Raw genomic sequence first — 72,089 nt, forward strand, 5'->3', positions numbered from 1 at the left:
TTATTTTTTATTTATGCATTTTTATGTGGTGCGGAGGAGCAAACCCAGTGATTCACACATGCAAGGCTAACATTTGTCTACTGAGCCACAGTCCCAGCCCCTCAATTACTCTTAAAGAGCTGCTCTGGAAAAAAGTGACTCTGATTAAGGGGGGGTGCTGAGTAAATGATGTATGTGACCAGCGAACACCCAGATGCTGGTCATTACTGACAATAGAATGTGGACAGCCTGGATCAGGAGTCAATGAAAACACACCTGGACAGCTCTCATAGGAGCTTTGTGTAATAGCGTCAGGACAGTGACACGTCCTAGAGTGTGGGGTGAGTTGAGGAGGGTCTGTGGTCAGAGGCTCGGTGCTGACTGTCAGCATCATGGGATGTGTCTCAGTCCCAAACACTTGCTGAGGTTTTGCACACCCCTGCTTGCCAGTGGCCCCACCTGGTGGGTGGGTCAGTGGGTGGTGAACAGGATGCTATTTCAGGCTTCCCACCTATCATGGATCCCCTTTCCTCCCTTCCCTATCACCATAATAGCATCATATCAACATTGAGAAAACACTGATTAAATACATCCCCAGAAACCTGCACGATTTAACTAGGCATAGCGATAGAAGTGCATTTGCTCGGTGTTTGTCAGATCTGACTGTTTGTCAGAGATGGTAAGTAGCATTAACCAGAGAAGCAGGTAAGGCGGTGAGCAGTATTATGGTTACTCCTGAGGAAGCAAGTCTCCTTCAAACATCATTCTGCTGTTCACAGTGGTCTTTCCCAGACCCTTTGATACACTCCACTGCACGTGTATGTGTGTGTGTGTGTGTATGCACGCGTGTTTAAATTTAGTATGTTCTTTCCCACAGTGTGCACATGATTTATTCCTTCTCATCTTTCAGCTCGGCATTTAGACTTCTTCTACTGAAAGAGGCTCTCTCTTAATCATCATTTCCTTAAGTCAACTGTTCCTTGTATGGCCAAGTATGACATTACTAGAGTTTGATTTTTCATTTATGTTTATGTTTTATCTTACTTCATTTTTAAATGTTTTTATTTTTAATTGTCAAAGTAAAATGATGTATTTATAGGATAAAACATGATGTTTTGAAATATGAATGCATTGCACAATTACTGCATCAGGCTAATAAATATACCCACCACTTCACATTCTTCTTGTGCTTTTGTGGTGAGAACATTTAAAATCTGCTTTCAGTAACTTTCAAATTTGTAACACATTGTTACTGACCATGGTCAGCTTCTGTGCAGTGACTTGCTGGACTCCCTCCTCCTTTGGCCAACATCCCCCCAGCCTATCCCTACGAATCTATTCTCTCCTTCTATGTCACTCACTTGTGACAACACTGTGAGATCACACAGTGTTGCCTTTCTGCCTCTAGTTACTTCACTTAACATAATGTCCTTCAGGTTTACCCATGCTGTCACGAAGGACAGCATTTCTTTTTTTTAAAGGCTGAATCTATCACTTTGTGTATATATGCAAAATTTTCTTTTTCTGTTCATCCGCTGATGGATACTTCGATACTGATTCCTCATCTCAGCTATTGTTGTTGATAATGCAATGAACTTGGGAGTTCAGATATTTGTTCAATATCTTTTATTTTTTCTGAATTCAGCCAGTAGTGGGATTGCTGGTTGGAATGTCAGTTCCATTTTTAGGTTTAGAGGAACTTATGTGCTCTTTTCAGTAATGGCTGTACTAATTTACATTCCTACCAACAATGCATATGTTTTCCTTTTATCCTCCTCCTCATCAACGCTTGCTATCTGTTGCCATTTTTTAATAGTCAGGTGTAAGGTGATATTTCATTGTGGTTCTAATTTGCATTTTTTTGATGATTGGTGATATTGGACATTTTTTTCATATATCTGTTAGCTCCTGGTATGCCTTTGTATTTATTAACTTGTGCTGCTTTAATGAAGTATTTCAGACTGAGAATTTTCAAAGATGAAAATTTTATTTCCCACTCCTCTGGAGTCTAAAAAGCTAAACATCAAGGATCTACAGGTTCAAGTCTCTGGTGAGGGCTACTTTCTCCTACCTGTTTCAAAATGGAGGTGCCTTATTGCTTTTCCCAAGGATTAAAATACTGCCTTTTCAATAGTGGAAGACACAGGGGTGAAAATTGCCAGAGCTAGGTCCCTTCGTTTTTATTATAAGGCACTGGTCTGTTCATGAAGGTGATCCCTCATGACTTACTCAGGCCCTCAGAGGCTCCCCACCTCTTAACACCACTGCAATAGGGACTAAAACAGGGTTTTGGAGGGGATACACAGAAAAACCATTTTTTTTTTCTTTCGAGAAATGTCTGCTCAGATCCTTGTCCAATTTCTATTGAGTTGTTGGTTTTCTTACTACTGAATTGTTTGAGCCTCTGATAGAGTTTGCATATTAGTCCCTTAAAATATGTTACTAAATTGTACAAGCTTTTGTACTTTTAAAGGAGGATCTGCTTTTTCATTCAGAATTGTGCTACTGCAGTTCATACACGTTTTGGCAGGGAGCTGTGAATTATTCATGTTAACTTCTCTCTAATATTTCATAGTGTGACTATATTTTTATTTATTCTTCTTTCAATGGAAGTTCACAGGAGCTTCTTGAATGTTATGCAACAGTTTTATTAACATTACTTCATTTGTTGGTCTTGGATATAAATTGAGGAATAAGATTATCTGGCCTCACAGTCTGGATATTTAACTTCACAAGGTAGCGTCACATTTCATTGCAACAGGGCTTTCATTTCTTGAGTTAATATTATTAGACTTGTTACTTTTGCCAATGTAACTGGTGTAAACAATGCCCCAGCATGTTTTTTATTATTATTTCTCTTAGTGCGTTTAAGCACAAAACTCTTTATATGCCTATTAGCATTTATTGTTCCTTTTGAGATACTTATGAATGTTTTATGGCCCCTATTCTCTTTAGTTTTTTTTATCTTCTTCTTTATTTTAGGGTTTTTCACATATATTCATACAAAAACATCCAATGTGAGTTATAAGAGTGGTAAATATCTTCTTATCTTTTAGTAAATATCTTCTTGTTTTATCTTTTTTTTTTCCTTTTCATTTTCTTTATTATGTTTGCACGGATAGAAAACTTTAATCAATATTCATGTTTTAATCTTTTCTTTAATGTTTATGAATTTATGTTGAAGGAAAGGTAAGATTACATATGTGACTTTTTTGTCTATAAAAAATTAGTGTTTGTTTTTGAAAGTTAAATCATTTTTTTCTGCTTGAAACACATGTTAAGATATATGGTAGGAAACACATTTTTACTTTTCCAGAATAAATAATTTTTTCTACCTCTATTTTTACCAATTTCTGCTCTTCAGCAGTATTATGCAATTGAATTGTTGAATATTAAATTCCAGACACATTTCTTAGCCCTTTATTTCATAGTTTTGCCTATTTTTGTGTCATCAATACTACACTGTCTGAATGATGAATAATTTTGAAGTTATTTCTTTATTCATTTTCTTTGGAAGAATTTTACTATTTCTTGACTTTTTAAATTTCTATATGAATTTAAGAAGCAACTTTTGGAATTTCATGAAAATTTGTAATCATGGATATGCCCAAATGCTAGATTTAATGGAATTACAATTAGAATTGTTATATCTACATGTGGATTTAAGAAGATGACAAATTCAGGAAATTAAAATTTTATATTCACGAACATAGTATAGAGTTTCAGCTGTATTGGTATGAAAGTTTATAGTTATTCAGTCTAAAGACTTCAACACAATTTTCAAAGTTATTAGATATTTTGTGCCTTTTAAAACTATTGCAGATGAAAGTTTTATTAAAATATTTCTGGGGCTGGGGTTGTGGCTCAGTGGTAGAGTGCTCATCTAGCCATATGAGGCACTGGGTTCAAGGCTCAGCACCATATAAAAATAAACATAATAAAGGCATTGTGTTCAACTACAATGCAAACAAATTTTTTAAATGATGTTTCTAATTACAAACAAATTTTTAAAAATTAGTTTGTAACATTTAGGCTGTAGGAATTTAATTAAAGATCAACCTTTTGCTGTGTCTGAGAGATCTTACACTGGACATCATTTCTACCTTAAAGCCTACTGTCATCTCTGCTGCAAGGACTACATAGTCCCACCTGTCCCCGCCTCAATGCCAGAATGAGGCTTCTCCTTTTCTCTCACTTTACTTCTCTCTGTTCCTGTAACCTTTTACTTGGGCTGTACTGAAATACGTGTAAAATACAGAAAGAGGAAAAAAATAGTTTCCCAAGAATGAAAATATCTTTGTTGGTATTTTCTGCTAAAGAATTATCTATACAAAATATTTTTGTAAGACCCATCAAATGCCATTTAAGTATGGAGATGGCTGTCTCAGAAAAGTTTATCATCTGGAGCCAAAAAAAAAGTTTGTGCTTCTATTTTGTTTTGTTTTCAGATATTCTCTGTAGCCACAGGGTTTGTTTTTTATTTTCACAGCTTTGTGATATTAATCTGTTGGAATCTTTTCCCAAATTCCTGTCAGCCTACATAAATGAAGGTTTCTCAAAACATGGCAACCAATTTGAAACCTCCAAGTTTGGAGAGAGAGTCTCTGAATTGACCGCCAAAGCTGCTGCCAGCTAATTAGTGCTCTTGTTATTTCAATATACTGTGAAGGCTGCAAACTGGGGGAAAGATCCATGTGGGGTTATAGCGTGTAATCAAGAATCTTTACAACCTGTCAGTGGCACAAAGATCTAAACCTTTTTGTTCCTCTTGATCCTGCCATACCGTGAAGCCTGATTTATTAAATATTACTTAATGTTTCTTACAAAGGCATGAAACATCAGGAAACTCAGGGATCAGTTCTCTCCTTGTTTAGGTAACATTGATTGACATTTGTTTACTGTATCCACCCAATTTTTGTTATTATTCTTGTGTGTGATTATAAATTTTTTATTCAACGTACATGAGAAAAGGAGACCACAGGGCTATACATGGTACAGTTATCTGGATGGTAAGTGGCAAAGCCAGGATTCAATATCAGTCATCTTCCAAATTCCTTATTTTTTGTATTAAATTTATTTCCCAGATTTGCTTGCAAGGTAGATTTTCACTTTGATCTCCTCAATAATTGACATCAAAAACTAAATGGATATTTGTCACGGAAAATATTTGTTTTCTATTTTGAAAAGGTAACTGAATCCTCCCAAATAATAGATACAAAAAGTGTTATAAAATACAATGTCATTGGTGGGTATCAGTCTCATTCATGCTATAAGGTAAATCCTTTAAATAAAGGGCATTTCCTGCATGCTGTTACTTATGCATTAAAATTTCATTGTAGCCCAGAAAAACTGGTGCTTTGCCAACATATTGATATTATCTTGAGGATTCATCTGATTTTCAAAGCAGTTTCTATTGTATTTTTAAATTGTTTGAAATTAACATAATACCCATATTGCCTTTCTAAAGCCTGTTTCTTTCCAATGTGTACAGTAGCTGAGATCAGGAGCACAGGGTGCCAGGTAATTTAGAGAGTCAGCAAACCATGAATTTTCAGCTTGAACTACTTTAGGCAGTTGGCTCTATCCTTCCCAAGCTCAAAACCATCTTACAAAAACAAACATTTTAGGTCATTGACTCCAACGGGAAAATAGCTTTTTTTTTTTTCTTCTCTTCAGTTGGCCCAAAGAACTGGTTAGTTTCCCCTTTTGTGTTCATACAATAACTCAGAATATACACCCTTAATTATGTGTTTTTTTCTTTCTCAGACAAAATCACTAAATGAAAAAAAAAAAAAAAAAGAAAAGAAAAGCATGATAAAATGAGCACAACAAGGATTTAGAATGATCTGCCAAAGAAAGACATTTTCAGAAGCCAAACAAGGAACTGGGGGTCTGAATATCCAAGAGAAAAAGGAATCCAAATGCACAGTGGAAGGATGTCATTGTACATTAAACAAACAACGAACAGCACAAAACATGCTCCCGCCAAAGCCAACTCGTTTCAATTTATTAACCAGAATGAAATCAAAAACATTTTTGTATATAAGGAGCCATGAATCCATTATCAACAAAGTTAGTAAAAATGGAGAATTTTCTTTTTTGGGGGGAGGGGGTGGTACCAGAGATTGAGCTCAGGGGTACTGGACCACTGAGCCACATCCCCACTCCTATTTTGTATTTTATTTAGAGACAGGGTCTCACTAAGTTGCTTAGTGTCTCCTTTGTTGCTGAGGCTGGCTTTGAACTCATGATCCTCCTGTCTCAGCCTCCCAAGCTGCTGGAATTACAGGCATGCATCACGCTTGGCTGAGAATTTTTTTTTTCCATACACACACACACACAAAAGAAAAAAAGAAAATGAGTTAAATAAAATGGCCCCCACTTTTTTTTAATGTGGTGCTGAGGATCGAACCCTGGCCGCACGCATGCCAGGCGAGCGCGCTACCGCTTGAGCCACATCCTCAGCCTCCACTTTTTTTTTTAAACAAGTACAATTTTCAAAAGCTCATAGGATAAGAATATTCCTATCAGAGTGAAGAGCATGATGATAATGTCAGGGATGGTCTGCTGTTCTCAAGGGCTGCATGGCACCCACTCAGCACCGTCCTAGCTGTGTGCTGTGATGAGTAGCTCCATCTGTACTGCTCCCTCCCCAGCTGCAGGTCCTAGGTGGAGCATGCACTGTATGCTGCCTCCTTGTTAGCCTGAACTTCCTCTCTTAATAACTAAATTCATTTTCCCCTCATATCCTGCTTGCTCATTACTCATTTTCAATTATGAGTCAGATTTCTTCTGGAGTTTAATTACTTCTCTGGTTAAAAGGATAAATTAATTTGCTTATTAACTCCTTAATACCTTGTCAGTTCAGTGAGTAAGGTGACATGTATTGTTTTATTTTTGTGGCAGAGGGCTGGTACTGTACACGGATTACAGCAATGAGATAGAAAGGGGAACGTCGCAGGTGGAGAGTCTTGGAAGCTAGAGGGGTCGGTGACTCCCCATATGGCTTTTCTAGTTGGAAGTTTCAAAGGCTTGTGTTAATTCAAACAGACCTGTCCAAACCTAAGGAAGTATTAAATGTTTTGCATTTTTGTGATCTTATTGATTTCATTGAGGAAAGAGATGCATTCCATGCATGAAACCTTCACGTCCTGGGTGCTCCCGCCTCTCCAACAGCAGCACAGATCTGATCAGGTTTTAGAGATGACCTGTCTCTCTCCTGATTTTACCTCCATCTTTTGATCTACGTCCATTCTTACTTTCCCCATTTTCCCTGATTTTATTGAAGATGGAAATGTGACTGCTGCAGCTAGCATTTTGTTAAATCAAAGGGCTATTTTAAGAGCAGTTTCTTTTTTACAAAAATATGAACTGAAAGTGCATAGAGTTCCATAGTATCCTTTCCCACCGTCTCCCCTATTATTAACAGCTTTCATTAGTGTGCTACATTTGTTTAAATTGATGAAGCAATCTCTATTTGTTTATTTATTCATTTTTGCATTTTGGTGATCAAACCCAAAGATTTGTGCATGCTAGGCAAGCACTCTACTATAGATCTACAAACCCCAATCCCATTAATACATTATTAATAAAAATTTAAAGCTTATATTGGGATTCATTCTAAATGCTGTGCATCCTAGGTGTTTTGACAAATGCATGCTGGCATGTATCTACTGTTACAGTATCAGGAACAATATTTTCAGTGCCTTAAAAATTATCTGTGCTCTAATTGTCCCCTCTTACATTGACCGTTGACAATACCTGATACTTCTACTGACTCCATAGTTTTTCCTTCTCTGGAATGCCATCTAGCAGCAACTATAGATTCTATAGCCTTTTCAGATTGGCACCTTTAATTTAGCAGCACTTAAGATTCCTCATGTCTTTTCATGTCTTGATTGATCATTTCTCATTTCTTTGGGAATGGGTATTGGGATTGAACTCAGGTGCACTCAACTGCTAAGCCCCATCCCCTATTTTGTATTTTAGTTAGACACAGGGTTTCACCATTGCTGAGGCTGGCCTTGAAATCACAATCCTCCTGTCTCAGCCTCCTGAGCTGCTGGGATTACAGGCATGCACCACCACGCCCAGCTTGATTGATCCTTTCTTCTTATTGTTAAACACTACTCTTTAAAGTTACTGGATCATAATAAAATGGTTCATTCAGACATCTACTGAAGAACATCTTCATTGCTTCCAGTTTTATATTAATATGAATAAAGCTGTCATAATCATCCATTGCATGAATTTGTGTGAACATATTTTTCAACAGTTTAAAATAAATAAAAAGGAAGAAAGTTACTGGATCATAATAAAATGATAGATGCTAAAGATTTTTTTTTTTAATTTTAAAAGTATTTCAAATTTACAAACAGATTTCACAAGAATAATAACAAATATTTTTTCCTTGAACCATTTGAGTGAGAATGGTTGGCATGGATGTCCATTACCACTAACAACCCCTGTATACATGTATCTAGTATTTTCATTAATATTCCTATCCTGTAAAACAAACAAACAAACAAACAAAAAAAAAAGCAAAAGCAAAACAGCTTCCCAACTGGCTGCACTACTTCTGCATTTCCACCGTAAAAAGGAGACTTTGTTACTCCCTATCCCCAGCATTCAGTGTTCTCAATATTTTTGCTTTCTGCTGTTCTAATAGATGTGCAATCATATCTCATTGTTGTGTTAACTTGTAGCTCCCTAATGACATATGATGTTGAACATCTTCTCATATTCTTATTTTTCATCTATATATCTTCTTCAATTAATGTCTGTTCAGATCTGTGGCTCAGTTTTAATTGGTGGTTTGTTTTCATATTACTGATCTTAAGAGTGCGTTGTATAATTTGGATACCAGTTCCTTATCAGATCTGTGTTTTGCAAACATTTCCCAACACCCTGCAGCTTACTGTTGATTTTCTTAACAGCACCTTCACAGAGCAAAAGTTTTCATTATAATGGAGTCCAACTTATTAATACTTAATATTTTCATACATGAATCATGCTGTGGATATTGTATCTAAAACTAGGTCACCTAGAATTTCTTCTCTTCTAGGTATTTTATCAGTTTTTGCTATGTATTTAGATCTGTGAAACATTTCAAGATAATTTTATAAAGAGTGAATGGTTCATGCCTAGACATTTTTTTTTGCATGTGAATATCTTGTGGCTTCAGCATCATCTGTTGAAAGATAGACTGATAGGCAGACAAATATATGTATACGTACAGATATACAAATAGGCATTCATGCAGTTTAATTATATTATTGGCAGGTAATTTGATTTCATTGCTCTTTGTGCTTTTATATATCCCCTAAATCTTTCTCAATAAATATGCATTCTTTTATTTTGGTCCTGGGCACAGAACCCAGGGGTGCCATTTCCATGTAGCTACATCCCCAGTACTTTTAAATTTTATTTATTTACTTACTTAAATTTGAGACAGGGTCTCTCTAAGTTGCTCTAGGTGGGTCTCAAAATTGTGATCCTTCTGGTTCAGTGTGCCAAGTTCCTGGTATTACAGGCATGCATCACCAATCCCAGCTCCAAACATGCATTCCTTTAAATTAAAAAGAAAGAAGAAAAAAGAAAAGTCCATGCTTTCTCTACTGAACAGTCTATGCTCCTTGCTCAAAGATTGGTTCACTATATTTGTGTGACTCTATATCTATTCTATTTTGTCAATCTATGAGTTTACTATTTCACACTTACTAGTAAGTTTTGAATACAATAACTCTTGAAGTTAGGTGCTACCTTTTCTCTAAACTTGATGTTTTTCTTCAATACTGTATTCATTATTCTGTATATTTTGTCTTTCCTTATAAATTTGAGTTGGTGGTTTGTCATTGTTCACAGAACATCATACTGGCCTTTGACAGGAGTTGCATTGTATCTACGGATCAAATTGAAAATAACCAAAATTTTGAAAACAATCTTGAGTCTACCTATATGCAAAGGATAGAATATTTCTCTATTTGTGATTTTTTTTTAGTTTTTTTAAAACAACTTTGTAAATTTTCTTATGTAGATTTTACACGTTATTAAATTTATACCTAAATCTTTCTTTCTTTTTTTGTTTATTGGTGCTAATATGAATGGTATAGTGTTTTCAAGTTCCACATGTTCTTTGCTGGTTCCTTGGAGAGTGGCTTTTCTCTATTAGTTTTGTGTCTTGCACCTCTTTCATAAGCACTTATTCATTTTAGGAATGTTATTGATTATTCTGCATTCATCTGAGAACAAAGATATTTTTACCTTTTTTGTCCCAATCTCTATACACTTTACTTAGTTTCTGTGTTATTTTGTCAGCCAGGACCTCTGTGATATTAGCTAAGATCATCCTGGCCTTCCTCTTCATCTCAGCATGAGAGCTTCCAGCCCTTACCAATAAGCATGACATCAGTTCCCCTCCTGTAAGTGGCAATCCCTATTATTATCTCTAATTCTATAGATTAATTGTACTCACTGAATTAATTTCATAAAAGCAGCACATTGGTATCAAAATTTGACATCACTAGGTATCCCTAAAAAAAAGAAAACTGATCCTCTCACATGACATCAGTAAAAAAGTCTATGTAGAAAGTGACTATGCTTATTGAAAGACGAACTGTTAAAGTTGTAAAATATAATTAATAAAGAATATTTTCATTATCTCAGGATAGGAAAAGTATTTTAACAGTTTGTCAAAAGCTCTGACCATAAAAAGAAACGTGAATAAAATATAACTATATTAAAAATAAAATTTTAAGTCCACCAAAAGAAAACACTCTTACTGAGGCAAAAAGACGTCAAATAATAGGGGGAAGATATTTTCAACATCCTTGATTAATAAAATATTGGTTTCTAGCTAGCTGCGTACCATTTCAGATTTTTTCCAGTGACAACAAAAATTCAATTCCTAACCACCAAACAAATGTGTTCCAGAGGTTCAGGCAGTGGATGAAATTATGCACATACCTCACTTTAGTGTACTTGCTTATTGCATGTCGCTACATTTTATAAAGCCTGGAGGTTTGTGGCAAACCTGCTCCCTGTTTCCAGAAGGTCTAGCAGCATCATACTTTCAATAGTGTGAGCTCTCTTCATGTACACATGTCACATTTTTGTAAATTGTAGGGGTTCTGTGTTTGGGATTGGGGTCTCTGGTTAACTTCATGATTGTGGCATGCTTTTGGTGGCTTGGAACTTTCTGTGCAAAGGTACAGAGTGACTGACTGCTGGGAAACTTCCCTGTAAAAGACATGGGATGCCTGTAGCTGCTGTAGCAATGTTCTTTATGACTTGATCTTAGGCACATAATTCCTGAGAATAAAGGAACTTGCTTGTTTGATAACTACAATGTTTCACCAAGCTCAGGTCCTCCTGGATCTGCTTGCCTAACAGTAACTTCAGACAATGGACTTTCTTGGTAACTTTACAAAGCTCCTAACATTACATATTGTAACTGTAGAATGTAACTGCAGAATAAGCAACCTTACTGGTACTCCACACAATAATGTAGTTATGGTACTAATGAACTAATGTGTCCTATTGGTATAAATAAATGTGGCTGCTTGGACAAGGAGCCTCTCTGCCATCTCCCTGCCTCTGTATCTTGTCTCTGTGTCTCCCTCCATTATTTCCTTATGGTAAATTTCAAAATATTCCCAAAATATTCACTGTTATTTCTGTCATGGTGATCTGTAATCAATGATTTTTAATATTGCTATTGTAATTGCTTTAGAGTGACCCAAACTGAGGACACAGAAGATGGCCAACTTAATTGATAGTGTGTGCTTCAATTGTTCCACCCACCAGCTATTGCCTACCTCTCTCTCTGCCCTTGAGCCTCCCTATTTCTATTCTTTGAGACAAAATAATGATAATCAACTTAATCAATTAACAATACTACATGGCCTCTAGGTGTTCAAGTGAAAGGAAGAGGTGCATATCTCTCACTTTAAAGCAAAAGCTAGAAAGAATTTAGCCTAATGAGGAAGGCATGTTAAAAGTTAAGCCAGGCCAATAGCTAGGCCTTTTGCGACAAATGGCTAGTGAAGTTGTGAATGCAAAGGAAAAGTTCATGAAAAAACATTAAAAGTGCCCCTCTAGCATACACACAAATGATAGCAAAGTGAAATAACCTCCGGTTAAGATGAATAAAGTTTCAGTGGTCTAGATGGAAGCTCAAAAAAATCACAACATTTCTTTAAGGAAAGTTTAATCCAGAGCCATGTCCTTGCTCTATCCTATTCTATGATAGCTAGGAAAAGTGAGGGAGCTTCAGAGGAAAAGTCTAAAACCAGCAGAGGTTTAAGGAAAGAAGCTGTCTATATAACATCACAGTGCAGGTGTAGCAGCCAGTTCTCATGCAGAAGCTGCACAAAGTTATACAAATATAGCTAAGATAGTTAGTGAAGGTGGCTTCAATGAATGACGAAGTTTCAGTATATAGGAAACTGTCTTGTAATGAAAGAAGATGCCATCTTAACCTTCGTAGCTAGAGAGGAGAAGTCAATGCCTATCTTCAAACTTCAAAGGACAGACTGGCTCTCTCTGGTAAGTGGCTAATGCAGCTGGGGAGTGCAAGTCAATTCTTAAAATCCTAGGGCCCTTGAGAAGGATGGTAAACCCACTCTGTCTTTGTCCTGTAAATGGAACAAGAAGTCTGATGACAGCACATTGGTTCATCTATTTGCAATTTGGTTTGTTGGTTCATTCAAGCCTTTCAAAATGCTACTGCTCATTGACAATATACCCTGTCATCCAAGAACTCTAAGGATGATGTACAATGAGATTAAAGTTGCTAGTTGTGCCTGCTTGCAAATCCTCCATTCTGCAGTCCATGTATGACATAATAATGTCAGCTCTAAAATATTATCATTTAAGAATTATTCTTTGTGAGGTTATTGCTTCCATAGAGAGTGATTCCTCTCATGAGCTGGGCAATGTCAATTTTAGAACATCCTTGAAAAGATTCTCCAGTCTAGATGTCATTGAGGGCAGAGCCTCATCATCAACAGGAGTTTGGAAGTTGGTTCCAAATCTCCTGGATGATTCTGAGGGATATAAGTTGGAGTGGAAGAAGTCACTGCAGATGTGGTGGAAATGGCAAGAGCACTAGAATGGAGAGTAGAGCTTCTGCATGAGGTGTTGATGCTTGTGGATGATCCAAGAAGTGGTTCTTGAGATGGAATCCACTCCTGGTGAAGATGCTGTTGACATTGCTGAGATGACAACAGAGGATTTAGAATACTATATAAATGTAGTTGGTGAAGCAGTACAAAGTTTGAGAGCATTGGCTCCAATTCAGAAAGAAGTTCACCTTTGGTAAAATCCTATCAAACAGCAACATATGGGACAGAAAAAACCTTTCACAAAAGGAAAGGTCAGTTGATGTGGCAAACTTCATTGTTGTCTTATTTTAATAGCCACAGCCACCTTAACTTCCAGCAACCACTAATCTCATCAGCAACCATCAACACTGCAGCGAGACCCTGCACCGGTGAAATGATCAGAATTCACTGACACTTCAGATGATCATTAACATTAAAAAAAGTAAATTTTATTTACTTTTGATTTTTTGTTTTTGTTTATTTGATTTTTTATTGGTCCTTCTTAGTTATACATTGGCAGTAGAATACATTTGATATGATTATACAAGCATGGAATATATCTTATTCTAATTAGGACCCATCTTGTGAGTGGGCATGAAGGTGGAATTCACTTAAGTATTTTCCTATGTTTACATAGGAAAGCTATGTTAGATTTGTATTTTAAATTAAGATATATGCTTTTTTTGACATAATGCTATTACACACTTACTATACTATAGTAAATATAATTCTCTATATACTGTGAAACCAAAAATATTGTGTACACTTTATTATAATGTTTTCATTATTGCATTTGTCTAGAACCTAACCTGCAATATTTCCATGTAGACCTGAGGTAGAAGGCTGGAAGGTAGGAGGAAAGGAAGAATAAAGTGTATCTCCTTTTTTCTTTTTCTAGCAAAATAAATAATCCTTGCATGGTTTACAGATTGTGGTGAGGATTTGAGCACTGAAAAGTGTTATCCATAGCCAGCATGTGTATAAACTAATATTATCACAGTAAAGAGTAGTATGTCATTTAAAGTGTAGCCTAAAAACCGTCAATTCCACTTCCACTCTGCATTGAACTTTATTTGGGCTTATAAATACCAGATGATATATACAGGCATGGGTATAACAGGATTATTTGTAGCAACCCCAAATTAGAAATCCTGCAGGTGTCCATCTATGGCTGAATGAATACTTTGATATGTTTATACACTGGGTTACATAACAGCAATGGAAATGAGCAAACTTGCAGCTGCATGGAAATGTTTTACAAATATAATGTTCAATAAAAGAAACCAAACACAACAGAGTGATGTACTCTTTGATTTCATTGCATAGAACAGAAAACATATTATAAGAAGTTAGTCTTAAGAATGCCTGCAGAGATGATAAAATTGTAAGAAAATAATGATCATGGGCATTAGAATGATGGTTATACGCTAGTAGAGGACAGAGTCACAGGAGCTGACACCAGTACTTTCACGTTTACTGACAATGCTCAATGGCTTCAGCTTTGCTGGGATGTGTGAATGATCAATATAGAATTTAACAATTAAAATCTTTCATATTCTACATTAAAATTTTCTAATATTGCTAATGCATGAAATACATATTTTTGTCATTTTAAAGAAAGAGTCTGAATTTAAGTTTTTTTCATGCAGACCAATGTTTTTATGTTTGGTTAAACTAGAAAAAACTAATTCTTCTCTGATGGGTAAAAAAACTATCACTTGTACATTGGTCTTTAAGTCATTGGAAGAATGTCAAGAGTATTGCTTGCTTTCATAAAAGGGAGTAATTTAAACATTTTACAGATAAGGAATGAAATTCTGAGTTGAGATTGTCTTCAAGCTCCACCAAAGGACATTCAACTGTATTACATGGCAGGTGAAAGAAACATTGAGAATGACAAACTAGTTTAGTAATACAAACTCAAATTTTGGATTCTCCCAAAATTTTTGGATAGTTGAGATAACCTTTTTTTCATAGTTGAGATATCTTAACAATAAATATAAAAAATAAAATATTCCTACAAGTTTAAATAATGGGAAAATATTTTAGAGCTTATTCTTAATTTCATTAAATTTAAAGGTACATTCAGTTGAATCTCTTCATATGATAGATTTGAAAAATGGTGGCTCCTTCAATAATTGTCCAAACATAAACAATGGGATGTGTTCCTCATCCTTAGATTGAAAATGTAAGGTGGGTATCTTTTAAGTATCCCAATATCTAAAACCTACCTTTGTTTTCTTCTCAGTTCTTTATGATTTTTTAAAAACTCTCCTCCTCCCCATTGCCAATTAAAATTAACTTTAGTTTGTGCAGTGAGATACTTAAAGAGGCAAAGCTGAAATTCCACCTGTATTCAAAGTCTTCTGAAACATAACTAAATGTTCAGTAATCCTAGCAATGCAAAGTATACAAAATTGAAGGTGATCAATCCTCAATATAACTTGGAGAGCTTCAAATAAAAAAATTCAACTACCCTGGATATAGTAGAACATTGTCATATATTCAAATTCTTAAACATTACAGTTTCCTATAATGATAGGTTTGTTATCAAAACAGCACCTGCTAGTTTTATGAGAATAACATTGGATTACAAAAGAAATAAAATTCATGCTTTTCCAAAAGTTACATTGTAGTTTTGACTTGCTCATGAACAACAGAAATTTCAAATGTGAAATTATTTGATTCACACATACAAGTGGAAGGCTTTATGTGTTTTAAGTCTGACTTCAGATTGAAATGGCTTAAGATAAATTATGAATTTGTGATGAATTATATATTAAATTATCTGTGTATATATATATATATATATATATATATGTAAATATAATATAGTATATAACAATTATTATGTATCATCTATATTTTATCATGTGATATCCTCCCTATTTTTAAAGGTCATTTGAAAAATGCTAAAAGAAAAGATAAGATTTTATTATATATTTCTTTGAATATTTTGCTCACAAAGATCCAGGAAAGGATATATTGATCAATGAGGATATTATGAATTCAAAAGCAATCTTTTACAGTTTGTTTTGAGACTACATATTATATCATAATTCAATATGACTATAGGCAGAGGCAGAATCGTATAAAATGTGCAAAAGAATTGAACACATCAAGCTGGTTTAAGACATTTATATTCCAGTGATCATCAGGATTATGAAAATTTCTTATAAAATAGTGTTCTGTGGTTATTAGCACACCAAATTAATGAGTTTATTTGTTCCATTCTCTTTTTAGTGTATTAAATTTATTTGATATCTTGTAGGTGGGAACAGTTGGAGGTGTTCACCTTGAATAAATCTCTTTCCAGAAACACATATTTCATTTGGCAAAAAAAAAAAAAAATGGATAAGGTGGTAATAATAGCATATTTATTTTTCAAAGTTCATAATATTATGCCCAAATAGTAAGCATTAATATATATTCTTAGGTTGGGGGGATGAAAAGGGTATTTATCTCAAGTAACTTTATAATGCAAACAATTTGGAATCTTACCTGGTATAATGTTAATTTTTTTGTCAATCTGGAAGCTGCTTGGGTGCAGTTTATATTTTTCTCAAAGCCCCAGGAATGAAAAAAATCAAGATTTCTAATGTGTTGATTGAGATTTTATGACATTAGACATCTTCCCAACGAAATTTTCCAAAACTGTGATGTAAGTCTTGAACCTTTTTAATGCTAAAATAAGGATTTTATCCACTAGTTTTATATGTATTTTCCTTTTATATTCTTATTTAGGGGCATGTACATAATTTAGAAATACATCACAATTGCCTTTTATGGGTAGATGTGGCCATTGGGAATGGTTTAACACATTTATATTGCTGAATTTTCTTCTTAGAATACTATTTCTTTTCACTTTGTTGACCCATTCTGTAATCTGAGACTACTCCTACTTTATAACTCATATCCATATTACTGAAGCAAATTTTAAAAACCTCTAAGGTGTGATTAAGTTATCTATGAAATCTTCATTGAAATAACATAGAAGAACACTGATGAATGCTCCTCAGCAAAAAAGAAAAAAAAAAAAAACACTTCCTTCCTTCACCTACGTCTTGGGATTCCAGCAAATTACTTTCTGTAATGAACTGCAGGTACTTTTTGATGAGCACAGGGATGAGCATTTGGCTGTTTATCATTTTTCCCCTACCAATGTGACATCTCTGCTGATTACTTACATTATGGCTAATTTGCAGCTTATAATCAGTCCTAGTTTCTTAATAAATGTCTCATTAAGTGATGGGAGCTGCCATTTACCTCCATGTTCCAACTTCCAGTATAATCTGTGAACATGTCGGGGAGGAAAAAAAGGGTGGAGGGGATGCTGGATGTCACGCATGTCATTTGCAATCATGTCCTGAGGCTTCAAAGGGAGCATGTAAAGTCAATGCCTTTCACAAGGCATTACTGCAAGTGAGAGAAGTGTGATTAGTCACTGTGGCATGGCTTTGTGTCCATGTTTCAGACTTCAAATACGTGACTATACTGGCAATTTCAGGATGCATTTAAAGGATTCAAAAGTGAAAAAGGCATTCATGCCTCTGAATAATGGTGAAGATGATGATGATGGTGGTGGTGATGATTTATAATATGTATTAATGCACCGAGTTAATTAAAGGATTAAGAGACATCCACAGACATCTATAAAACACACAAGACCTCAGACCTCAGATGAAGATGGAAAGCTTACTGGAAGAACCATTTCAAGAATCTTTAAGAATAATGACCAAGATAAAAGAGCTGAAATCTATGTCCTGGATGAAATGTGAGGGTTTATAGAGCTCTTCCTCTTCATTTCCGTCAGCATGAATGGGAGGTGATGAATTAAGATGGCAGCCGTAAAAATACAGGTGAGAAATGACATCTTCAAGAACTCTCATTTCAGAAAAGCAGGCATTATGTTGCAGAATGATGTTTGTGAGAGAAGAGGTGGCCGTAGGCAGTATTCTAGAAGAAATCTGCATGTTTCTGTCTACTAATTCCTCCAAGCATTACCAGTTTCCAAATTTCTAATATCATAGATATTGTGTTTACTTTAAACATTTTGATAAAAGGAATTTTATACTATTTACTTTGTGTTTGATTATATTTAATCTCTTTTAATATTTTGTTGGTTGGGTTCATTAAGAGTTTTTTTTAACTATTTTGTAAATATTTTATTTTCAATACTATCCCATATTCTAGCATGACTATACCATAGATTATTTATCTACCCTACAGTGGGATGGACAATTAGGCAGTTTCTTGTTTGGAGCTATTTTATACAGTGACGCTTAAAGATTTATATTTATGGCTTTGGTGAACATTTGTATCCCTTTCTGTTGGGTAATTATCTAGGACTGCATGGGTTGGGTTAGTATATGCATAAAGTCCATGGAATACTGCTGAACAGAATTCCTACTGCGTAATCAGAATTATTCCTCCCCCAGCATCATAGGGGCAGTGTGTTGGTTAAGTCTACCCAATAATAATTCTTTGTGTTTTGTATGTTCTTACTTTAGCTTTTCTGGTGTGTTTACAGCAATGATATTTGTTTTACCTATTACTGAAGAGACTGAGCATCTTCTCATATCTTTACAGATACTTTATAATGATAAAATCTTTTGTATGATCTGTGTGTGTATGTGTGTGTATATATATTTATTTAAATGCTACCCTTGACCCTACTCATTGTTAAATCTCACCTCCAATGACTTCTTTCCTGACATCTGCACCTTTCACCATAAGTCCCTCTCCTCCATGTATTTTAGAACTTTTTGTCTAAGTAATTCTAATGGAAATTTGAACTTTCAGTGTAATGTCTCCTGACTTTGCTTGCATGATCACCATCTAGAGTAGAAGTTGCATGAGGATACGTATGCAGTCTATACATTTTTACTTTATTCCCAAGACTGTCTAGGAGAATTTTATAACAAACAAACAAACAAACAAAAATACCATAGTTCTGCATATGTTTTGACCAATAAAAGGAAATATTAGGAAAAGTTGGAGGAAATTTTTAAATTTGTATGTTTCTCTGTTGTAGGAGGTGTTGGTAAGCTGTTTGTTACTATAGCAAATATCTAAGATAATCCATTTATAAAGAAAAAAACATAATTTTGGCTCATAGTTCTAGAGGTTCTAGTCAATAATCAGTTGGCCTTGTTGTTAATTTAGGGATTATGTGGAGTAAACCCAGTCCCATCATGGCCAGCAAGTAAAGAAACAAAGAAGAAAGGGCCAGGGTCCTACTCTTCCCTTCAACACATTCCCTCAATGATGTAAGGACCTCCACCTCTGAATGGCTCCACACAGTGTTTCCTCCTCTTGGGCTCTTCTGTGTGTCCGTATCTCTTCTTCTTAAAATGACACATCAGTCATATGGGGTTAGGGTTCCCCATAATGGTCTTTATTTTACCATGATGATAATGTCAAAGCCCTATTTCCAAGTACAGTCACACTATGAGGTCCTAAGACTAAGTTCTTCAACATAGAAATGTTGAGGGTCACAATGCAGATAGAACATTGTCCTCTAGGTTAACTCCGCTCGACACTACTAGATTCTGGTGAAGTAACAACGGTCTTTGGGTCTAAAAGAGAATCATGTGTATTGTAACCCCAGAATACATGTCATTTCTTTCTATTTAAAATAATGCCCACATCCTGAAATCTAAATCCTTTCAAGCTTTTCTTTTCTTTTTTTTTATTGGTTGTTCAAAACATTACAAAGCTCTTGACATATCATATTTCATACATTAGATTCAAGTTGGTTATGAACTCCCATTTTTACCCCAAATACAGATTGCAGAATCACATCGGTTACACATCCACATTTTTACATAATGCCATATTAGTAACTGTTGTATTCTGCTACCTTTCCTATCCTCTACTATCCCCCCTCCCCTCCCCTCCCATCTTCTCTCTCTACCCCATCTACTGTAATTCATTTCTCTCCTTGTTTTTTTCCCATTCCCCTCACAACCTCTTATATGTAATTTTGTGTAGCAATGAGGGTCTCCTTCCATTTCAAGCTTTTCTATATGTGTTACTTTTTCCTGGTCAGACAGAAAGCCGCCTTGCTGTGGCTTCTCTCTGTTCTATGGGAAGAGACACACTAACAACAAAACCCAGCACTTCTAAGCACTTGATCCACCATTGGCTGGGAAGCAGCCAGGCCTTCAGACACAGGGGGATCCAGGACTACTGGCTGAGCAAAAGCCCCAGTGGCCTGTGAAAAGAAAGGTGGAACCACAGAGGAAGGCTTGGCAAGCAGAGCTGAGAGCGGAAAGACTGCATTACAGGTGAGCGCCCTGAAAAGCTGTCATCATTCACTCAGTGCACATGTGTTCCTGTGCACATCCCCATGCCCAGGTGTTCTCATTCTGAGCTATTTTCCACATAAGAAATATCAATGCCACAGTTCACCCTTGCTGCACTGAAAATGACTTAAAATTATGCAGTGCACTCAGAAATTTTTAGAGCTACTGTTACGGGTTGCATTGGGTCCCAAATAAAAGATAAATGGGAGTCTTCACCATCAGGACTTCAGAATATGAGCTGATGAGAGAGAGAGGGTATTTATAGGAGTAATGGAGATAAGATGAAGTCATCAGAATGTGTCCTATCATCCATTTGACTGATGTCCTTTTAGAAAAATAAAATCTGGTCAGAAGTCAGAAAGGGCAAACCACGTGTGAAAATGTATGATTGCAGCATCACTTCTGCCAATCAAGGATGCCCAGGTTTATGGGCAAAGCACTAGAAGTTAGGAAAGAGGCAGGGAGCAGATTTCCCCTCATAGCCCTCAGATGGCATCAAATCCACTGACACTGTTATCTAACTTTGGTCTCCAGAATTATGGTTCAAAACGTTTCTGACGTTCCAAGCGCCTTCTTTGTTGTATTTTGTTCAAGCAGCTGGAGGAAGCTAAATTAGATGCAGTCCTGGTTGCTAGGCTGAAGTTTCTACAGGAGTGATTTTCACTTTGTAGTTAAAAAGCACCGTAGGTTTCTCTCCTGCAGACCTAGAATCTGGAATCCTAACCATGAGAACTTGGCTCTGTGGCCTGGAGAGGCCAGCACACATCTGTGGGTCCCCAATGCTTCCGCTGACAAATGGGAATGACACAACTGCATAAATATGAGATAATGGATCTGTTGACTTGTTGAGGGCTCTTAGAGTTACAAGAGTCCTTGATGTAATGAACAAATAATGACCTGAAGGGAAGGCCTGTGTGATGAGGGTGTCCCCAGTGGAGTGCTGTCATAAGACTTACAACCCAGAGAGCTGCAGGCAGATGTCCACGTTGCTTTAGAGCCAGGAGGATACACTCTCTACACCCGCCAGTACTGCACACAGCCGCCAGCGAGCTCCAGCCCTCTGTGGCCATCCTTTTCTCCTGCTGGACATGCCACTATGACCCAATACATCCTTGTAGGATTAGCCCCTGGAAATTGAGCTGACCTGGTCCAGTTGATCCTCCTGAACCCTGGTACTGACATTCAGATTCTTGTTCAATTATTTTCCAGAAAAGAATAATATAGGGACTCTCATGAGGTTCTGAAAAAACAAACAAGCAGAACTCTTTTGGGGGATAAAAAATGATTATTTAGTATCCCATCACATAAAATAGTAAACTAAAGCTTATTTCTCCACTAGACCAAAAATATCCCAGGCCTTTTTGTTTCATTATTTCTGTGATACTTAAAACCTTGGATGAAATGAAATACAAATTATTCTGCAACTTTTTCAATGAATGAAGATGAATTCATTAATAACTTACTGACTAAGAGAAGGAGGGTGTAATAAGAATGATAGCAATTAGGAACAGAAGTTACCAAAGACACCCCCAGCTGGCACAGCCAAGAATAGGACTCTCGGGTGGTTGTGAACACTTTGAACTTGACAAATAAATTCACAGAACATCCAAAGATGCATGTGACCTTATGTGTCAAATGTTGTCTTTAACAAACTACCAATAAAAAGATATATAAACTTCCAATAACTTCCTACAGAATTTGAAAAATGAATGTGAAATATACTAGAGTCAGAATCCAGAACGTATGAGTTATATGTGATAATAACTCATGAAAGAAAAAAATGCCAATGATTTCCAGAAGCCAATCACTTTGTGCTAAAGAAGAAAAGCAAATATCCCATTGTCTGGAAATGTTTTACAAGTATATTTTTATGGATTAAATTTTTGCTATACAGTATCATCAAGATTCTGTCACATTTCAGTGTTATTGATTTGAAACAGAAGTGGATTTTGATATCATTTATTCCAGGCTACACACTGTGTAATTATTCAAATGCTTCATTTTCATTTGGGCTTTCCTATTTGTTTTAAATGTTATTACTTGCTTCAGTGCATTTTCATTTTAGTGAACACACTGATAAATATTTCTGTCAATTGCAGATGTGATTTTTGCATAAGTAACTAAAATGCTAGTACCGTGGTTTAATACAATATCAGACACCACAGGATCCCATAGCAGCAATTAGAAAGTTTGTCTGCGTTTGTGTAATCATAAAGGCCTTATGGAATGGTTTGAATTGTGCTTATAATTAGTAATTTTAATGCTTCATATCTTTACAAAAAGCCTTAGGCACAAGGCCAGCGCTGATCCTGGGTAAAATGGTGAAGTAGACTAAATTTTCTTTTCATTGTTCTCATCCTTCCTTCTCTGTTTTGCAATCCCAGGGACCTGGTCCCTGACTCAGGTCTGGGTCAAGTTCTCCCGCGCTCATCAGTCTTGTGGATATGTATCACCCCGGATACCATTCCTGCTGTCTTCTCTTTTTTTCAGGAGGCTCTGAGCATTCCTTCTGTGAGCTCACTGATATTTGCCTGTCATAGGTTAACAAAATTCTCTTTAAAAAAATGTACAGCACACTTAAACCGTTCTAGGTAGAATGGTCAGCTGGCACATCACAGTACATCAATATTATGGTTCCTAGAGTCCACGCTGGTTGGTTAGCTGCTTCATTATCCTTATAATTTTACTTCTAATTCAGTCAGTTCACTAACTGATTTTTCATGGTATATTCACTAGTGGCAAAAGAAAAAAAAAAGGTGGAACAGAAATACTGCTTTCCATGTTATAACTGAATTTATCCAAGCCGGAGAGGGAGAGTATTCTACCAGATTCCCTGAGTACATCAGACGGGGCCAAGGGAAGAATCGGCAAGTTCCCAGGCGAAGTCTGCTGCTCACTAGAGCTTGGTCACCTCTGTGATAAAGAGAGACTAGCACACACAGGAGCTGCAATGCCTAAGCCACCAGCAACCTTCTCTAGTGCTGCTCGCTGCACAAAACTAACCCACGTCCACTCAAAATAGTAGTCAGAAAAGGAAGGATATTAGCTTCTCTTATTTTTTTGCTCTCATTTGTAGGTGAAGACTTTATAGACCCAAAATATGAATATTAAAATATGCATATTTATTCAAACAAGCTTTGATAATGTTGCAAATAACAAAATAACAAGTTAATATCAATTATTTTTTATTTTCAAAGTTTTAATAATTACCACATTTACATGAAAACTACTGGATAAAGTTACTATAGAGAAAAGGTCAGGAGAATTCATAGCACTTAATAGGTTCAAGAGCAAAGTCTGAGGAGAATAAAATCTGTCTGATCATTGAGTCTCACACAACTCTGCCAAAGCGAGGGCCTCGCCCTGCTGTGTGATTCTGTGTATGATCACAAGCCACTTTCAACAGAGATCATAACTTAGAGAGCACTGTGTTTCTCAGTTTATAGCTGAGGAAAATGCTATAAAAATACCAATGACCTTGTCCAAAATCACACTGTGCATAGTAGAGGCAGAACTTGAACCCTAAATTCTCTCTGTGGATACTCTGCTTTTAATACATATAGACCCTCATACAACTTGAACTTGGATGGCAATTGCCCCGACACAGTAGAGAACATGAAAATACAAGTGCCCGGTCAGGGCCTCATCTTGAAATCATGAGCTTTAACATGTGGCCCCTGGGGAACACCATGCTTGGCTGTAGTAGAGAACCTACCTTCATTTTGGATGTTATTTTTCTGTTGACTGTTCAAGTCCCTCCACTCTCCCTATTGCTCCAGCCAGTTGACAATCCCAGCATTGCCTCCCTTGCCTTGGCAGGAAGCACAAAGCACAGAGACTCAGCCTCCCAGTCTGGAAGCCTCCAGCTCACCGCTACCCTCTAACAACAACATAATTCAAGCCAGTCTCCTCTCCCTGCTGCCTCCAACACCACTGTCAGACCTGCTTGGGAATCTTCCCAGAAAACCTCATTATGTAAACCACCTTTTCACATCTTTATGTGTGTGGCTTATAAGTCTGAACCCAAATTTGGGACAGAAAGTCCTTTCTTCTTCTGCAGGGTGATCCTGACTTTCACCTTTCCGTCTCTTATCCAACACTTTCATAACCCGCAAAATCCTCAATGGTAAAAATAACACCAAGTGCTTAGCTCACCTCTCTGGACATTTTCTCTTTTCTAGGTCTTGCCTCTGCAAATCCTTAGGGTTATTTAGTTTGTTCACTAATTATTCACATTTTTAAAAAAATATCCAGCTTGAGAACAATACTTAGAAGAAGATCGAACCAAATAACTTGTCTGTATTTTCTAGAAGTCTGTCTCCTCTGACTCACAAATTACTTGTTTAGTTCTTCAGTGAAGGTTTAATGTTTGGTGCATTCTAGTGGTGCCATAATCAAAAGGAATAATAGATTTGTAAATATGATCAATTCCTGAATTGATAGCAGAACATTAGCATGAGGAATAAGCAAACATATTTTGTAAGCCTTTTTTTAGGTTTTTGGAGCCATGTTTTATAACATAGCTTATGTTGAGTAATTTGATAATCATACTATTCATTGAAACAAAAGAAAGACTTCAGGAGATGTTTACAAATTTTAAAATACTGGATTATGATGTGGTATCAGTCCTGCTGTAGATGAAGTGCCCTTTCTCACCCCAGCAACATTGAGTGTGGGTGGAATGTTAGGGAAAGACTCTAAGCAGACTCCAATGTACTTGCACACTTGGGCTCTTGCTCCTTGGAGATCTTCCTGAGAGCACTCTCTACAGACATAACCACAGCAGCACTCTCCTTCCAGAAAAAATAGCAAGGCCAGCCCACATGCTATTTGACTTCTTGCTGAGCACAGGCTCTTTCACCAGGACTCAAGAGTCTGAGTTTACTCTCAGACCTGAGAACACAAAGTAAATTCTTGTCATAAGCTACTATTGCCAAGACTGTTGGTTCTCTGCCTATGAATCAGGGATCCAGCTAACCCCAACTGATAACATCTACAGCTCTTCACCTGAGAGCATTCTGCAAGATTGAACATGGCTTTTGCCTCCGCACATGGTGAACTGACACTCCTGGGAGCATCTCAGAAAGAGATTGATTTTTATTTGACTATTACCTACTCCTATACATATTTAATAACATATTTAAAATTTACATAGATATGAGTTGGCATGAAGTATATAAAATTAGTTTATATATGTGTGTATAAGTACATACATGATAAATTATAGGCACATGTTAAACCATATTGGACTATAGGGAGCAATTCAGTCCTTATGAGAAGAAGGATGAGGAACTCAGGAGGGAGATTTAGAAATACTAGAGAAATAAATAGAGAATCTGTACAAATCAGTGGCACAGAAGCCAGATAAACAGCTTTCCAAAGGCCGTTGACAGCAGCAAGCCCCATGCAGGAGAAAGGCCTGTCAAGGGGCAGCTGAAGGCAAAATCAACTTGATTACTAAATATGAATATATTCGAGAAAATGTATTGCAATGTAGAAACACAAATCTGGTTTCAGTGAGTTTAACACTAAGTAAAGTAAGATAGAGAGTGAAAATTGTTTACTATTGAAAAAATCATCTCTAGGAATATAAACCATAAAAAAGCAACTCAGTTACAACCCCCATGAAATTGTCTAATATGGTACTATCTACATGATAGGAGCTTTATTTAAGAACTTCACAATGTTAGTAGTCCTATTGAAAAGCAGAGTGAAATTGTTTGGCGGGAGTACCAGGGATTGAGTTCAGAGATGCTCAACCACTGAGCCACATCCCCAGCCCTATTTTGTATTATATTGAGAGAGAGGGTCTCACTGAGTTGCTTGGCGCTTGGCTAAATTGCTGAAGTTGGCCTTAAACTCACGATCCTCCTGCCTCAGAAGTGAAATTTTAGCAATGCATTTTACTTAGCCAACTAATTAAAAATCTTATTTCAACATGTGACCAATGTAAAATGTGATTTTTCATCATAAATCTTTAAACTTTGATGTATATTTTTACTTGCATACGTCCCAATTCACACTAGTAATATTGTAAATTCTCCATAATAATATTTAGCCAGTGGATATTATATTGTGCAGCACAGTTAAAATGGATTCTCAAAATGTAAATGTAAAGCATGTAAACGTATATTCAGTGATAAGCATGGTGAAACTATTAATAAATTATGTTTCAGAAGAAAAAAAATCTTATCAATTTGCTTATGGACTTAAATGGAAGTATAAATCCAGAAAAACTCTGGGGAATAAGTTGACTGTTTTGATGCTTGATAATGGCTAATTACCTGTCATATTTCAGGAAAAAAAAGAGACTTTAATTTATAACCTTAGGAAGATTAATGTGTGAATTATTCAAGGAAAAGTAATATCAATGACAGATTATGTGTTTCATTTCAGAAGAGACTGAAAACTGTCATTTATATACATTGAAGCTTTAAATGCATGACATAAAGGCCATATTTTTCACATTTGCAAATGAACATCAAATTATTGTCCTCTGAATTGTTCAGAGTGGTTCGTGGGAGCTTTATCTGACCTAAATTCTTGTGACTAGTATAAGACTAATTATTTTTTAAAAAGGGGCTATGTAATTGAAATATTTGCAAGAAATCCCAAAGTAAACATAGGATAGTATATTGTATTGATTGATTGTTCTCAGATTTAAGTGCCAATTGCTTTAATGCTACACCCACACTCACAAAACTCTTTACATACAGCAAAAATAAAGGGTTCTGAGGAAGAAACTTGGTATCTTGGGAAATGCAGAAGTAAAGTGTTCTCAGCCTTTACACTCTTGAGTCTGTTCATCACAGATCATGTCTTCTCTATTTGGAATTGTCTATTTAAAAAAGACTATTTCTACGTAGCATTTGGCAGTTATGAATGACCTTTGGAAATTATTCTACTTTTCCTGTGGACTTCAGCATTGGAAATCATAGGTGAGATGAATCCAGGTTCATTAAGTAAAAATAGAGTACACTCATAGGACATAAATCCACAAAAAAAGGCCATGTTTTGTTCATCTTAAATTCAAATTTAATGGGGTCTCCTTATTTCATCTAGCAGCATATTTAATCCTTAGTCTTTGGGAAATAATGGCAAAGCATTTTCCCTACCATTTCCCAAACATCAAAGACATTCCTCTGGAAGATCATGAAGTTTTATGCTCCTATAATTAGTCTTAAGTCTCCTAACTTTGCAACCTCAAGCCAGGCCATATGCACAAACTCAGGTGCTTCCCAACTTCTCAGCAGTGTCATGGGCACCACAATTGTGCTGCCTCAGCCTGTGCAAAAGGAGTCAAACTTTAGTTTTTGTTCGCAGAGGACTCAGTATGAGTGCCACCTAACCTTCAAGCCACAGCATTCTGCTCACTTCTCCAAGCTGGTGCTATCTGCTCAGGTGACTGGAACAGAAGATACCTCCTGGTTGCATTTTCCTTCTAGTCATATGATAGAGGCTTGGAACTCACATACTTGCTTAATTCTTAAAATGCTCCCCACTCCAACAGCCTGTGAAACTATCATTTTAATCAGGAGGACATTCATGAACTATTTTTAAAATAAGACATGGGATACTTTTTGAATTTTTTGATCTATGTGAAAATTCTCAAACGTGCCTGGAAAGTTCTGGTAACCTGCCTTAAAAGAGGGGTGTGGACTTCAATGGAAAAGAACATTGAAGTGCCATCATGTCACTCACCATTCTATCTCTTTCCCCTGAAGGATGTGCTGAGCAGTAGGGAACCCCATATCTTTTTGCATGTTGTCTGGCAATATTTCCTCATTTCCTTTACATATTTTAATGTAATCAGCACTGCTCACATCTGCATAGCAATCAAATTACCAAGTCAACCTAATTCAATGAATGTTGAAGAGCCAACTAATCACACTCAGGTTAATATCAATTGCTATACTTTCTGCACCTGGATTCAGAAAAGAAAAAGAGATGGAGAGAAAGAGAAACAGACAGGTAGTAGGAGAGAATATACATTCACTAAATAATTGGTCATCACCTTCTGTGAAGTTGGCCCTATGTTTTCTTTTTAGGCTACATTGAGTTCTTTAACCTCAAGAGGTCAATATTTTCTTTTTCTTTTTCTTTTTTTTTTTTTTACTGAGTTTGTGCCTATAAACATATGGATCTTTTATATCAAGAATTATTTCAAGGGAGTGAGGGGAGGGCATGGGGTTGTGGGGATGGCAGGACGGTAGAAAGAGACAGATATTACTATCCTATATACATGTATGATTACACTGCTGGAGTGACTCTCAACCATGCACAGCCAGAGAAATGAGAAGTTGTGTTCCATTTGTGTACTATATGTCAAAATCCATTCTACTGTGAAATACATTAATTAATTAAAAAAAGAATTACTTCATTGTTAATATACCATGCTTGCCAACTATATTACATTTCTTTATGTAAAGAAGAGTTCACATCAAAGTGGAGTAGGAAGAGTTAGATATTTTAATTCTAATTTTTCTGCTTCACATTATGCAATTCTATATATCATTTAAGTGCTGAAGCTCATTTTTTCATTTGAAAAATACAGTTAATAGTACTAATTTGCTTTATTCATCATTATTAAATATAACCATTAATTTATAATGTTTGTAAACTATAAGATAATGTACAAGCAGATTGTTGATGAATTGTAGTTATTTTGTTTGTATAGTGACCTCAAACTCAGATGTTCAAGCCTTTCCTCCACCTGAACGTCCAGCATAGCTGAGAGCTCAGGTGTGTGCCACCAGGGCTGACTAGATGCAATTAATTGTAAAAAGTGACCCTAAGTACATGAATAAAAACATAATATAAATATTGTACAAATATTATTTTGGCTATCACTTGTACATGGGAAAGAGTAGAAATGTATTTAAAAAGAGAAATGAAAGGAATCTAGGTATGTAGCTTATGGTCCTATTTATGAGTACTGATTGTTCAATTCTGTAAAGTTATTTTACAGAAATAAGAAAAGAAAAAATGATAAGAGAAATGTAAAATTATTTACTGAAGTTGCTGGTGTACAGTTTAATGAATAATTATACTTTTCTCTACAGAGAGATTTTAAAAATTTGAATAATAGGATTTTTACATATATCTATAATGCCAGTTTTCCTTTTACTTCAGGTATTGGGAAGGGGTTCATTTTACGTATTTTAATAGAATAACTTGATGAATTTGTAAACAGAAACACCTATGTAACCAATGATAAGGACAGAGAACAGCACCATCACACTAACAGGCTCCAATGCCCCTCTTCCTAGTCAATAACTTCAGAGCTCACTTCAAATTTGGCCTTTGTCACAACAGGAAAGCTTTGTTTGAGACTTTATGTAACATGTATTCTTGTGTCTCTTTTATTTAACATCACACATGTGAGTTGCATTCACCGAAATTACTTTGTAAAATGACATTAATGTTCCAAAGATTCCTCAAGGAAAGAAGTAGGAAAAAATTTGCAAAAAGAAATTCTAGGACAGATCACAGATCACACCTCAGGTCACTGAAATATAAGAGGTGTGTATAGGAGAGGAAGAAATTATATATTATATTATATTATATATATATATATATATATATATATATATATATATATATGTATTATAGGATTATAGGATATTATAGGATATATATATTATAGGAAATTATATTATATTAATATATATTATAGGAAAAAAGGTGAGATATTGGTAGAAATCAAGGTAGGGGATTTAGAATACAGTACAATTTTTAAAATATTAAATAATAATCATTGGAGAATTTTGAGCAGTGAATTAATAGTGATTGAAAGTGTGCTGAAGAAAATCAATCTCTGTATGGTAAGCAAATAAAAGCATCTTAGATAAGTACTGATAGTATATTAAAATGTGCCAAAAATAAATATAAAATCCATCATGAATCAGAAATATGATGAAAAAAAAGCAGTTATTAGAAAAGTGAATTTTAAAGGAAAAGGACCTCATTCAATGCCAAGTAGGCTCAAATCACTAACAGTGATTATATTCACTTCACCAACAAATAATCTTCACTTTGAGGAAAAACTTTTTTTCTCTAAGAAGAAATATTAAAAAAAATCGCAAATGCACATGGCATTTTTGAGATGCATAACCACAGACATTAAAAACAGATCAGTCAGTGATTTGGGGAAGGGAAAAATATAATCAATGCAATACCTGACACTTTTCAGAGTGAAACTGGTAAAACTATTTATGATGAGTTCACAGTGGTATATATATAACATTATTCTATTGTCAAATTAATGGAACTTTAGAGCAAAAACAGTGCAATTGAATGTATACAAATGAAAAAAGAAAGCAATTCTAGATGAAACCAGGATTCCAAGGTGAAATGCAAACTGGGACAAAAGAAAGTGTGAAATGACATCCCTGAAGAGTTTGGGTGAAAATATTAGTAATCTCTATAACTTTGAAAATTAGTGGAGAAGGGAGGAACTAGGCAGAAGCACTGTACTCTAGTTGATAAAGATGCTTCTCAAAGGGAAAGGGTTTTAATGATTTTCAAGTGCTATACATAAACACTGGAACTGAACATTTAAGAAAATGGATGGTAGATAGTGGGTGTTCAGTGCTCTCTGATGGACCCATGAAGTTACAGATAAAGAAGGGAATGGGGCTGCAGGGATGCATGTGATAATGGAAGAGAGTTTCAGGCACTGGCATGAATTCATGTTTGGTTTAATACACATAATGGTGAATATATATACAAACATTGGCACATACATATTTATACATGGGTTAATATCAATAGGGGCATTTCTCTACCAACTGCCACCTTAGAAGCAACAGCTCAGTAGTGCCACCCAACAGCCAGGGGATTTCTAATCTCTTTCTTCTATAAGAGGAACCAGTGTTCCCTAGAGAGGTGTCATATTCTAGAACTGTGCAGGAAATATATAATATGAACCTGGAGCATATTGAAGTGCCAGAAAGTAAGACTGTTCTCCACCAAACAACCAGAAATCACAAAGATCATAGGAGACAAAAAATTCTCAGTGACCACTGTTGGAACATTTTGAGTACAAATAGAAATGCAGTTGTCTTGGTTTATAATCCAAGTGTATAATAAATGTCCATGAGTCCACACTGACATAGATATTGCATAAATAAGCAAATAGAAAAGAATAAACCAATAATTACAAGTATTTTACATAGATTGGGAGGCAGAAAATGACCTCCTAAATGTAGGCTGTGCATAATGACTTTTTTCCAGAGTATACAATAGAAAAAGGGAAAACCAAAGATACAGTAGAGAAACTCGAAAACACTTCATCCAGGTAATTAATGTTAATATTACATATTAACCTCATAAAAATCACAACTGGGTCAGGCAATGTAGCCTCATCATGGCAAGATATCTGAGAGAATAAAAGGAGACTGTATTTCTGTTTTAATTATGGGGGGTAGACAGGGTTATACACTTGAGAAGAAACACTTCTGTACTACTCCAAGTATCATAAATCTCTTGCATGTTCTTTACAAGATGAAAGACAGTGCTCTGAATCATAGAGTATGTATGAACATGAGGCCCCACCAGAAAAGGATGTGGGAAGAGAAGTGGCTTCACACCTTACACCATCTGAACTCCCCAGAATGGGAACTTCGCATCTTTACTGGAGAAAGCATGTCAATTATAACATAGCTTATTATCGCTTCTCTCACAGATAGCCTCCCACAAGCACACAGGCCTGACACAACACTTTGATTATCTTGTCAAGGGAGAGCAAGCCTAGGAAAAATAGCATGCAATCAGAATTGTGTTAAGACCTGTTGAATCCTAGCTTCCTTTGAAATCTCACACCTTTTCCAGGCAGACAGATGAATGAGGCAGTTCCAGAGCCTCGAACAAGACGGATTTTATATTCAGGCAATCATCACTTTGTTCTTGAACAATGTTATCAATGATTGATGAAATATTCATTGTGGTTTTAAAATCTGAGTCATTTCAATTCGAATGTGGAACTCAGAACCTCTGGATTCTTATTTTGCATTGATTACAGTCACCTCTGGGGCCTAAATTTAGCCATTTTGTATTGAACCCAACTGATGTTTAGAGTGGTGTCTTTCATCACATAATGGTGCTAGTACACTTGGGAGGCCATGGTCGGGCTTGAAAAAACGGTTTGCCATTTTTAAGGGAAAAACGAAATAAAGTAAGTCATTTTCCTTCCCCCCTCCCCCATGCCTGCCTCCCTCCTCTACCCTCCCTTCTTTGTTCATCCCTTCCCTCTTTCTCTGTGCAGTTATGTCCCCATGAGATGGATGTCCAGCTCTCTGAGCATGCAATTCTTTTCCCCATGGCTCTGCTGGTGGCCCGGCTCCTTCCCTCCCTTTCTCCTCTCACAGGGAAGCTCTTAATTAGATAAAGAAGCAGCGATGTCTCAGGTCAGCCTTGGGAATGTCATGAAATTGACTTCTCACTTCCCATTACCACCTATGAGCCATAATTAGCCTTGTCACCAATGTGAAACTGACCTGAACTGCTACCGGGTATTGACTTGCACATACACAGAGGCATTTACTACTTGTTAGTACACATCTGCTCTGTTTTATCACAAGGCCATCCTCACTAAGTGAAGGGCAAGGGCACAGTGAGAGGACAGGAGGAGTCTCTGTGTTTGCTCATAATGACTCAGAAAGCAAAGATCTTGTTTTACCTATAAACTCTTTCATCTTCAACCTTTTATTATTTCAAACACACTGAATGATAGAAAGAGTATGCTGAGCTCCCATGTGCAATATGGTATCACCCAGCACCAAACATTTATTAACCTCCCCCACCTGTTTGATGGTGCCCCACATCTTTCTTTCATTTCTCATTCCTCCCTTTAGCCTTCCTTCCCTTCATCTTTCTCCCTATGTATCCTTCTTTTCTTCTTTCTTTTTTCCCATCAATGAAGTATATAAGACAAATCTTAGATAACATGTCATTAAATCATCAATACTTAACTGCTAGGCATCTCTGATTGAAGAAAATAGAGATGATTAGTATATCGATCATATTGTCATGCCCAAAAGAAATTTTTAAAAATCCTTAAAGTCATTTGTTAACTTGTGCATATTCAAATTTTTGTCTCAAATAAATGTAGTTTTTTAATGTTTGTTTTACATGAATTAAGATCCATAAAGTCTGAATGTTAAACTCTATTTAATTAGTCTATGGTCGTCCAAAATTGTCTCGACCCCCTCGCCAGCAAGGAAGACACGACACAGGATTCTTCTTTCAGCGGTTGATTCAGGCCTTAACTCTAGTCTTCTCTCAAGCGCGCGCTCTCTTCACGCACCCACACACAGCCTAATAAAGCTTACTCAAGTCCAATCCAAAGCTGCCACGCGGGGTTTTCTCATAGGGTGTTGAGGGACAGCGCGCCAACTCTTCCTAATAAGGAGTTGTTTACCAAGATCCACAACGGAGACCGGCGCCATCTTCTAATGGCGGCAACGGTCTACCAACACGGCTCACCACACAAAATAGTAAATATGCTCTACGTGTCTTCTTGTTTATATATGGGACTTAAATGCAAAATATAAGAATAATTTTAGAAACTGCTTACCTCTTTCTTCTTTCAGACTTAGAATCATTGGGCTTGATGAATAGTGAAACTAAAATTTAAATGAGCTAAAATATCTGTAGCTCTTAAAATTTTATTCTATTTTATTAACTACAAGAGAAATAGATTCTGAATATGCTTATATATAGTTATAATATATATTATATAATATACTGTAAGTATGTAATATATTAGTATATTAATTATAAGTATATGCTATATAACTAAACACTCTTACCTCATAGTCTGGCAATTGTGCTACTTGGTATTTACCCAACTGGTTCAAAACTCAATGTTCACACAAAAACCTACACATGATTGAGTGTATCAACTTTATTAAATGTCACCCATAACTGGCAGCAATCTAGATGCCCTACAGTAGGTGAGTGGACTAACTGTGCTACATGCACACACTGGAATATCATTCAGCATTTACAATAATGAGGAATCAAGCCAGAGAAAGACATGGAGGAGATTAAAATGCAAACTACTCAATAAAAGAATTCAGTCTGAAAAAACAACATACTGTATAATTCTAACTATGTATCATTCCAGAAAGAACAAAACTATAGTGAGAACTGGAGACTCACAGGGACTCAGGTCTTCTTGTGGTGATTGATGAGCAGGAATGGTTATGGGTAAGGTTCTGTTGCCTGACATGTTGTCGTCCACCCAGGAGCAAAGAGGACCCTGACAGGGATTTCAGACAGTCCTGAATCCCCAGCAGGTCCTACTAGAAGTTCTCTCCTTTTCCAGCTGGTCATGCCAGAGATCTTCCAGGCTAATGGCCACACCACCTCCATAATGACCACTCCGCTTCCTGATTCTAGGTCTGTATAGGCAAAGCATAGGACTTAGTTATCATGGGGGAACTTCCCTGATTCTGAAGGGGATTGGGCCCTGATCCTTTAGGAATGAGAACAAAGGAACACATCTAAACAACTTCCATCCTTCACTGAGGGAAGCCAGTTCTGCCTCCATTAGTCACCTCCACATGCCCAGGATCCTGGCACAGCCAGGAGTGTTCATTGCTTCCTATGTGGATTTCCTGTGATTCCTGAAGGCACCCAGAGCAGACTAGGCAGAATCTGTGAGGAGGGAGACACTCAGACAGCTCAACCCCTTGGAGACAGCTGCCCACTCTTCTCTTACAGCCCTTTCCACCTGCAGGCTGAGAGACTCCAGAGAGAACACAGTGAGGCCTGATCTGTTTGTGTGCCTGACCGGCAGAGGGCATTGCAATAGGAATTTTTGTCTTGTTTAGTGTTTGTTTTAGCCTCAATGTATGTGCCTCTGAGTTTGCGAAGACTAAGAAAATCATAAGCTTGTTTAAAAAATGACAAGAAAAACAGGAGGAAGAAGATAAAAAAGAAAGAAAAGAAAGCTATTTAGGGTCCATTGGAATGATAATGTATGGTGAGAATTTCCAATCCTAAAGGGATGTGGCAACCATTTTCTTTCTATAATCAAATGCCGCAGTCTGACTGGGCACAAATCACGAGCCACTGAAGCAGGAACAAATTTTATTTTTGAACTCCACCAGCAACTCCTCCCCTAACGCCATGCGGCTGGTCCAGGAACCAGCCACCGGAAATATCTCCTCCGGAAATCCCTTCTCCTGCACTTCCCCAACCAATGGGAACTCTCGGGGAATCCCCGGGAATCCCCATGAGAACTCCAAAGTAGCAGCGGAGGCTGATAGTAATGCCTCGCCTGTCAACCAATACTGTTGGCAAAATGCCAGGGGCCATACTGACTCAGCTGTGGCTCTCAGCAATCAAAAAGTGTTTTCAGGAGATTACCACATAGAACAATGAAAAACTGTGAGAAAACAAAGATGTTAGGAAAACCCATTCTTTGAAAGGACTGGAAAACAATTAGAAATTGCTTCAATTGCATCTGGTTTCAAGCATCGATAAAGAGAATTTGGAAGAGATTTGATATGTGAGAGAGAGAGACAGTACTCACCCCTGGGGTCACTATTTTGAGGGCATTTCCATAGAGCAGAGAACCAAAAGCACCAGGAAGAAGCTACAGGGAGGGCTGAAGGCATCTGAGGATGGAATTAGTCAAAGAGCATGTAATAGAGAAAATACACCAAATATTTCTTCTGCTCAAGTTGTTTCTATGGAGCAGGTACAATTTGCATAGTCATCAAATTAAATCGACATTTAAAGATGTAGTAAAAATAAGAACTGGAGTGAGGAATTTCTACTTGACAACCATATAATAAAATTCAGTCTAAGAAGAAATTTCATCTCACACCACTTTTGGGTTTCGTGCTTACACAAATAATTCACATTCATCTTGAAAATACTTAAAATATACATGCACTTGTGAGAGCATCTCAAACTTTTTTAAAAAACGCATTTATCTCACAGTAATAGGGTATAAACTCTAAATGCTTGAGGGCTCTTCCCATTTAGATGAGCCTTTATTTCTTTGACTGTAAAGTCCCTGTCTTGTATTCCTATGGGCTCAGGTTCTGTCTAACATCTATCATCTATATGTGATTCCTGAATGTTCTAGCTGTCATGCCCACCTTCTATCACCCTCTGCACAAGCACATGTCTAAGTCAAGGCACCATTTTTGTTGTGGTGGTGGTGGTTAAAAAAAAAAAAAAGCTGGTGCTGGGCTCTGGACCAAAGTAAAGGTAAAGTTCTCCTCAGCTGTATCCATCCCGGGCTGAGACCCTGCCCCTGGCCACCCCTCCCTCATCGTCTGCCATGCTCCTTGACCTCTTACTCTCTTCTCCTTCAAAAAGGAGTCAGCAAATATGATTTCCAGAGAAATAACCAGCCCTCAGTTTTACAAGCATCCAAGTTTGTGCTCTTTGAAATCAATTGGGAAATTGCTACAGTATAATAAATAGAATCATTTGTGTTTAATTATTGTTAAAACAAGAATATTACATACTGTCTTTAGTCATAACATTTATGGCTCTCAAATAAATCTTTTCTCATGTGTTGTAACATTAAATGGGAGGAGACTTTTATCTACTGAGAGTCTGGAGATTTTTTTAAGTTCAGCTTTATGAAATTGCACTATATATCAATAACAAAAATCTCAGAATTTTAGATTCCTCTCATCCACCAAACTTCATACACCCCAAATTACATAAAATATAAATCTATGGAGTGAAATCTTTTAAAAAGTAGCAGCTCAGACATATGTATTAATACTGTAGCACAGAGTACACATTCCTTTATAAACTGGCAGGAGATGGATTATAATTATCTATATTCCGGGATCACATGAAATCAGATATGAAATAGTAAAGGGCTGACATAGTGATTTTTATTAGTGTTCTATATGATAATGTATAAGTGTACAAACCACCTTAAAGTCTCAAAAAAGATATTAATGACCTGAAGTCAGACTTTTCTAAAATCTTCTGAGTCAAGTCCATCCTTCTCTCTTGGTCCCTGTACATTATAATTTTCTGTCTATTCTTTAAATCCCAGCTAATTAGGGGATTTCACTTCTATGTAATGATGGACTCTTAGTCGGAGATGGTAATTACAGTGAGGACGTCTGGTCCCATTAATTGCAGAGTGTGGGTTAATTGGTCATTCCTCACACAGTTGTTAACCTCTTTCCCGGGACAACAGACTCAGCCAGTTAGCCAGGTGTGCCTTCCTCAAAATGGTAGACACAGAATCCTGCAGCTCTGCTTGTTTCAGTGGAGAAGAGGAAAGCACAGAGGGTCTCACCCAAGAGGATCTTCGCCTCTACAGAGTTCACGTACACCTGGATCTCACACCTCTCCATGATGCTTTTGGAATCACTGAGTGTTTACTAGAGATCGTTCTAGCACCCGGAACTTGTTGCATAATTAGTCATCGTCTTTCCAACATTTACTTGCAGAGGAAGCACCTGAATGAGAAAGGAGAGAAAGAAGGCAGCATGACACCCAGGGGTGATTTTCATAAATTACAAGCTGTAAGGTTGGCCATTGATAAATGCTTCTTTCCCAGAATCAAGAAATTCAATATACCTAATATTAATCTTATGTTTTTCTCAGCCAACCTTTGCATCACGTTCTCTCACATTTCTGGCCTTTTGCTGAAATCCTAAGACTCAGGCCTGAGTTGTGAGGTGACTCTGGACTCCATTTCCTTTACCTTCCCAATCCATCCAGAGGACCATCAAGATTCCATCTGCAATGTGAGGCACATCTAACCTGTCATTCCCCCTCCACTGCCTCTCTAAAACCCAGTAACTCATCCAGAAAGAACTGATTCTTTCTTTCATTCTTTTCTTCTCCTTCCTTCCTTCCTTCCTTCCTTTTTTTCTCTCTCTCATGCTTGGAGGTTGAACCCAGGGCTTTGCACAGGCTGGACAAGCATTCTACCACTGAGCTCCATGTTGGCCCAGAACTAATTTTTTTTTTATTGAAAAAGAGTTCGAATCACCCTATGGGAAATTTACCTTAAATATTCACTCACTGAGTCTCTTCCTCCTGTGGACTCTATTGACAAACTTAAATGCTTAAGTCAAAATTTTAAAAACTAGATAATAAATTATTACTCCAAATGAAATCACCGTATATCACACCTGGTTCTGAGTAGCCATTATAGAACTCGGTCTTCCCCACAGTTTTCTAGACAAATATATCTTAAACCATTGAAATGAAAAATCGATTAGTGTGATTTATGTGGTCATCCAATTCTGTTCAAATTCTCAGGGTCAAATTCATCTGCTGATACAAATACCACTTCTAAAATATTTTACCCACTTATTTGAATTGGGATGAATAATTGGGAATTAGAAATCTACTATTAATTTTCTGGGACTCTCTAAGTGCAAGAATTAACACCCAAAGAAAATATCCAATAACACAATTTCATTTCCCTGTGAGAAATTGTTGACAAATGTTACCATGGTGAATACACAAAAACTATAGCACATAAAATGCCAAATCATACCACACATGGTCAGAGAAAGATAATAAAATCTGTCTGACATCTCCCTCTGCACATTCAATTTGTAGAATCAAATTTAGAGATAACCAAAACATATATTTGACAGTTTTAGTTCTTAAAATTCAGATACGACTTTTTCCCTAGAAGTAGGCTCCATTTTCTGCAGTGTATTTTTAGGGTGCCCTCCCTCTCGGCCTCACCACCTGTCCCTACTATGTCCCTTTGTGTTCCAAGTTCCAGATCATCTCTCCTACTCAGAGCTCCTAAAAGGAGAAACTTTTTAGTATCTGACCAACACATGCCAGTCTCCAAAGCTCTTCCCTTTTTTGTGCTGACAGCATAAAATTCCTAGTATTAGAACGATTTTATTAAAGAATTCACAGCCTTGTTATCCTGTACTTGCTAAGACAGTGACATGATTGGCTTTGATAGATGATTTAATATCATTCAACAAATAAAGAAGTCATGCTAGACTCCTCCCTTGCTAACTCTGTGCAGCAGATACCCTGGTTCCTAGCTGAAGACCAAACCTCCCAGGGTTGCGACTGCTTATGTGGCCTCTCCCACCCATATTCCCTCTGTGTGTGACCCTTACACACTGTGCTTCAGTACTGCTGTCCCTTTACCTCAGGATCTCTAACTCCTCCTGTAGGGCCCTTGTACCTTCTCTATATCAATGTTTTAATTGATTTCTTCTTTCATCCTTTGAGTGTCATCAAAAATGTCAATTCCTCAGGGAAAATTTTTCAACATCCTCAAAGAAGTCAGGGACCCTGTTACATATTCCCTTTACCATGTAACCTGAGCTTATTATACTCAGGACTGTTTGTAGTTACAACCATTCTGTGAAAATTCATGAATCCCCACTTTCCACATGACACTGATGCTCCACAAGTTTGGGTTCAAGTATCTGGCCTTGTCTGCTCAGTGTTACATTCTCCATGACTGGCAAATTGCGTGGAATGTGGAAAGGCTGGATAAACTGAAGGCATGGGAAAATCAAGACTTCGCTCCAAGGGAACATAGGATGGGGAAGCATTGAGCTGTCTGGGCCCAGGTGATGTGCCAGAAGATGTTTAGAGGCATTAGCACCAAGGACGAGAAAGAAGACCGGAAATTTCTGGGGATGGATGTGGTCATTTCAGTGAATGCCAGGCCTTCTGCAGTTTGTGTGGGTACCCTACTATTTCTTAAAGAGAGAAAGAGAGGAAGTGATAGAGAGGGAAAGAGAAAGGAAGGGGAAGACCTCATCAGAAGCTAATTAACCCTTGTCGTTCAGAAGGTTTACACAAAATCAGGCAGGGTTTATTCGTGTTCTCAAACAGATAATATGGAAGAGATAAAAATTCATGTCTTCATCAAGGAGAAAAGAAGATAGGAAATGTCATTCAGGAAAATTGTATTTTTAACAGTTTGATTGAGGAAGGGTAATGGAGAAGGTACCATCTTAACAAAGATCTGAAGTAGATGAAGATCTGAGGAAAACATCTCAGACACAGGGAGTAATGTATGCAAGGTTCCTGAGCAGAGGCATGCCTGATGTGTTGGAGGGACAGAAAAGAGGAAGCGATTGGGCAGGAAAAAGAGAAGGCAGGCATGTACCATAGGGCTTGGAAGTCATTTTAAGGAATACGGATTTCTTGCAGAATGGCTGAAGGAACCACACGGTAAAGTGACATAAATTTCATTGTGTTGAATGGGTAATCACCTGCTTTGTGGAAAGTAGGTTCTGAGAAAGGTCGAGGCAACAAGAGCCATTATGATCCTAATGGGAAATCCAAATGACAGATGGTGGAAACTTGAATCAGGATGATGGGGATGGGGTGGGACTATCTTGTATTCTGGATATAATTTGAAGAAAAACTGGCAGGATTTGATGGCGGATTATGTCTATGAAAATACTAAGATATCTAAATTTTTTGCTTTAACAATGATATACTGAGATTGTGCCAACATGAAGGGACATGAAAGAAGTGTTTGTTGGGAAAAAACTAATTGGAGCTTATGTGGATACCATACATATGATTCTTGTCTGAGATCCAGTGCAGGTGTCAGGTAAGTTGCTGGCGACATAAATGTGGAATTCATGAAAATTTTTAAGGTCGGTGAGTAGATTGATCATATTTAAAACTGGGGAGGGAAACTAACAGAGGAAGTAAAAATAGAAAAAGAGATCTAAAGGTTGGATTACTCCAGTGTGAAGGGTGGTGGAAATGAGAAGAGACCAGGGATGAACCAGACAGAAAGGAATCCTTGTGTGTGTGATGTCGTAGACACCAATGAAGAGCTGTAGCAAGAAGGGGTGCTCAGGTCCACCACATGGTAGATAGGTCCCTGGAGACTTGGTATCAAAAGTTGGCCTGGAGTAAGCAACCTGGGTGTCACTGATAGCCACGGGAGGAGTAGTCTTATGGCACGGAAGATAAAAGCCACTGGGTCAGTGTGTTGGGATGAATTGGGACCAACAAATATTAACATATATATACTGATGTTTTATGATGTGTTATATTTGAGGACAGAGGAAAAACATAATTCCTTTTAATGGAAGGAATTATGTATGGCATGTGAATTATTCAGGAAGAAATAAATTGATGATTTTGGAGCAAGGGAAGGATTGCCCGAGTGCAACTTGTTGAGTGAGCAAATGGGGAGAGAGTTACAGTAGAAGAGAGAGGGCTGCTCCTGGAAGAGGCATTATCCATTATTGCTGGGTCGCTAATCCTCTGGGCTCAGCTATACATAGGTGTCTCAGAGTAGAGGTGCTTCTGTTTCATTGACTTACTTATAGAAACGAAAAAAAAAAGTTTATCCGTTGACAGTGGGGATGGGAAAGAGTTAATGAGGTTTTTGAAAAAAAGACAAGGCAAGGAAGGGTCCATTAGAACAGAGTTGCAAAGTTTTTTTATTGAAAGATCTAGAGAGCAAATGTTTTAGACATTTCAGGTCATTCACTCCCTATTGCTAGAATACTCAACTGTCCCATTGTAGTGGGACATCAGCTACAGATGATGTACATAGACACACACACACACACACACACACACACACACACAAACAAGATGACTGTGTTCCAGTCAGATTTTATTTTCAGAAGTCAATGTTCTAGATTTGATTGTAAGACATAATTTTATCCTTCACACAGGACAATCGAAAGATGGAATAGAGTCTGATTATTGGAGACATCACATGGCTCTGGAGGTTATAATGTAATATTCCAACAAAGGAGACCAGCCAGTCAGGTTGAGTGTAATTCTTTAGCTAAGTGAGGCTAGACAGCAGAAGAGCCCATACCTAGGCAAAGTTGGTCTGTGGATTTTTATCCCCATAGCTACTTCAAATAACAGTGACTCCTATTTTCCATGAGACTAACAGTACAGCCCTCTCTCTATTCTCCCCCTTTCTCTAATTTCAAGGGCACGAGTAAATTTCAGTATCCCAGAATATAATGGCTTGCCAAATATTCTCTAGCAAACCTTTTGAGGGAATGCATGATAAGGTATTCTGTGTATCAATATAAAATATTATCACAGACATTAAATATTTCATTTAAAAATAGCCCTTTACAAACTATGCTTCTTGTTCACTAGCTACACAATTCTCCAGATATGGAGGAAGTAAGTAACTTATCAAAAGGATTCAAAGCCAAGTACTGAAAGTTGAGTTTCAATGACCATTTTCAGTAATTTTTAAAAGCATAAGTGTTTGAATTATATACTTTGAGGTCTAATAGTGTCTCAGTTCCCCTCTGCCCATGTAGAGGGGGAAATACACCTATACAAGGAAATAGTTTCCTTACACCTATATGAAGAAATAGCTTGGATCCCCCTAATTATTTCAGTTCACAATATATTCAAATCCTACAAATAAAAACTTGAGCATAATTTTACATCCTTTTTACTCCATGTGTGGAACTCTGGACTGCAGCAATGGCATCCTCTGGACTTTATAGACATGTAGGTCTCCAGGTCTTTCTCCTATCTCCTGAGTCATGGTCTGCCATACCTAGGGCACAGGTGTGTGTGCATTAACCTCAGAGCTGGGTTCAACAAGTTCCACCCCCACAAAGAAAGGACAAGTATTCTGAAGACACCCTCATTGTTTCATTTTACATTTTTCTAAAAAAATCATTAAGGCTCTTTGAATTACTTGGTCATGCTGGCTAATAATTTCAGTTCTGGCCTCTAAATGTCATTCGGAAGATCTGCTCAGAAAATCAAAATGAAGAATATTAAATTATGAGGACTTGTTCCATTCATTGCTTTTCTCCCAACTCTAAGAGCTTTATTTTTAGATGAATAATTGCATCCTTTGTACTGAGAACAAATTAATAACCACTTGCATTTAGCAATTCCAATTTCACCATCGGAAAGGCTCACATACCAAGGCAGAGTAGGCTATCGCAGTGACAATGAGTTAAAATTTAACTGGCCTTGTGGAAAAAAAAAAATCATTCCAAGGGCAGCTGTTGTTAAATGAGGACATTTGGGTTACTAGGCAAATATTAAATTAGATGAGTTTGCAGAAGCCATAAACATGTTATTCTGGAGCCCTACAAGAAGATAATAGAAGTAATAACAAATAGGCTTTGAAATCACATTTTAATTAGACAAACTGTTTTACACAGGAACCCTGACACAGCACCAGCCATGGGGCCACGGCGCTAGTTAAACAGATACGAGTCAGTCCATTTGGAAATAAAAATGTGTCGCTTAATAAGCAGTTTTGCTCAAAATAACGACTTTCATAAATCATTATAACTAGAATAATATTGAATTGAGAATATGCCCTATTTGACTTTATTATTATTAAACATTATCTCCAGATACTGAAACAAAGTTCCATTTTATAGATGTGCTTTTAATAATATGAAAATGTAATAAACTGAAAAGTTTATCATCATATATATTTGATTCACCACTTCAAAGGCACTAGGGACAGGTTTGGTGGAGTGGGGTTCCTGACAAGACTACATCCCAAATGCAGCTAAAGCTATAGCCATGTTTGTTTAGTGTGTTTTCAATACTAGTTTCTGTGTATACAGATTATTCTCACTGATAACTTTTTCATTTTCTTCTGTCTTCCTTTAGGTAAAGACTGAAAGTCCTCAATTTCATAGTAAGGGTTAATGCAGTCAGCTCTGGTCTGTAGGGGGCCTCAATCTTCTCCACCACCCCAGTACTTGAGATCTTTCCTCACTATAGGGGGAATCCTGGAATCTCTCAATGCAGACTATTCACCCAGTATCCTGAGCTCATTTCCTGCCTGTGTCAATCATTGATCTCAGGGAAACCCCAATTTCTGGGATACCCCTTTTTTGGCATGATTGGCAGGTAGGCACTCAAGAATGGATGTCAGCAAGAAGTGCTTTAAATTGTTGGGGTGAGGTGGGCAGGAGACATGACAGGACATCAAAAAGGCTAAAGTTCTGAACATAAAGGTCAGCAGTGTAGCTGAAAAGTGGAGTTGAAGTTCTTTACAGAGGCTGACACAGCATGCTAGAACAATCAGATGTTGAAGGAATGAAGCTATTTAGGTGGAAAAGTCCTCCTTAGAATGCAGGAAATTCCCCAAACAGTGGTGTACAGAAGGTGGTAGGAAGTACTGGCTGAAGTATTTTCTCCCCAGCAACTTGAAACTTGGCCTGCAACATCATTTAACATGGAGAGAACCTGTCTGAAACATCATATGCCCTGGAGAAAACATCAGAGACCATGCTCTTCAGATTTGCACTTGTCCTCTAGAATGTAGGATATGACCACTCAGATTTATTCAAGGAACGTAAGGTTAGTTCAACACTAGAAAATGTATACCACAAGTTGTTATCTTGATTAGTTAAGTGAAAAAAGTATTTTCATCTCAATAGGCACAGAAAACACACACACACACAACACACACAATTTAATACCAATTCAAGTATTTAAAAATCTATTTTCAAAATTAATAAAATGAACATTTTTTTACCTTATAAAAAATACATACAAAATGTTAGTATTGCATGCAAAAATGAAATGATACAATTAAGATGTTTAAACACCAGAAATTGTCAAAAGCTAGTACCACTTCTCTTCACATTATACTAGATTTCTTAGTACTACTATAAGACTGCAAAAATAAATCAAGGATGCAATGCTAAATACTGTAATTACCTTGTTGTAAATGGTTCCATATTCAACAAAATATCAAACTCCAAATAGGGGTTATTCTTTCAGTTCACCTGAGACTATTCATAAATTTTATATGGTAAAATTCACAAATTTTATATGGGTAGAGCACAATTTAGATATAATGAAGATACTTCAGATTTGGAAGAACAATTTAAACTATGACAGGACACTGCAGATTACTGAGAAATGGAGGAACTATTTAGTAAAGAAACAGAGACAACCAGTTTTCTACTTAGGAAAATTAATTAAAATTTTAAATCTCAATATTTTAAATATCTAAATAAATGTAATTGGTAGAATTTAAAGATTTGTAGAAAAGTATATCAATGCCATTATGAAGTTGGAGAAGTCCATGAGATAACACACTGTGTTAACAAATAATCCCAAATAACAGTGGTTTGAACCATCATTTGCTTATTTATTTCTCACATAAAATATCAGCTACTGGCCCAAATGACTCTCCAAAGGTAAACATCCTCAAAAGGTAACACAGCAATTGACACTGAAAGAGATGCAAAAATGCTTAAAATTTTATCAACTCTAATATAAACTAAGATTACATAAATGTTTTTGTTGCTGCCCATTCTTTGAGAGTCTTATATAAGAAGCATGTCCAAATTCAAGATTTGGAAGATGCCATTCCTATATTTAATTTTCAAGTATTTGTGAATTTTCCAATTTTCCATTTGCTGTAATTTTCAGTTTCACTTAATTGTGATAAGAAAATAAACCATTTATCTCAATCACTTTAACTTCATGGACTTCTGTTGACTAACTTACAGCTTACCCTGGACCATGATCTGTGTGTATTTTTGAGTGATCCCATGCACTTTACCATCTGGGCTCTGCCATTGTGAGAGGTGTTGTACGTGTTTGTATGTATTCTGCTCTGATTGCCTGCAGTGTTGAAGACCTCTATTTCAGTATTGATCTTCTGTCTGGTTGTTCTATACATCACTCACAGAGGGGCATTAAAATCTCCAGAAATTAGTGGAAAATTGTTTATTTCCCCTCTAAATCCTACCAATATTGTTTTTATATGTTTTGGGCTCCTTGCAGATGATGAATGGGTATTTATAATTTTTATATCTTCTTAGTGAATTGACCTTCTTATCAATTTAATCCTGAGGGAAAGAGGAATTTCACTCAGGATCAGTGGGGTTCTTGGCATATGCGAAAGAAAAGAATTCCATCTTGACCCAAACAAAGACATAGACAGTGTTTTATTTAGGAAGTAGATACACATTCAAGGGAGAATGCGGGCTATCTGCAGAATGAGAAGCCCTGCCTGGGGCTCAGGGTCCAATATTTAGAGGGTTTATATTAGGAGCTAACTGGAGGTGAAGCTGGGTGGAGCTGCTGCAATTTCATACCAGTTTTCCCTGAACTTGCCTATTTCCCTCATTTTAAACAGGCAAGAGCCAAGGGTCGGTTGTCCAAGATTTGCAGCTGTGCCTTCTGCATCTCAATGACTCATGAACATTTCCATTAAAGCTCAGTATGTCTCTCTTTTTATCCTAATCCTATCTCAGTCTCACTGTATTTTGTTCCTTTGAATTTTCCAAACCTTTCTATCCCTTTGTAAGCTTCCTGATTATTTGTTGAAAATGGGACACTTGGCTGTCATAACTAAGTAAATGAAAAACAGAATTTCCCTATCCCTAAAAATTTGCAGTTTTGTTTTTTGATCGTTGAAGTTGCAGTAATGCATTTCTCTATGTTTTTTTCTGCCTTTTTTTTTTTTTTTTGCAAAACAATATTCTCTGTCATGTGTGGTCACTGAATTCTCTATTCTCTAGCATATACATATCCTGGCTAAAAGCAAACAAATAAACAAAAATAAATGATACCTGACCCTCTCATCCTAGAATGTCAGCTCTGTGCTGGTTTACTTCTCATGTACTCATCCTGGCTTGCATTGGAAAGAAAACAAAACATCGACAAACGCAAGAAGTGAGAAGAAGGAGCTAGCAGCACTTCACTGCTACCCACACCAGGCTCCAGTACCTGAATCCAGATCAAGAGCTCACCTAGGAAAGTTTCTCCAGTCTACCCAGAGACACAGGAACAATAGCAAACAAAAATCACTTTTTTCCATATTATTTTTAGTTGTAGATGGACACAATACCTTTATTTTATGTGGTGCTGAGGATGGAACCCAGTGCCTCACACATGCTAGGCAAGTGCTTTGCCCTTGAGCCCCAGCCCCAGTCCTAGCCTTCTCTTAATTCTGTTTTCCCCTACTGTTTAAGTAGGAGGAACAAATGTTATTTTGGCTATGTTTGTCTGGGGAGGTACATAGTTTTGTGAAGGTGGTGCTTGGCGTTTTGGAATGGCAAAGTGCATAACCAGACTTTATTTTACGATATAATATATATTTTAGAACAGAATTTTAAATTATCTCTAGCGTCATTTTGTCCTGCAGTGCATGTACTTTTGTGTCCTGAGTGTGACGGTTTATCTTACCTCTGTCCTTAAGTCTTACCAGCTCCGCAGCCTAGCTGAGTATGCCCAACAGGATAGGTCCTCTTTCCATCCAACATTCTCTTTTTTTTTTTTTTAATTTTTTTTTATTGGTTGTTCAAAACATTATAAAGCTTTTATCTCCCACTTCTATTCATTTCTTAAGCCCCAGATTAAATATCGTTGAAATCTAGAAACTTTTATTAACTTCAGATTATATTAGGCTACTATCATGTTAAAAATTATTTTCAGAATATCAACATAAAAGATACTATTCAATAAAACCTAAAAAATTTGGTTATAATAATTCATTTCCTTGTTTGACTTGAGGATTTTTATCTGAAACCCTTAGGTATTAGCAAATTAAATGGAGAGGGAGTGGGGGCAGGAAATCATAAAGCAAAAAATTGTACTTCAAAAACTATACTAATTTTACAAAAATCAACTGCAACATGAAAATGAACCCTTAAGAAAGGGAGCTGCAAATTTCAGTAGGGAAACAAAGAAAAATCCCATTGCAGATTATTCTTAATTTAAAGAACCAACACTATATTGTTTCATGTTAGTAGTTCCACAGTTTGCCTGAATTCCCACATTCAGTGTTTATTCCATATGATGTATCCATCTTGTTAAGGAACCATGTCAGACCAAATATGCATAATAAAGCTGTGCTAAGAGTTGCTAAAAGTTTTGGAGAATGTTCCCGCCAAACTTTTTAGCTTGTGGAGATTCAGTATAAATGCTACTTGATCAGGACCATACCACATATTTATGACTGAGCAGAAGTATGGCCAAGGCCTTATTAATATTTGAAATATAATGCTCAAAACCATTTAAAATGATAAAATCAAAACTTCCAGCCCCTGCTTTTGATTCCACACCACCCTTTGTTTTCCATAGCAGTGACATGTTCCATATTCCAAGAAATAATAAGTGTAAAAATAGATGAATGTAACATACACAAAAATAATATTTTTTTTCATACTGTGAACTTAGAATAGAACATTTTTATTGACATGGAATATGAAATGATAAAACAGAGTATAGGGACAGATGACTCTTAAATACCCAGTCGTACCCTAAACTCCACCCATCTGTCTCAGTAGGTATTTTAATAGTGTTAAATGAAGAAAAGGAGGTGTTAATATCAAAATGTCATGTGATATGTTTTATTAGATTTTATGAAAACAGTAAAGTTAGATATGAAACAAATTGAATTGTTCCCAAGATGAACTGTGGACTATTTTTCTAATTTCTGTAAAACACAGGTTCTGGGGCCATAGATACAGGTACGAAGCTGTTTCAATCAACGTAACCTTTAATGCTACCATTAGCAACTGTAGCCTCATTAGTGAACCAAAATTTAAGCAATCATGCTAAGATTTCTCTAAGAGAGGACGAGAAGGTGGGAGGAAGACAGGAAATTTGATAGGGATAGAAAACGATGTTCTTTGGAATAAATAAGAGCTTGATAAATATTCATTGATACTCCTATTCATGATAGCAATTCATAACAATTGTGCAGAATAAAATAAAAGAGTAATTAGAGATGATTAGAATGTTCAAAAGCATACACTCACATGAAATGACAAATTTCTTCAGAAATCTTCAAACGACAATTTTCCGAATTAATTTTAAGTTTGCATCACCTAGAATAATCTTCACCTATCCCACTGATTACACATAGAGAGAATATAATTATGATGATTCTAATATTGTTCAAAATAATTACTGCAGTTCAGCAAGTTCAACATAGAGTTGTACTAATAGGAGAATATTTGGAGATAATGTAAAGGTGATCATGAACAAAATCAGAAACAAATATTGAAGTCCTGATAACTTGATAACCAAGCTGAAAATATTAGACCATGCTTTTCTAAATAAATTCTTACTATTTTTATTGTATGATTTATCATCTTTCACTTGAATGGGCACCTGCTTTAACTGTGATTAGAAATGCTTCTAATTCTCCATGTATTTTCAACATTTTTGTTTTTGCACAGACATGAATATTTTAACATAATTCTAATTGATGGGCTAACTTTTTAGGGGCATAAATTTTATTTTAATTTTTTAAAATTATGTACTTTGAGGATATTTAAATTAGAACTTTTGTTTAAATTTTGGATAAAGATGTAAGAAGGCTTAAAATTGATTTCTATTTAGTTTTAATTAAAATTAAAAAATGCTATCAAAATCTGGTTATCAAAATCAATTTTTCAGTGGATTTGAGTAGCATGATATGTTTTGGAAACAAAAGAAATCCGTATAAAAACAACCTGATTAACCTAATTTAAAATTTGAGATGACAGACTATGGTTATAGCTCCTTGTAGAGTGAGTACTTCGTATGCATGGGCCCTGAGTTTGATCACAAGTACCACGATATAAAGAAAACAGTAAATAAATAGAAGTAAAATAAATTTTGAGAATCTATGCATGTATTAATTTTTTATTGAGATTAGTTAATAAAAATTCCAGGCTAAAAAAAATTATGTTAAAATAAAGAAAAACAAATCAACCAATTATTCTTTTTGAATTGTCTGTTTAATTATTCTTCAAACATTCCTCCAGCTCTTTTTGCATACTAGATTGGGGGTCACAGTGAGGAACATCCCTGACATTTGCGATTCCCAGATTTGCCTGACCATAATTTCCACACCAAAACAACATCCACATCCCATTTCCTTCTCTCTTCCCTTTCTACCATCTTAACAATGTGGCTACTGTCTTCATGTCTATTGCCGCAAAACTCTGTCCATGAAGTTGAAAATGTTCTATCCCCAACATCATATTCATATTATGCACAAGAAGAAGAAACAAAGAAAGTTGATGCCCATATCCGGCAAGCACAAGCAAGGTTCCCCAGAAGAGCTCTGTCTTTGGGCACCTTAAAGGGGAAGAGTAAAAAAGTGGGATCATTGGTGGGAGCAAGAGGAGATGGAAATCCAGATGGCCACTGTATGTATGCCCTTTATCTCTTCTCTCAGGGTATTCATTTGTTTGTTTAATTTGAGGTACTAGGGATTGAACCCCAGGCCTTACTCACACCAGGCAAACACTATTCCCCTGAACCACATCCCCAACCCTTTTCTAAGTTTATTTTGAAATGGTGTTTCCCCAAACTGCTCAAGCTGATTTTGAACTTAAAATTCTTGGGGCTGGGGATATGGCTCAAGCAGTAGCGCACTCACCTGGCATGTGCAGGGCGCTGGGTTCGATCCTCAGCACCACATAAAAATAAAAATAAAGAAGTGTGTCCACCAAAAAAACTGAAAAATAAATATTAAAAAATTTTCTCTCTCTCTCAAAAAAAAAAAAAAAATTCTCCTGCCTCAGCCTCCTGAGTATCTTGGATGACAGGCATTTCCACCAAGCCCAGCTCTCCTCTCTTGTTTTTAAATTCTGAAGACAAATTTGCAAGTTTTGCAATATTCAACTTGTGGTCATTTGCCCCTTTTCCAAATTAGACTCTGAGATCACTCAGGTAGTCCAACCTTTACCCTTTGGGATTCAACCATGTCATCTGCAGGCAGAAAGCATTCTTGAGAGGAGCAGATCCCCACTTTGTGTGGGGAAAAAGGGGGTCAGAGATGCGCTTTTGCACCAAATTCCTCTGATGAGGCAGCTAGGTGCTCTGCCAGAGCGGCTGCTGAACCAAAGCTGAAGTGAGTTTTCAGCCACGTCTTATGAGGCAGATGGATGGTAGAGTCACAGTTGATTTCCAGAACATACTCTGTGCCCATTTAGAAGAATCCAGAGTCTGAACAATGTAGGAAAGTGAATAGATGATGTTTTTATGAGCACTAGAAATTGACTGGGCATTTCATGCAGGTGAGGAGGGTCCAAGGTGAATAGAAATCAAGACACGGGGGCACAAAGGAGCTCTGGCAGGCAGCAGGAAGCCTCAATAGCAAGGTCAAGGCTCAGCTTTCACCCTTCCAAGTTCCTTCTTAACATAATATGGGCAAACTTTTCAAAAGGGTTAGACTAAAAGAAAATCTATGGGATAAACATTTTACTTAAAACAGCTATCTAAAATGTTGAATCAAATTAGATTTATTCTATTGGATTCTATTAATGTGCATCCTATGCCCATGACCTGTGGAAGGGAGATCATAAGGAAGAGCAAATTAGCTACAGAGAAAGAGTTTGGTGATTAAGCACAGGGCCTTGCTACAAACATGAAAGAATGAGCACTAGAGTCTTTGACGAGCCACAGAGTCCCTAATGAGTCTGTAATAAGGTAAAGATTAGGTAGTTCAATACATCCGAGGACTGGTTCCAGGAAAGTTTCAGTAAATTCTGATGTAGCTGTAGTATTTCACAAAAAATAACAATGTTTAGACAATAGTATCAAATTATAAAGAAACAATATTTGTAAATATGAATAATCCAAAATAAATGCTATTTATTTCATTAAGATGGTTTTAACTTGGTCTGGTAAATGTAGTAAAAAAAAGTTCCCCAATTTTAAATGCAGCAAAAGTGATAGAGACTTTAATTAAAGCTAATTATATAGCTTTATATAGCTGCTGTAAGTGAATGAGCATTGGCTGTTAATTTTCTCAGAGTCTGATAACATTCATTGGAATTGTATCATTAGACAAGAGAGGGACGTAGCAAGCTGCTATCAGATAATAAAGAAATATGGCTACTTAAGGACAAGAGTAATTATAGTATGTTCAATGTGGCTGAACTTTTGCATATACAAACATGAAAAGGAAACACAAGGCCAGGCCAATATGTTGTAAAAATAAAGTGAAAAACAACATTAAATTCCTTTAAGAAAGCTGGTTTTCAGAAAAGTGATGGAAAATACATACAATTTAAATTCTGGACTGACCCAGAAAACATTTCTAGATTATTTTCATAACTCTTTTTAGTTATTTGAATTCTTAAAAAAATAAAGAGCATTTTCAATCTCACTTAATATGAATGGAATTGATTTTCAAAAGCAATAGATCCCTGGATTAAATTAAAGATTAGACATATTTAGAAGCCATTAAGAAAGAAAGCTGTGGAGAGCTTTCACTAAACAAAAGTATTTTATTTAAAGTATTATATGTTATGTCCTTATTATATCTTGAGATGGAATGATAACAATGTTTAACAGTAATCATTCTTTTTATCAGCATTACATAACAAAATGAAACAACTTAAGACAATTTTTGGCTTAAAATCTTGCTCATCTGCAAACATGGGAATCACCAGTCTAAATAACCAAAAACCAAAATAATTTCATAGACAGCTTTTTATTCCCAAATGTACAGGTCTTACCACTTTCAAATACATTATAAAGACTAATACTGCTTGCAAATGTTCTATATAAATAATGCATATTGTTTATAAATTATATATTTAAATATGTATACTCTCATAGAGTCTTGTAATCTCTTATGAAAGAGTAAAAGGAAAATCCAGATTCTTACTATATATCCTTACTTTGTGATGCCTGTTTGCTCATATATGTACCTGAACATATAGCAGGATATTGCTCCTAAATGGTTCCTGGGTTAGAAGACAGGGAGCCCGTGCATCTTTGCAAAGATGTGCAGCAATTGGTACATTTGCAGGATTTACATATTGAATAAAAATGGGAATATATTGTTCAGTGCAAGATAAACACTAATTACACTAAATATATCGTTAATATGTAAATCAAACACTAATCTGATCGCTGTATGAAGAAGCCCTTCAAAATTTAAGTTAGCTGTGAATTGCTTAAAATATGTGTCTAATAATGACATTCATTTTCATGTGCTAATTTTCTAGGACAAAGTGTCAGCGCAGCTATTTCTTTTTCTGCTGTTTTTGTTAAGTAGAAATTGCTTTTGTGGCAAAGACTCGTTTACCTTGAAAATCCTCAAATTCGTTTTCACAGTTCATCTAAAGCTCACTGTACAATTTCTGGCACAGCAAGAGGAGACTGAGTAGATAAGTACAGAAAATGATCTTGGATCCAAGTCAGCATTTTTATAGAATATGGTTTTTAAATGTTAGTATTTTTCCTTCTGTAAATCCTTAAAGGCTATCGTGGAATTTTTTCCTCTTAACGTTCTCAATAACCTCAGAAATATCTTCTTTTTCAATATTTGAAAACATTTCTATAAATAATACAAAGGCTTGAGATATATTTTTATATTTAGGCTTTTATCTGAACCTAGATATTTATATTGTCAAAAATATGAAAAATGCATCAACTTAGGAGATGAAATGAAATTTGTCTCATATCTAAATTACTTACAGCTAGTAGAAATTACATATTTCTATTTCATCTTTGGAGTAAAGTAGACATTTTGCTTCTTGGATGTAATATCTGTTATCTGAAGGTCCCTGTACTCCACTCGAATGAAAATAAATATTTTTAACAGAGAAAATGAAACCAAATTCTAGATTAATTTTATAAGTATTCCTGGTGTTTTATTTTCTCTGTTTGCTTGCTCAGCTGGTCTTCTACCAGATGCACTCTCCAGGAGTGAGGAGCTGCCCAGGACCTGGATTGAGCTGCCAGAGTGTGCCAGTCTAAAACCCCCTTCTGTCTGTGTGATTTTATTAATTTGCTCTGGATATTTACACATTAGATTCCACTATCACTGGGAGGTGAACTGCACTCGATTTTTGTGAATGAAGCCTCTTGGTCATTTGCATCCATTTGGACGTTTATCCTGGTGTTACATTTTTACACACTTAAAGAAGTCTTCTCCTTTCTAATCAGTCCCAGCAGAAATCTAAGGGGAGAATCCACACAAACTCCGGGTCTGCAATCTGTGAGGACTTTTGCTGCTAATTCATTTTTTTTTTTTGCCTCAGCAACACAAAGAACAACTGCTTTATTTTTATTGTGTACATCGGCCAAGGAACTTCATTTTTCCTTTGAGACTGGCCCTTCCTTCTGCTGTAATGTTCTTTTGGAATCCTTCCCCGACCTTGAAATAATTAATGAAAGGCCAGGATTTAACTGGGTTATCCTACTTTTTTTTTATAAGTACCAGAGATTGAACTCAGGGGCACTTGACCACTGAGCCATATCCCCAGCACTATTTTGTATTTTATTTAGGACAGGGTCTCACTGAGTTGCTTTCCTTTTGCTGAGGCTGGCTTTGAACTCGTGATCCTCCTGCCTCCACTTCCTGAGCCACTGTGATTACAGGTGTGCACCTCCACACCCATCTTAAAGTTTTAATTCTTTCTTGGGAAATGAGAAGTGACATTAGATGACATGAAGAGATTCACAGCACCAGTGAAGATGAAATGAGCAGTGTGAATCCAGGTTAAGTGAGGGCCAGGCAGAGTAAAAAATTCTGGATGGGAAGCTCTTATCTTAGAACATGATCTCACCAGGGTCACAACATATCTACCCTTCATGGACTGAATTAGGCCTCCATTGAATGTGGTTATATAGGATAATTTATGAATTATCAGATAGTTTATTTTATTTCATTTATTTGGGCACTTAACCACTGAACCACATTCCTAGCCCTTTCTATTTTCTATTTTGAGACATGGTTTTACTAGGTTGCTTACAGTTTCCTGAAGTTGCTGAGGCTGGCCTTGAACGTTCAATCCTTCTGCTTCAGCCTCCAGAGCCTCTGGAATTATGGGAGTATGCCACCATACCTCACTAGGTTTGTTTTAAATGAGAATTTACAGATTGGTTAAGGTTCACAGTCATTGACTAAAGTAGGAAGATGGTCATGGATATCCAGGGTGGGCTGACTTCATGAGATGAAGCTGTAAGAGGGAACTGAGCTTGCCGCTGGAGACAGCAGTGCTTTGGTGGACAGCCTGAGAACTCTGTCCTGCCCTTACTCAGCCTGGGCTTTGGATGTCAGACACCTACACAGCCCCCTCCATCCCATACACTCATCCCTCAGCAAGCCTCCTACCAAGTGTCTGCTTCCCATTCTCTTTCCCTTGATCTCTGGATAGGAGGTGAAAATATAACTCTTAGATCCCATTCCTCGTCTCTTTTCTTCATTCTAGGATTTCTTCAGAAATATATATACTGATCACAGTTTCCAAGTACATTTCTCCCTATCTATTCTCTCTCCATCTGGTTCTCCAAAGTAGCATGCCACATTTTTGTTCTCCATTCTGTTCTGTGTTGGGCTTGTGGTCTGCAGGTAATACATTTCTCCTGCAGGCCTGGGAAGGTGCTACTGGCTAATTATTTGCTACTATGCATGTCCCTTTCTGGGTATCTAAAGTTACTGGCCACAGAATTATATGGCCACAGAGTCTAAACTCAGTATAAGGAAGCTTTAATTTTGCCTTACAACATTGCTTAAAGTATGTTTCTTTGAACCCTGGTTCTTGGAAATGACCTAAAAGAAATTTTTTTCTTGAAGAAACTCATCCCAGAAACCCATACACCAAACATAAGCATAATAAAAACTATGAGAATTATGTCCATAGTCTTCCAATTTTAAAAGTGTTTTTGATTCTGCCTTTTAAAACTGTATTTTACCTCTGAACTCTTCTTTGTAATAGTGATGAAGAAGACCTGGGGTCTTCTATAGCTTTCGAAAGGATGGCAGGTGGGAGCTCACTCTTCTACCCTTCACAATCAGGGTGAACATGAAACTCGTTTTCTAAACCAAAAACGCGCTTCAGAGTGAGAAGAAATGCAATTGCTAATTATGTTGGACAAAAGAGAGGAAATCAAGTCTACCCAAGAAACTATTCATGTATGTTCATTAATTTAAGATAATCGAAAACAGCAATAAATTTATCTTTAAATTGCAATATTAAAATATCCCTATTCACATCAGTCCATATATAGGTACATATATGAAAATGAAGCATTATTCTTGTTGTTTTATGTCTAGTTTATCATTTGGTGGTGAAAGAGTAAAACTAGACGAATTTAAAGAAAGAAAGGATGGAGAGAAAAAAAACAATAAGGAAAGGATAGATGAAGAGATGAATTTCTTTATATGAATGAGACTGTTATATATGATAATATACAATAATTATAATAATCCTATTATAATTTATATATATATATATACATTCTCTGAAAATATTAAAAAGTCCAGAACTGTTTCAGCTGCAGATTAGCCCACATTTTCTTTAGAAGTGTGAACACTCTTTGTGACACAATGAATAAGGAATAAGACTTTGTTTGGTGGTGGCACAATATGGAGAGTTTAGTAATCTGTCCCCATTGTGTGTCTAAATTGAAACGCCTGGATCATAATTTAGCCTAAGCCACCAGGAAGAGATGGCGACTCACATAAATCATATACCACTGAGTATATTGCTCACTAAACAAATACCAACAGAAAGAATAATGTTTGCCTAATGGTGGTGAAATGTCAGGCCCGATGCAGGCTCAGCAGAGGGATCTCCATCAGCTTCAGGGAAGGGAAGGCAGTCACAGAACTTGATCCCCAAGGGCAGGAGGCGTCTCCACTTCCCTGGATCTTTCCACGGGAAGGAAGTGCTTCTTCTGAGGGAAGGGGAGCGTTGCGGTGGTCCTTGTTTTATGTCTGGATTATGTTTTGGTGGGCAAAGAGTGAAAAAAAAAGATTAATTCAAAGAAAGAAATGATGGGATTAAAGCAAGAAGGAGAGGAGAAACAGAGGGAAAATCTGCTGATTAATTGGAACAGATTTAAAGAGAGATCATCACTACCCACTAGAATATAATGTCTGTCTTCTGTCCTGTTTGCCACTGTCCCCTGTATAGTGCCTTCCCAGGCTGAACTGCATTGCCATGGAGGGAAGAAGCATGAGGAAAGGGAGAAGCCCAGGTTCAAGAAGTTAACATGAGCTCAGCTGAAGCTCCTATCTCCAGGACTTCCCAGTTAACACCAGCCGATTTTTCTGAGTATATTTTTAGTTCAGTTGCTGCTATTTTATGCTTTTAAGTAAAATAGAAAGATGCAAAGATAACCTTTTATTTTCTAGATTTTATCCCAATTTAAGGATTTAACAGTAATATAAAAGAAAACCAGTGCTCTCTCTTTGAATCACTATGTAAGTTATGACTGCTATATACTTGGTATAACCGTCCCTATGTTGAAGTGGTAATTCATTAATATTAAGTATCGGAACATTTAATTTGGTATGTTTATAGCATTTCTCTTAGATACCATGCATATTTTCTTTTGTCACTTAAGTCACTTAATATTTGTTATTTTTGTTGTTGTTTTTCGCTTATAACTGAATTGGGAGATATTTCTGAGCTCTCAACTTGATACATGACTAAGGAGGTACAATGTATAATATGTGCAACCCTTGAATCTGAGTTTGCCTATCTTATGGATAAAAAAGTGAACATATTACTTTTAAGTAAACTGTAAATATTTATTGAATAAAACATTGTGTTATGCACTAAATAAGAATGAAATGAAACATCCCATATCATCAAAGATGAACATGATGATGTGAAATTTTCTTTGAAAATTAATCCATCATTGCAGTTTTAACTAGCTCTTATACAAATCATTACTCAAAAATATTATAAAAATTATGAAAGTGGTACCATAAGTGAATGTCCTTATCTATATGAACAGTTACATGGAAGGTTATCAGTTAGTAATTTGGCATACTGGGCTTATACCCTAGAATTATGAAATTGGTTGATGTTAGAATCTAACTAAAAAACAAAATAACTTTTGACATGTTTAGAAGAAGCTTTCTTGGTTTCTGAAGCTAAGGGTCATTCCCTGAGGATGTTATGTTAAATAGAACATTATTAAGTGCCTCTGTCATTCACGTGAGGGGAAATGTTTAGTATATGAGGACCAAACTTTCAGTCTTCCTAGTTGACTCTGTACAAAACTCTAGGTAGGCTCGTCTACTTATGTAATTTATTATAAAGATTATGTTTCACTCCATAGAAAATAAAAGATATGATTGCTTCCTCTAATAAAAATATTACTGTAGTCCCCTGAAAATAACTCATTCTTTCAGAATGTCCTGTTTCTCCCTGAAAATGGAGAAATCAGCTCTCAAGTCTAATTAAACTATGGGGTTGTAGGTGGTTGTGAATAAGTACCGAGATTGTTTCTAGGAGTAAAATCATGGTGTGCAATCCCTTAATGCTCTTATCCTTGCTGGTGACAGCTTGAAGGCCTAACTCTTTAGGACTGGGACTAAAGAAGAGTTTAACATGTTTTGTGTTGCTTATTTGCTCTGCTTTTCTTAACCCATCTTTGAAAGGGAAGACATGTGTCCTTAAGTTAGAGAGTAAGTCCAGGTATTTGTATATTACTGTCCATTAAGCTCTGTGTATCATGGGTTTTCTATTATATTATGTATTCACTGAGATGTATTTTTATCCTTTTCACCAAAATCACACTGAAATTGAAGAATGAAGCTCCCTCCCCTCAAAGAGCAGAAGTCAAAGCAAACACTTTAAGGGGCAAGCATTGCTGACACATGTCCAAAGCCACAGAAAAGACCTGCATGTCCCCATCTTTCAGTGTTCCAGACACTAGGTTCTGAGTCAGCCCAGGTATCCACAGAGAATCCCCCAGGAGAAGCAAGCTGGGCCATGACACTACCATCACTACCCCTTGAATGCTGAGCCTGTCATGTAGAAGATAAAGACAGCAACTTGCTGTGTTCCCTGTGGATGGGAAGCCCAAGAAGCACTAGCCCCAGTGTGCTGGAGCTCTGACAGTGATGTGGCCAAGGGCCACACCTGAGTACACCTGGTGGAAAGAAGGAGGACTAAGTTCACTGTCTCCTGATTGGGGTGCTTTGCATGTTACCAACTAAACTGGGATCATTTAAACTGAGTCCATCTGGCTAATTATAAATATAACTTTTTTCAACCTAAAAGATATGTTTAAAAATGATTTTTTTCATTTCCTGAACATAGCACTGTTTTTCATATCGTACCTGTTAACCTTCCCACAGTCCCAGTAGAAAAGTGCTATTTGTGGTACCCGCTGTGCAGGAGGGCTCCTAAAGCACTGGCTTGACATATTTACTAGACTCAGTCATAGACACCTTTTGATGTAAGACGAAAGAGGTTAGTCTGCATCATGATGAATGTGCAATTCTCAAACTATTTATAAACACGGAAATGTCAGCGCTCTTGTATGGTGGTATAGGTAAGAGAGCCTAAACTATATTTGGGATAAACATTGCCATTGTTGACATAGTGATTGATCTTGCCTCAGGATCACTAAATAAAATGTTCTCATTGTGGTCAGAGTGATACACTGCAGCGGGGGCAGAATGTCAATAGCACTGTGGTTAAGCATGGGATCTCCAGGGTTAGGCTATGGGCTGAGAAACGGCACCCTGTCATTCTATAACCTCTGTGAATTTCCACTTGCTCTACTGTAAAATGCTGACAACAAGGAGACTGTTCTCAAGTCATTATCCCAGTGCCTGGCACCAAATAGAGGCTGGATCATTATTAATTATGCTGTTGGGAAGTATTTGTTGGGATACCAATGCACTCTATTTGATGTCTTCTTGAAAGCAACTTAGTTATATGAAACACAGATGAGAATTAAGAATCAATCACCTTGTGCAAAATGCTGCTTTATCTGACAAGGTTAAAATACATAAATTACCAGAATAGTATGTTGATTCTCAGACATTACTGGGAGTCTCTAAGGACAAAGGAGTTTGCCAAAGGATGATAATGATATAAGTACTCTTTGAGAGAAATTGGGCTGACTTCAAAGTCATTTGGGATTTGGATTAGTAGCAGAGAGACTTCCCAGGAGAGAGAGGAATGGTTGATAAAAGGGAGAGCTGGATTTGAGACTTTTTGTCTTTAGATGTGTAGATTTGGGTCAATGTGGACTGGAATGCTCAGGGCCCTAGCAAGTACTGAGAGGCGTTCAGTCCTGTGTGCAGGACACATGGCAGGGATATTGTCAGAAGTAAGGACATCTCACTCTCCCAGTGCTCCCAATGCGTGGGATATTTTACAGATTAGGTGACAGCTTATGATGGGAAGGCAAAAATACCGTGGCTACTGCTTCTGCAAAGTTCATAGCAGAGTCACAATTTTCACTTTAAATTTTCAAAATCATCCCCGAGTAAATTTCTGACAGGATTCTTATAGTACAAGAACACCACAAGAATTGAACAAGGTCATTTCTGCTTGTATAAAAGCAAGTTATGCATGGAAACAGGAAGGCAAAACGACAGTAAGAGAGTCACTGAACAAATCAAGGTACCGGCAAGGATCCTCTTCTTTTGCACATTCGACACACTGAGCTCTCATTCCTGGGACCGCAGCAAGATGTTCAGGATGCACTAGGTTGGTCTATTTGGCTGCTTGATTGGTGTATTTTTTAAAAAAATATTTTCTGAATTTCTAGGAAGGGTTGCCCTCATGGTCCCAGCCCCTCAAGAATTTTAGGCTCTTGTTGAAACTCCACTTTTTTCCCTTCATCTTTCAGTTAATAATTATTTTTAAGCATCTCCCAGGTGTAAGGCACCACTGGAACAGAATGACTATGGAATTGAAGAAAAGAACAGTTTTTTTTTAAAAAGAAGATTTTTTAAATCTAATAACTTTATTGAAGAAGAGTTCACTAGCTCTAGAGCATTCCAGTAATTAATCACTGAAAGGTTTGTGGAATGGTAATCTATGAAACATCCTGCATTTCCTAGGTGTGATGGGGGAAACAGAAAACAATGTCTTTCCTACCACAGACGAGATTACAAGGGAGTCCTAAGAGGACAAGATAAACGTTTATTTTTTAAATGTCACATCTAATGTAGCATATAATTGAGTGGTAAAGGGCACAATGTGTATGGACGAGGCACTGGAAATTGATGTAAGTAAAAATAAATGTTAAAACCTAGAATATCAGAACTTAAGCTGACCTTGCAGGCTAAATAATCTGAATTCCTAAATCTGGACAAACAAAAATCAACTGAAATTGTCGCTAGACGTGCCTAGCAGGGGAAAAAAAAAAAAATATATATATATATATATATGATATTTTTGAGAAACGATGAAATAGGTCAGAAATTCAAGTCTGTATAAACAAGGAAAGAGATAAGAAAAGGCATCAATGAAAGTAAATTAAAAACTTTTATGTTTCTTAGTCTTTAATAGTCTAACAGATAAAATTATTTCAAATAAAAATAGCACTGTCACAAAGGATGAGATAGAAGACATACAAATTTTCTGCTCTAGGGTTCATGTACAACGCTTGAAGTACCACAGTGTTAGTTGAAAGTGAATTCCGATTGGTTATAAGCTGTAAATGTATACTGCATGGCCAAGGGCAACCACCAAAAACTGGAACAGCAAGAAAGAAAATTGGAGTAGTGAGAGAAAGACAATGTAATCATATCAAAGGCCCAATTTAAATCAGAGACGGCAGAAACAGAGTGGAAGACAAATTTTTTTAGAAAATAGTATGAGATTATCAAACAAAACAGTTAACAGTAGCAGATTGTATTCTAATCATGTCAATAATCACTTGGAACGTCAGAGGTTCAAATTCAACAGAGATCAGTAGGACATTTGGGGCTTCACCAACCCTCAAGGGAGAGCCCCTTCCCAGGCTAGTTAATTCCTACCTGGCCTTCCAGCCAGGTGGACAATGACTGATGCAGAGCCCACACCTTCAATCACCCCTTCTCTGGTGTCTCACATTCAAGGCCACTACTCCCTGCCTTATCACCCAGGGACGGGCACTGGACTCTTAAGGGCAGCTCCCATGCCCCAGAGCATGCTGAATTTAGAGAAACTAGTTAGTCCCAAAACTGTTCACTCTAACTTAACAATCCTTTCCTCAAAAAACAAAACAAAAAAACAAAAACAATAAAATCTCTTGTCCATGTTGTCCCCATCTCTGCCACCTGACCAGCTTGGTGTGCTATTCCATCACCCTGTGTGGCATGCTGAGCTGCCCCTATGGGAATCTGTGAGCATAGTAAAGTTCTTCCTTCCTGACATTCATTCCAAGTCTGAATGTTTAACCACACAGGTTGAAAAAAAAATCCCACACACAATTAAAACAAGAGAACACAACACTTGAGCAAAGTCATAGTCAAACTACAGAACATGATAGCAAACAGAAAATCTTGAAAGAAGCTATAGGGATAAAATACATTGTAACTACAGGGAAACAATAATAAGAATTACAGTAGACTTGTCTTTAGCATCCATGCAAGCAAGGAGAGAGCAGAGTGAAATAGATACCATGTTGAAAATAAAATAATAATAATAATAATAATAATAATAATAATAATAATAATAATAAAAAGAAATGTCAGAGTAGAAATCTAGAATGAGTGAAATTATTTTTCAGAAGTAAGGGAGAACGAAAGATTTTTCTCAGAAAAATAAAATCTGAAAGAATTCATGCCACCATATCTGCCCTACAAGAACTCTTAGAAGTTCCTCAGGCAGAAGGAAGACAATGGAAGTCAGAAACCTGGAATAGCATTGAAAAGGAACAAATAATGTTCAAATACAGTCTTTTATTTTTCTTAATCTTGATTGATCTAAAGAAGTTGTTTAAATCAGTGTTATGAACTAAATGCTTGTGAGCGCCAAGATTCACATTTTAAAATCTCAATTCCTATATTTATGGTGCTGGGATGTGTGGCCTGTGGGAAGTGATTCGGGCATGAGAGTGGGACACTCATTAATGGAACTGGTGCCCTCACCAGAGCCCACCAGCCCTCTTTCCACAGTGTGTGGACATGCTGAAGTCTGCAGCCCCTTACAGGAGCCCAAACCAACACATAATTTGATCCCAGACTTTCAGGCTCCAAAAATGAGAAATAAATTTCTATTGTTTCTAAGTCACCCAGTGTATGTTATTTTGTTATAGTGGTGCAAATGGCCTAAGACAAGTAATTATAAGAGAATACTGGGTGATTATAGGTTGCAGATAAGTCAAATAAATGAAAGCAACAATGGAAGAATTAAGAATACCTGCAGAATGGGAAACAGTAGCACTTTATGATGGTGAACATCACTATGATAAAATATACTTTTGAAAATATGGGGAAGCATGTGTAAGGGCCCTGGGTTTGATCCTTAGGATTGTAAAAACCAAAACAAAAAACTTAATTAAACTAGATCAGTCAGAATAGGGATGAGGGCAAGAAAAAAAAATAATCTAACAATATAAAACCATCATACAGATGTAGATATCACCCACATATATCAATAATCACTTTAAATGAATTAGACATTATCTGAGAGATTGACAAGAGTGAATAAAAACATAACAACCAATTCTGAATTTTCTGTAAGAAACTTCGTTTCCAGTAAGCGCTCAGTTTCCAAGTAAAAGTGATGGAGAAAAATCCCATGCTTAAGCTCATCGTAAGAAAGCTGGGAGCATGGTGCCAAGTGGCGGGCAGGAACTCTTGAGGAGGGAGGATTGTTTTACACGTGGACCACAGTAGAACTGCACTACATGGCCTGTACAGGTCACTTTTCTGATGTGTAACTATGCTTCAATGAAGCCATTTTCCTAGACTATGTATTTTCATTGCTAATCAAACTCCTTCCTCTTTTATACTAATTTTTGCAAGTGGAGCCTTACATAGCACAATATGAACAACAATTATAGACAGATATCTTCTGTGTTCACAAGTACAAATGACATGTGTGTCTACAATCCCTTTAAATGTGATGACCTGTGTTTTCAGAAACATGTAGCATTTGATTAAAAAATGTGAAACTCAGAAGAACTTCAGTCATGGAGAAAACAAGATGGCAGTGCTGGTGGTTATGAAGGCTGAAGCAGAGAACACAGCGCCGAATTGACATTTTCAGACAAAGAAAAGAGCTACCAGACTGTCCTACCTTCAAAGTACCCCTTGCTTCCTAACAGGCAGAGCCAGGACTTTTGATTACCGTGAGCTAGAGGTAGAAAGATTGGTAACTGAAGGTCCTGCTCATGCTTGCAGCTATAAATGCACAATCTTCCTCTCCAGGGATCTAATGTAAGGCAGTCATGTTCTTGAAGTTTGTAATAAAACATTCTTAAATGTACCTTGTTTGAAATCCACACCACTCCATGCCATATAAAGTATTGTTCTTTAGTCTTTTTAAAAATAAAATTAATTTATTTTTCATTTTATATAAATTTTGAACTGTGACAATTATAGACAGATCCTGAGTCAGGTATGCATGACGCACCATGTGAGGGTATGCAGCAGAGTATCACATGCAACACTCTCAGGCTTCCATGCCACCCTCCAGCACTTAAGATGACACAGGTCATACCAAGGCAACTTTTAAAGTATTACCTAAATTAAGTGAAATATGTTTATATCTTCATGCTATCAAATAAGCACATTAATAGGCAACTATAAATGTCTTAGTATCTGTGGGGATTGGTGTCAAGATCACTTGCAGATATCAAAAACCTCAGATGTCAAAGCCTCATATAAAATGGCACGGTATTGCATATAGCATATGTACATCTTCATCTACTTTAAATCATCTCAAGATTGCTCCTATTAACTAATGCAAGGGAAGTTCTAGGTAAACAGTTGTTACACTGTATCAGCTAGGGGATAATGACAGGCAAAGACCTTCAGTGCATGTCCAATACAGACATTTGTTTCAAGTATTTTTCCATGCATGGTTAGTTGCCTGCATATTTGCAGCACACTGAGAGAGAGGGCCAACTGTGTATAGGTGCTGAAATACTCTCCCTCACTGATTATTAAAGATCACTGATCTTTAATATTAAAATTCATTCATTATTAAATACCTGTCCCCAAACCCTGCTTCCTTTTTTCCCTTAATGCTCCTCTTTAAGAGGTGACCTACACACTACCTTGATTGCTAAGTCCATGGCTGATCTTGACCTTTTCCTAAATCATATTCTCCAATATCCCAATGTCTGATGTCTTGGAATTCATAATGCAAAATAAATAGTCATCATAAATACCTACCTACTTCTGTATGTGCTTATTATATGCTCATATAGGTTTTCTAATAATCTTCCTTTGTTGACTTTTGAAACACAGAAGCACAGAGAAGTGCCAAGTTACGTCACTGATTGCATGCAAATCCTGGCACCCACCTTGTTTTCCCTCTCATGTCCCTTATTCTTTGTAACCTCTCACTATGCTAAATGAAATCTTCCTGCTTTCTTCTTTACACTGCGTGGACAAGGAGAAGCTGGAAGGCCATATGTTCTGTTCCCCATAACAGGCATTGGTAAAATTATTAATATCAAGTTGGAGTACTGGGAAAGGCTTTTTTTTGTATTTTTTTTCCTTTTTGGTACTGGAGATTGAACACTGAGCCACATCCCCAGCCCCTTATATTTCATTTTTATTTTCATACAGAGTCTCACTACATTGCTTGTTGCTGAAGCTGGCCTCAGACCTGCAATCTAGTCTGCTTCAGCCTCCCAAGCCACTTGGACTGAGGAAATTTTTGAGAATCATTAAATCAGGCAATAAAAGGAAAGCTAAGCCAGTTAATCCTTAATTCATAATATAATATAAAATTTAGGAGCTGAACAAGGTGTAGCATTCCTGTCATCCTGAGGAGGTTCAGGAAGGAGGAGCACAAGTTCGAGGCCAATGTGGGTAACTCAGTGCAATACCTTCTCAAAATAAAAAAAAAAATGAAAATAAAAAAGTCTGTGGATACAGCTCAGTGATAGAGCATCCCTGGGTTCAATTCTTAGTGCAGTGAAACAAAATAAAACAAATAAAAGTAAAGTAAAATCCTCATTTGTTTGGATTTGGTTAGCACTGACTTTCCATAACCAGTGAATGGAAAACTTGTTTTAAAATGTATGGTTCCTAGCTTTTTCCAGGCAAGGTGTTTTCCTTTTCATACTATTATAAACATTTTTACTTTATTGTTTTAGATAATCTGTTGCTACTTTTATGTTTGTTACTTTTTTGTTTTAGGTTCACTATGAATCTGAATGCACTTTAAATACTAATTTCTTTATACAATGCCTGTGAATTACTTGAATACATTAAGTTAAACTGCATTTTATTTTAATAGATAAGAAAGGTAACTGAACTGAGTCTTCTTTAAAATGAGATATTTTACTAAAAATCTTACATACCATTCACTCCATTCAGAAGTTGGACTTATCAATGAGTTAGGCTTCTGAGACATATCACATTTCAGTCCTAAATTGAACGGACTTAGATTACAAGAACAGCAAAACATGTAATCAACACATCTTATGTTATTATAAGAATCCAAACATTTATGCTACCTAGTCCTTCAGGAAAATAAAAAAGACGTAGGTATTGTCAAAATCTTTAATATATGACTAAAAGCAAACATTTACAAATCCTCACAGTGAAAATTATATAGCAACTCCTAATGCTTAAAATCTACTTAAATCCTAAAAGATAAAATAATACTTGAAATTCTCATATTCTCCCAAAGAAACACAGTTTGCTATTGCGTTTTTTTTTTAATAAAATACTCATAATAATGTCAACATGAACCAGATGAATACCTCATCTGATAGTTTTGTCTCTTCGGAGTACACAAGGCCTGGAATTCTGTTCATTTCAGGTTTCTTGACATGTGATGAGGACTGTCAGGTGGCAGTAGACAGAAACTAGAATGATGGCTTTCCCTTATTTGCCATGGTCCTGCATGGCCACAGTTTTGAAGGTCCCTGTCCTTTCTGTCTGGATTTTCTGCCATTCTATGGCATCTATGATTTGTCTCTAGTCTAGATTTTGTTCTTTGTGAATTTTTCATCTGACTTACAATGATTTTGAGCAGCACTCCTGCTCTTCCCTGAGTGGTTTCTATGTCAGGCAAAACAGAGATAAGTGTCTGTATCCAGCCCTGTGCCCTGGTGCAGCCCTGTAATCCCAGCAGCTCAGGAGGCTGAGGCAGGAGGATCATGAGTTCAAAGCCAGGTGGAAGCAGCTCAGTGAGACCCTGTCTTTAAATAAAATATAAAAAAGGACTGGGGATATGCTTAGTGGTAAAGTGCCCCTGGGTTCAATCCCTGGTACCAAAACTAAATAAATAAATAAATAAATAAAGAGTCTGCATGTGTACTCAGGTGGCTCCTGGCAGGTTGGAGTGAGACACACAGTATTTTGTGACAAGGTTGTGCTGTGCTTCCTCAGGAACCAGAAGACTGGAACCCTGCCCCCCGCCCCCACAATGGGAACTTGAGATGTCATCTTCCAGACTGTTGCTGAGCCAAAAAGAAAATGGTAGGAGAAGGAAAAAAAAGTCATCAAATGCCCCTTCTCTTTCATCTCAATTCAGGATTCACCTGGCTGCTCAAAATCTGTGACTATGCTTCTGAGTTTTGCAAAAGTTATTTTTGAGAGTGTCTGCTTGTCTTGCTTCCATCCTTCGATTCTGCCTATGTGCTTGTGAACTTCTGGATAGTGTGTAATTTATAAGGGCGGGTGGACTGTCCTGCACCCAACCCCTCCCACCATCAATCTGTGCTTCAAACTGGAACAACTTTCTGGGAGAAGCTCCACCAAACTGCTACTGTGGGAGCTGGTCAGGCTACAGGTAGGACATTGAGTTATCATAGTTGATTTTAATTTGTGCTCCCTGTTAGTCTGACTAGCCTTGAGCTCTGTACTGTGTCTTAATCATAGTTGACGTGGAGCCAATTACAGCACCTGCTCACAAAATATTTTTTTTAGAAAATCCATAGATGAGAATGTGGCCCATATATACACTATCTATACTACAGGTAGTGTACATTTACACTCTATATGTGTAGTGTATATATTTATTTATTAAAAAATCTATAAAAATCAACTAGAAAAATATAATCAGTAATAATAGTATTCAATATAATTAAGATAAATATATGAAAATCACTGGCTTTTCTTAAGAAATAAGTAGCATCAAAACAATAACTTGCATTACATATATGAACAAAATACCAATATACACTTTAAAAATAAGCATATTAGAAACATACCCATATAGAATTAACATTTGAGATATCTAGGGAATAAAATTCATGATTTCTATAAAAATATAGGAATAAATTTGTGTAACTGGACTGAAGACAAATAAACGGAAAAATATTGTTTCCCTTGATAGTATGATGCAATGATTTAAAATTTTTAGTTTTTTTTTCCCAGCCAATACATTTGTTTTGATAAAATAAAAGCATATATGTACAATAAAATATCATTTAGATAATTTCTTAAATTTAACATTGAGAAGGTATGAGCGTGTTCAAAATGATTATTAATACTTAAAAATTTTATTATAAAATGTGATTTTAGTGATAATAAAAAATGAAAATGAAAATTAAAAAAAAATAATAATAATAAAATTAAAAAAAATAGAAACATTGAAAAAAAATTAAAGAACAACAACAAATAAAAATTGAAAATGAAAGAAAAAGAAGAAAAAAAAAGAAAAAAAAAAGAAAAAGAAAAGAAAAAAAATGATAATAATAATAATAATAATAAATGCAGTCCTAGAGTTCTATTAACTTCTCTTCCAGTAGGTGGAGCTGTGCCCACTGGGCCAAGCTTCTCCTCTCAATAGGTGGGAACCATTCACTGTGCAGCAGCTCTTTCTCCTAGACTGGGCGGGTCTCCAATCCTGAGTGTCTAGGGCCTTGTCTTGTGTTTCCTCAAGCCAGGCCGTGCTCACCTGTGGCGCTCACCACAATACTGGCTACACGCCAGGTCTGCTGCTCCTGGGAGCCCTGTTTTCATGAACACCTGGGCTCACTCTCCCTGTTTGCCTCCCTCAGACCCTAAGTTTGTAGAGCTTGGGGCTGAGATCCCCCAGTGAATTTGCTTGCCCTCCTGTAGCCACGCCCCCGGTAGCTGGTGCAAGAGACCTCAGTTGTCAGCACTGGTGGGAGCGGTAGCCGGGAGTTCCGCGCCGCGAGTCCCGCGCCACTCCTGATTCCCTCGGTCTGGTTATTGCGTTCACAGGAGAGCTGGGAGTGGCCCTTAAGGTTTCCCCGCTGTGTGGAGAGAGATGGCTAGGGGATTACACACCTGTCGCGCTGGTTTCAATGCAGTTATCTCCTCCGCCCGTGACGCCATTTCTCTGCCATGGTGATATCCCATGCAAATGGTGACCGTTTGTTCCCTTTGCCGGATGACCAATGCAACGGGTGGGTCCTGACTGTCTCTCCCAATCCCCGTTTCAGTCCTGTGGCCACTGCCTATGAAGGCTCGGTTGGCTTTTACCTCTGTAAGTTCCTAAGGGCCGGCCAATTATTTCAGCGGGATCGTTAGTGCTGAGTCACACGAAGCAGGCGAACCGGAGCTGAATTGCCTCCGATTCGGGCTCTGTGTGTGTGTTCTGAGGGGCCCAGCCTGTACACCCCAGATCCATGTCAGCTCAGCATTGCCTAGTGATCCTGAGCAAACAGCATTTAGACAGTTTACGGCTCCCTATGCCCGCGCAGTTGAAGATGCCAGAGACTTGATCTCTCTGTGCCTGCCACCATGTTACATCTCCTCAGTAATATTCATGTTGCCCTTACAGCTTCCTGGTATAAGCAAGTTCTTGGGATTATACAAACTGCTGCTTCTGTTTCCAGTACAGATTTCTAGAAATGAAACTCTGGGCCGCGCTGACGAGCGTCCGCGCTTGTCTGCGACCGTAGCAGAGCCGCCCTGGTCTCCGCAGCTCTTCAGCCCGGTGCCAGGCCCCAGGGGCCCAAGCGGCTGCCGCCGCGGCTCTCCGTCCCCCTCCTCCGGAGCACGGGTCCCCTGGCACGGGGGTGCAGAACGACCCCAGAGCAGGCTCTGCCCGAAGGTGCAGCGGCGAACAGGCCACAGAGACGCTCGAGGCTGCAGTCCAGCCTTCGGAGGACAGGGCTCCGCACGCAGCCCAGCTCCAACCTCTAGGTGAGGCTGCCGGACAGTGTATACAGAGCCATCAAGACAGCAAGCAGAAAGCAAATGGCGGCTCCCGCGGAGTGGATTTTCGGCACAGAAACCACAGCCCTGCCAGCAATCCCAATCCACAAACTCTCCCTGTATAAAAAATATTCAAAAAAAAAAAAAAGAAAAAAAAAAAAAGGCAGGGCGCACTGAGCTTTCTTTGCCTCGGGTACTTACAATCCACTGCTGATTACACATTCAGCTTCTCCGCTCGGAGCGAAGCGAAAGAGGAAGCACTATTATTTTTGTTAAAATTTTTTTTTCATCTTTTCTTTCTTTCTTTATTATCTAATCTTTGTTATTCTTGTTTCTTTTGTCTTTTCATTTCTTTTCAATTTTCTTATTCCCCCTTCCTTGAATTCTACCTGCCTACTCTCATTCTCTTTAGTGACTTCTTCCCTTCCCTTCTAATATCTTTCCTCTCAAGCATCAAATAAATCTATAAGAGTAAACAGTAACTCAGCAGTCAAACAGAACAAGAAGTAACATGAGCAGCATAAAAAAGCAAGGAAGAAAAGGAGTACAAACAATGAAGGACAGCCTAAATATTCAGGAGGACCTAGAGTCAGCAGAAAAATGGTCATATAAAGAACTCAAGGAATACCTTAGACAGATGGAATGGAACCTTAAAGAAGATACGAGACAGCAAATCCAAACAGTGAAAGAACACTTTGAAAATGAATTACATAGACAAATAAAAGAAGAAGTTAAGCATCTTTATCAGGAGATTGAGATTATAAAAAAAACCCAAACAATAATTCTAGAAATGAAGGAAACGATAAACCAAATTAAAAACTCAATTGAGAGTATCACTAACAGAGTGGAGCAAGTAGAAGCCAGAACATCAGATAATGAAGACAAAATATATCATCTTGAAAAGAGCCTAGCCAACTCAGAAAGGCTGGTTAAAAACCACGAGAAAAACATCCAAGAGATATGGGATAACATAAAGAAACCAAACCTACGAGTCATCGGGATAGAAGAAGGTACAGAGATTCAAACCAAGGGAATGAGTAACCTGCTGAAAGAAATAATTACAGAAAACTTTCCAGAAATAAAAAAGGAAACGGATATACAAATTGTAGATGCATACAGGACACCGAGCACACAAAATCACAGTAGACCAACGCCAAGACACATTGTTATGAAGATATCCAATATACAGAACAAAGAGAAAATACTAAAAGCTACAAGAGAAAGGAGGCAGATTACATTCAGGGGTAAACCAATAAGGTTAACAACGGATTTTTCATCACAGACGCTGAAAGCGAGAAGATCATGGAACAACGTATTTCAAACACTGAAAGACAATGGATGCCAACCAAGAATTCTGTATCCAGCAAAATTAAGCTTCAGGTACGATAACGAAATAAAAATCTTTCATGATAAACAAAAGCTAAAAGAATTTGCAGCCAGAAAACCAGCATTGCAAAGCATCTTGAGCAAAACACTACACGAGGAAGAAATGAAAAACAATAACCAAAACCATCAGTGGGAAGTGCATCTATAAAGACAGAGGGCGGGGGGAAAGCTAACCATGGAGAAACAAACTAAATTAAAAAAAAAAAAGAAGAAGATAAATAATCAAACATGGCTGGAAGTACAAACCATATATCAATAGTAACTCTAAACATTAATGGCTTAAACTCTCCAATAAAGCGACATAGGCTGGTAACATGGATTAAAAAAACAAATCCAACAATATGCTGCCTCCAGGAGACACATCTGATTGGAAAAGACATACACAGGCTGAAGGTGAAAGGTTGGGAA

The sequence above is a fragment of the Marmota monax genome, unplaced genomic scaffold (assembly GCF_021218885.2).
Source record: "Marmota monax isolate L192 unplaced genomic scaffold, Marmota_monax_Labrador192_F-V1.1 WCK01_AAM20220418_F8-fsc00071, whole genome shotgun sequence".
Lineage (NCBI taxonomy): Eukaryota > Metazoa > Chordata > Mammalia > Rodentia > Sciuridae > Marmota > Marmota monax.